At 43.7% G+C, this 72,089-nt stretch overlaps 2 long non-coding RNA genes across 2 annotated transcripts; one reads left to right on the top strand and one right to left on the bottom strand.

The window, feature by feature from the left end:
• Window positions 1-30,865: 30,865 nt before the first annotated feature.
• Window positions 30,866-48,212, top strand: LOC309332636. The gene is made up of 3 exons (XR_014152270.1): window positions 30,866-31,102; window positions 32,057-32,124; window positions 46,799-48,212. It is a non-coding gene; the product is annotated as an uncharacterized lncRNA (long non-coding RNA).
• LOC309332579 lies at window positions 44,898-62,929 on the bottom strand. Its single transcript, XR_014152197.1, has 2 exons — window positions 62,829-62,929; window positions 44,898-45,351 (listed from the first exon to the last, which is right to left on the bottom strand). It is a non-coding gene; the product is annotated as an uncharacterized lncRNA (long non-coding RNA).
• Between the last annotated feature and the right edge of the window lie 9,160 nt (window positions 62,930-72,089).

Genomic DNA, 72,089 nt, shown 5'->3' with positions numbered 1-72,089 from the left:
TTCACCATAAGGTCTTGGGGTAGATTACAACAAGGGAATATTGCTACCTAGCTTCCAATGACAGTGTTATACCAGGAGCACCATAGAATCATGGAATCATAGAATTGTAGAGTTGGAAGAGATCCCATCCAGATGAGGTTGTCTCCCCATCTCGCAGATTAAAGAACACATAACACTTCTGTCTTTTTACAACTCAGTTGCAGTTCATTGGCCAACAACCAGCACAGTGCCAGTTTCGAGCACTAGTCTGGCACCTCAGCCTTCTCATCTGAGTCAGATGATACAGAAAGCTAGAGCTGATTGTCATCCGTGTATTGGTCGCACCTCACTCCATATCTCTGTAGAACTCCCAGCAGTTTCAGATGGATGTTAAATACCATGGGGGATAAGATGGAACACTATGGGATTGTTGTTGTTGTTTAGTCGTTTCGTCGTGTCCGACTCTTCGTGACCCCATGGACCAGAGCACGCCAGGCACTCCTGTTTTCCACTGCCTCCCGCAGTTTGGTCAAACTCATGCTGGTAGCTTCGAGAACACTATCCAACCATCTCGTCCTCTGTCATCCCCTTCTCCTTGTGCCCTCCATCTTTCCCAACATTAGGGTCTTTTCCAGGGAGTCTTCTCTTCTCATGAGGTGGCCAAAGTATTGGAGCCTCAGCTTCATGACCTGTCCTTCCAGTGAGCACTCAGGGCTGATTTCCTTAAGAAAGGAGAGGTTTGATCTTCTTGCAGTCCATGGGACTCTCAAGAGTCTCCTCCAGCACCATAATTCAAAAGCATCAATTCTTCGGTGAACAGCCTTCGTTATGGTCCAGCTCTCACTTCCATACATCACTATGGGATACCACAAGACAATTCCCATGAATTCTTTTGCCTTCCCTCAAAATTACTCATTTTTTTCCCCCTCCATAAGACAAAAATTCAATTTTGCTTTCACTTTAGGTTAATTTATTTTGGTGGAATCGCCCGCCATCACTCTCCTCACAAATGCCATCAGTCAAGGCAACCAGGGAGGTTTCAGTGTCACGACAGGGCCTATATGAAATTAGGCCAAGAGGCAACATCCCCTGCTAAGAATTGTTGTTGTTGTTGTTGTTGTTGTTGTTACCTGAGGCTTTCCAGCAAGCTTCAGAAATGTTGCTGCCAAAAGCCTGAGCCAACTGCATGTGCAAATTCTTTATTGCACAGTTGGATGAAGACACTTTGCTGCCTGGGGTGGGTCACAAATGACACCCCCCCACACACACTCCTTCAAGTCAAGGTGCATGGCACCCAAGCCTTTTCCCGCTCTTTTGACACCTGTGGCATATAACCTTATAGGTCCTCTTCTCCTCCCTCACAATAAAACTACAGCAATGATAAATTAGATAAGCATGCAACTTCTAAAACCAGCTGCCCGAGGTGGCTGCCTCACCCTGCCGAATGGTAGGGCCATTGTTCATGAACCCGTTCCCTGTGGAGCTACCACACGGTGATCATAAACAGTTAACATGCGGTGAAAAAAGTAAGAAAGAAAAGACGACCCATAGTTTTCCTGTTTGGAAGCTTAGAAACACATCTGTTTTCTCTCCTCTCTCTCTCTCTCTCTCTCTCTCTCTCTCTCTCTCTCTCTCGTCTTTCTGTGCTTTGCACACTCTTGATACAGCAAACGAGTTTTTGCTGGAGGAAAAAAATAATCCCCATTTTGGTGCCTCTCTGCCTGTGTGGATTCATTTAGCTTGCAAGTCAAACAGTGGTAGCAATGGTGTGGGAATTCTTTCTGCCTGTAGCCATAAAACTTTATTTGCACTGAGGAGGAAAGGGGGGGGGGGGAATTGGAAGCAGCGGTTATGCCAGAATCGCTGTTGAATGTTAAATCTGCAGCAGATGCCTCCCTCCACGTCAAATGTGGGATATCTGAATGGAGATGAGGTCAGTACAGGTCTGTCCGTTCCCCCTGCCCCCCTCAATAGAATATGTTTTGTTCAGAAATCCCTCGGTTTTGGAGAAGCTGGACTAACGGCAACCCAGGCATATAATTTCTGTAAGATTGTTGTCACAGTAATGAAGGAGGCTCCAGCAAGAAGCGCAGAAACATTATGATGCCCTGGGGGCAGCAGGGAATAAGTTAGAGCTGCAAGATAGTTAGGTAACTCACAATTATCACTGCTAGGTGATTAAGATTGTCCTGGAAAAGCTGGAGAATGGCATAGCGTTGCAGAGAAAAATGGTTGTCCTGTGTGCTTAATTCATGCAATATTAAAAATCACTGGAAACATTTTTGCTTTTCAGATAGAAGTGGGTCGTGGCAGGCTAGAGACCATTTAGGCTCAGAAGGGCAGGATCATGTGCTTGCCCTCCAGGGACCATTGCCCTCCAAAGGTGGGCGAGAGAATACACAGTGAGCTTTCTGTTGTGCTCAGAGGTCTGTTGCTTTTTGGAATAAGAATCTGAATCCAGACTATGGTTAGCAGACCATTCCTTGCACACAGTTGTATGCAGAGTTGCGTTTTTTCCTTCCAACATTCTCTTTGTCCTGTCAGTCTGCTGTAAGTTCTGGGCCGGAATGGTCTGTGTTATAGCTCAGGTCATTCCGAAATCCTGGTCTAGATCAAGGAATGGATCAGTCACAAATGTTGCACACCTTCCGGTGTTGATTTTGCTTCATTGCAGAGTGGGACAATTGATAGCACTTCCTCAGTGAAGCTTTCTAAGGCTGCATTCACTCTATTAGTGTTCTTATTTATTAAATTTGTATACTACCCTTCATTTGAACATCGCAGGGAAGTCCACAGCATAAAAATACAAAATGAAAATACAAAATACATAATAAAACCAATTATCTCCCTCCCACAAGCACATTTAAAAGGCCACTGAACGGGAATCAGCCCAAAGGCCTGGTTATAGAGGAACAGTTTTGCCTGGTGCCTAAAGATGAGTTACGAAGGCTCCAGGTAATCTTCCCTCAGGTGAGCAGTTCACAGATGGGAAGCCACAGCAGAAAAGGCCCATTCTCATGTTGCCACCCTCAGGACCTCTCATAAAGGGGGGTGGGCACATGAAAAAGGGCCTCAGTTGATAATCTCAAGGTCTGGGGCGGTTGCCCTGCCACTGCCATCTGTGCTGCCCATCCTGCCGCCTCCGCCACTGGCAGAGAATCAGCGCCAGCATTGGTGCTGATTTTACCCTACCCTGTGCTGGAGTTTTAGGCACCTTAGTTCATCCCTCACACAGTTGCAGTTCCTAGTTTACAATTCTTTGAAGTGAAAAATGTGCTTTGAAAATGCTTCAAAGAGGTATACTGTGTACGCGGCCCAACTTTGGATGTTGTTGGAGCAGTCATAGAAGGAAAACCAGCCCCGTGCCCCATTTGGCATGTTACAGAGCAGGCTATGGTGAACTGGGTGCCAATTGTAGTCTTCCATGTGCCAAATGTAGTCTCTGCCAGGACACACCTTTTCAGGGCTGTCTTACCCATAGGTGCTAGGGGTGCAGGGCACCCGGGCGCCGGGCTCTCAGGGGCAACCGGCCAAGAGTCCAGGGCCCAAGAGTTGAGTCTGGGGAAGAGCCCGCCTTCCCATCAGTTGGTCAGAGTGCCATAGTGGGCTCTTCTGCTGCGGGCAGCTCTGCGCTGTGAGTTTGGGGGCAACCAAGCCAGCGAGACGCTGAGGTGGTTGGCTGGCTCTGCCCTCTTGTGCACCTGGACTGGGCAACCGGGAGGGGAGGCGCCAGGCGAATCTTTGCACCCCGGTGCCACATATGCTTAAGACAGCTCTGCACCTTTTGCCAGACCTGCTTTGCACCTTAGGTACTACTGCATGAGTAGATTGTGCCCTTGAACTCTATGTGTGTTGTTTGTGTGGATTGAGCTGGGAGTAGAGTGAGTATAGAAGGCAAAATTTGCGAAGAAGGTAAAATCCTGTACAAAGGTAAAATTTGCATTCATTGTTTCACCCTACTTTTGTCTCTGGCTTTCATTAAGTTGTCATTCCCCCCCCCCCCGACATTATTAATCTTCACACCTATTTTAGATTTGCCACTTTGAAGTTCTTTTTTTTCCGCCTTATCACTAGCCAATGGGATTTTTTATATCAGCACACATTTAAATGAATTCATGTGTGCAGGGAAGCTACAGTCTATCTCTCTTCATCTAGATGAGCTGGTAGCTCTAGAAACTGCCTGTGTGGCTCCTATCAATTAGGTTCTACTTTGTGTATTTCTCATCTCAAGATGTCCATTCTTCAGCCAAGGTGACAGGTTTCTCTCTCTCTCTCTTTGGCCACTGAACAAGAAGTAGGAGTTTCTTCAGAGCTGAACATGGCTCCCCCCAGTGTTCAAAAGCAAAGCTGAAGACTTTTCGGCCTCTCCTACATCAGGCTTAAGAAAAATGAGAAAGCTCTTCTAAACTATACTACCTACAGCCATTGTTCTCAAGGAGCGATACTTAGTGCCCTGGGATGACTGTTGGCAAATATACTGTGCATCACTTTTCTAATCTGAGATTCTCAATAAGATTCTCACTAGTTAAGGCTGCCAATCAGGGAGCCAAGCCTCTCTAAAACAAATAATCAGTTGTTGTTGTTTGGCACTTGAACCCCTTTGTACAATCACGTATTCAAACTTTCTAATGTAGCCAATGCATGATACTAGTGATATACAAGTCCCACCCAGCCAGTCTTATGAATGTTTAAGAGGATTTCAAGAAAGTAACTAGAAATGAATAGTGCCATCACCAACAAAAGCAATGCTATGAATTATCCAGATCTAAGGTCCAGAAAAGAGAGTTGATCCGGCCTTATCATGTCATCAGGGTTGTGTATCATTTGTTACTGTGCACAAATGCTTGGTACAACCACAGAGCTGGTTTCTCCACCAAAGGTGCTCATAACATCTATTTTTAACTACATTTTCTAACTAAACCTTTTCAAACATGTCAAGCAAAAAGGAAACAAGGAACTAGGATATACACTGTAATATGTTAGATTCTTACTGTATCTCGAGGTAGCATTGATTACTAAGCTGCCATTTCCTAGTTTGGGGCAGGCGGTGAACTGTTGACCTTTATTTTGTCATCTGACCCTGCTGTTGCAAGCTATCTCTGGAGGGTCCTGCCTCATAAAGTCTGAGAATGTCCGCATCATGGCTTTGATCCAACTTAAGTTCGGGAGCAATCCAAACCCAAGATTCCCCGGGATGAGCGGAGACTGGAATTGGAGAATCTCCAGCTCTGCCACCTCAACAAGGGTTAGACCAGCTGAAGTCCCTCATCCCAGCTCAGTCAGAGGTATGTCCTCCATCCCAAAGGGGGTGTTTTGGAGGGTGAGGAGAATTGCCACTATTTCAGAATTTGTTCAATTGAATCATGTGACCTGGTGGGGTGGTGAATTCCATTTCGCTGCTTGCCCTGCCACTGCCGCCTTGATGCCCATCCTGCCACCTCTGTGACTGGCAGAGAAGCAATGCCAGCATTGGTGCTGATTTCAGGTGAGATCTCACTGATTTGGGGTGAGAGCTCTCATGCTGCACAAGAGACCTTGCCCGAAATTGGCAAGAGCTTGCCCAAAACCAGAGCTGCTGCTGCTTCTGTTCCAGCAGTGGAAGTTACAGGACAGGGGGGCTCTGCCTTAGGGGCTTCTACTGCCTGAGGTGGGAGCCTCATTCTGCTTAATGGCTGCATTGGTTCTGGGTGGAGATTGTGTTTTTGTGGAACACCGAACATGCCCCATTTCTGATCCCAGTGTGACAGAACTGTCAGAGGAATAGTGATGATGGCTTTCTCCTGCTGCCCTGGAGAGCCCCCCAGTGCTGGATCTCTGCCCCTGGTTAGGGAGGTCCACAGCACCTTCAGTTGCCATTCTAGGGAACATAGGATTGTTTCCAACCCACACAAAAAAAGTGAAGGCATCTCCCGGTTCTTGTGCACACCTATTTGTCCAAAAATGTAATGCAGTCCTGATTCTTATCTGCCTTATACTGTACAATAACGTGTTGTGGTTTTTTTTGTTTTTTGTTTTAGAAAAATAAAAATAAAATAAAAATCTCAACATTTTCTTTTGAGAAAAACAGATCAGGGCTATTTTTCACAGCTGACAGCACCTTATGCATATATTATTTCCGTTTATACTTGGACACCTTCAGTTCTGCAGTTCCAAGCATGAAGAATTAAGTGGTGTGTCATTAGATGATATGTCTAGTAATTCATATCCCTTCTGGCTCTTGGTTTGCAGCAATGCAGCACACATCTCCTTAGTGTCCTCTTCAAAGGTTATTCCATGCCTCTTCACGAAGAAGTGAATGGAATTGTATTCACCGTCACTAAATAACGTCTCATTCACATAACCCTTAAGATGGAAAGGTATTCTGTCCCCGTGACTTTTCTTTTGATTTGGGACAGGTGGAGTCATGTTTGATTTGGCTCTCCCTGAGGAATGGCATGCAAGCGCTTTCTGATAGAATTCTAGAGAGGGTGGGAAATCTAGATTCATGTCAAAATGGACTGATTGAATGAGAAAGGCCAATTGCATACCAATTGCTCCATAGCCCAAAGGGCTGCAACCATAATGCATCTCTTTTCCAGTTGCATTGTGGGTTTTCAGTGCTGGATCAGGCATTGCCAGGGAATGGTCTGAAGATGAGAACTGGAGGAATGCATTCTATAACAGAGCAGCTTCTCTCCGATGGAGAGCTAGAGGGGGAAGAGTCATCCCCCCCCCTTGTCCACAGCATGTTCAGTAGCAGAGAGAGAGAGAAAAGCTGAACAGCTTAGGGAGGAGTTACCCAATTATAATATAATGACAACAGAACCAGAATGGAGGGGGCAGCTAGTTGAGATGTCTCTGGAGAGTGTGGGGAGACCCCCCTCACCACGGACTCGGAGGTCCAAACGTATCAGAGAGCAAAGGAGTCAGAGGGAGGGAGGAACTTTCCGTTGGTGCCCAAAATGCAGCAGAAGTTGGAAGGAGGATTAACTAGCCAACTGCACCCCTTGCAGAGAGCTGTGTATTTGTGCTCACAACATGATGCTGTAATAAAAGGACTATAAATATATCAACTGCTTGTTCATTCTTATCTGTGAAGTTACTGAAGGGAGGGGAGGACTCTCCATGCCTGACAGGCATGTTAATGGATCCTTCCTGGCAGCAGTGGCGCTGAGCTCATAGGGACAGAAATGGGGCAGGGCCAGACTGGAGATCTGTAGGGTGGCTTCAACCCAGAGTTTCCTTGATCTCATTGCCACCACATTGTACTGCCTCCATTCTCATCCTGATGATCAAAGCACTGCAGCTTGCCCCTTGATTTTTTTTTGGGGGGGGGAGGGGGGTTAGGAGTACACATTATCTAGTGTTGTAATTTTGAAATATATTTATCTGCAAGCTCTTTAGATGTTATGTAAAATATAGAGAGTAACAGGGAGCAATCCCACTGCTCTGCCCATTCCTGAGTTTCACTTGTTTGTTGTGTGTGTGAATGGGCTTGGTATAGCATGTGATGATAAAGGAGCTAAAAACATTTCTTGGCTCCTGTGACTATGATTGCTCTTAATATGACACTGTAGGAACTACTTTTGTGTGGTTCTCTGTTGTTAGAGATATTTCAGCTTTTGTTACAACCTGAGTTACTTTGGGTTAGCTGATATGGGTGTGGGATCCCAATTTAGCCAGATGGCACAGCATTGGATTTCAACCAAAAGGTTGTATTATTTTAGAGGAATGTTCATTTTAGTTACTTTTAAAGCAAATGCACGTGTGAAATCAAATGATACCAGGCTATTTATCAAAAGTTCGAATTACACCTTTGTGATGAAGGTATGAGTAATAGCTCAACTTGCACTAACATCACTCATGGGCTACTCAGCAGCATATTCAAAGATGTTTGTTTGCAATCATTCAAAGCTAATTTGCTTCAAGACCCTCAAAAAGAGCTGTCATGACTCTGGTTCATAATATCCCCACCTGCAGGATTTTAATTACACCCCTAAGCCACTCATTGGCCTGATTCTCATGTTACATTTTGATGTGCTTACTTTTTCCTGGGACAATTTTAGTGTGCATCAGTTTTGTATGGTGAGTATTTCAGTACAGCTGTGCTCTCACTTGCTGGCATTTGGTGTTTGTCATGTTCAGATGAGTTGTGGATTTCAGTGGAATTTTTTCTCTTATAGGAAAGAGCAGGTTTTCCAATCCTAAAATGAGATGTTCACCATGTGAAAACCGATGCCGAAAAAGTGGAAAAGGAACTATTTCAATAAGTAACATGAGATCTGGGCAAAAGCCTGGCTGCTTGAAAATCAGGTTGAACTTCAAAGCTCCTTACAATACAAAGGAGTAATGAATGAGCAGGCAGCATGATATACTTGTAGCGAGTTGGCTATAGTTAGCATACCAAAGAGAAGGCAATGCCACTAGGTTTTTCCTGGCCTGCACAAAGAGGAAATTTGAGACAAGGGGGAATCATTTAATCACATGACCACCCACCCCCAGTCTGTATACCAAAGAAATACAGCCCTAGTCAGTGTAGTAAGTTTTTAATATTTTTGCACTCACATTGATTTCTGCCAGGAGTTTTGTGAAGGCATATTGTAAATTGGACTGGATGAAACAAAAACCAGAAGAGGCCGATATTATCAATTATGGTTGTGTGTGTGCAAGCAAGGGAGGTGTAATGTCAGTTCATGAAAACGTACTGTATGGTGCTTAAGTGTATATTTCCAGAGGGAGGGAGAAGGAATTAACAATGAAAGAATCTAAACTTTCAACATCATCAAATGACTGAGACCAGTGTCACTTAGGGACGTCACAGCAGAGCCCTTCATCTCAAACAATAGCAGCAAAGACTGCAACGGCTCCATTCAACCCAGTGTGCGCCAAATTAAAATGTGGAAATATTTAAGAATATTGCAATATGTTGGCCAACATGACGACAACTTTTGAATTATGGTGGATTAAAATTTCGTTCTATGGACATAAACATTCATGCCTGCATAATAACACATATATTGAGCATGGGCAAGTACATGTGAATTTGTGGATGAACCTTAGTTAAGGAACAAGTAGGATCAATATGGATGACACAATCTAAATCCATACGAATGGTCTCTCCTCTCCACCCTTTCTGGTTTCGTGCTAGAGTCATTGGAAGGATGATTCTAGCTGGATGCAGCGCTGATGTCTGTAATACAGTGGTAGCTTGGGTTACAAACACCTTGGGTTACAAACACTTTGGGTTACAGACCCTGCTAACCTGAAAGTAATAACTCGGGTTAAGAACTTTATCTCAGGATGAGAACAGAAATCATGTGCTGGCAGTGCGACGGCAGTGGGAGGCCCCATTAGCTAAAGTGGTACCTCAGATTAAGAAGGGTTTCAGGTTAAGAACAGACTTCCAGAACAAATTAAGTTCTTAACCCGAGGTACCACTGAACAAGTAAGGTAAAAAGGTAAACGACCCCTGGATGGTTAAGTCAAGTCAAAGGCAGCTATGGGGTGTGGCACTCACCTTGCTTCAGGCCGAGGGAGCCGCTGTTTGTCCACAGACAGCTTTCCAGATCACATGGCCAGCATGACTACACCACTTCTGGCACAACAGGACATTGTGACAAGTGCCAGAGCACAAGGAAATGCTGTTTACCTTCCCGCCGCAGCGGTACCTATTTATCTACTTCCACTGGCATGCTTTCAAACTGCTAGGTTGGCAGGAGCTGGAACTGAGCAACGGGAGCTCACCCCGTTGCGGGTATTCTAACCTCTGACCTTCTGATCTGAAAGCCCAAGAGGCTCAGTGGTTAGAGCACAGTGCCACCCGCGTCCTTTGTCATACATGTAGACATTTACAGCACTTATTAAAACATTGTATGGTATTAGGGAGGTTCCATCATACATATAGGATAATTCAATATTCACATATTTCAAGGGGAAGGAGTAGGTCCTGGGGCCAGTGATTTCTCCTTAGAAGCCAGTGATTTTGCTATAGCCATAAGCTCTCATGGAATTTTCCTTTGGCAGAGTTGTTCAGCCAATTTTAATTTTGCCTAACTGCATTTTGGCACAACTGCACATCCTTACTGCTTCTTATAGGACAAGCATTAATTTTCTAGCTGGATTACAGGAATATGCCAATCGATCCATCTAAAAGTGAACATGCAGTCCTTCTAAAATTGCCTTTAGCACAAAAGGCAATGTACAGGCGCTTGTTCATTCATCCCATTATGAGGCAGAGTGAGGCATTTGCCTGAGGCAGCAGAATTTGCCTGTCTTGGAAGGACAACAATTTGTTATTTAATTCGCGTTTACTGTGGTTTTTTGCTTCCAGGGGGTGGGAGAGGTACTTGTGGGTTTTTCTGCCTCAGTTGCCCAAAGAATTTGGTTGGTATTGAGAATTTTGCACCTTGACTTCTCTAGGGGGAATAGGGTGTCATTTGATCACCAGACTCAGGCAGCAAACTGTCTTGGTCCAGCCAGGCTCATTCATAAAACAGATATCTCTTTAGAATGCTAGCAATGCGGTTCTAAAAGGGAAGTGAGATGCTCCTAATGCACGGTTCTCATACTGGCCAGGACTCCATGGCAGATCTGGCTTGCAATCCTTCAGGGTCTTTTATATCAGATAGGTAAAGGTAAAGGGACTCCTGACCATTAGGTCCAGTCATGGCCGACTCTGGGGTTTTTGCGCTCATCTCACTTTATTGGCCGAGGGAGCCAGCTTACAGCTTCCGGGTCATGTGGCCAGCATGACGAAGCTGCTTCTGGCAAACCACCTGCGTCCCTTTTATATCAGATACGTAAACTTAAAATGGGATTGGAAAGAAACTGCAATCTTGCTAGGTTATGGGTTTTAAAAAATCAGCCCCAGCTCTTTGCCATTCTACAAGGTAGCTATTTGGGTTATAAAAGCCTTATATATAGGGATTGTGCTTTAGCCATAGGGAACTGATTTTAGGCAAAGGCAAATTTTTTATATATATATATACACACACACACACACACATATACATATACACCTCTCTTTTAAGCATTTTTATTATAAAAACTGCATTTGTCAAATACTATATTTAGACTTGCGTGCAAGGATTAGCATTTCCAAGAACAAGTGTGGTCTGGGGTTCTTGGATGCAATCCTAGGCACCCTTAATTGGGAGCAAGTCCCATTGAATCACGAGAGCCTTTCTTCTAGTGCTTACACATAAGATCTGGTTGCATGCTTGTAATCCTTAGCACAATCCTTTGGAACCATACTCTGTTGAAATGAGTGCATCTTTCAGAACATGCCTGAGAATTGGCTGGATTTGGGCACGTCATTCAGTCCCAGTTTTGAAAGCCATTGCCATGGGATAAACACTTCAACAGAAACAAAATTACATAAAGCACCAGCTAGAATGCCATAGTCCAGGGTAACCAACATGGTGCTTTCCAATTGCTGTGGACTACAGTTCCCATTCGCCTTGGCCAACATGGCCAATGGCCAGGGATGAGGGGAGTTACAATCCACAGGAAGCTGGAGGAACCTATGTTGGCTACCCCTGCCATAGTTTCTATGTTAGACCTACCAATGTTTTTAATAAAACAAGAAGGTAGCTTCCTAGATTCCACAGCAAGTGGGTCTACCGTACAAGCAGTGTAAATTTTTTTATCGGCCAGTAGTTCCACCACTACATCCTGAAGTGTTTGGTCTATATGTTATTTGGGAATATATAGACCTTTCGGCACCTATCATTTCTTGAGGTATAGGTGCTGTTTGATAGGATGGTTTTGGTCACAAGTTGCTGTTAGTAGAGAGTGTGTGCAGGGTTCTCCTTTCCACAATAATGGCAGGTTGAGCCCAAATGGAGAAAAGTTCAGTGACTCTATTCACACCGCCTACCTGCCCTCATGCTCTTCTGGACAGTAAGTATCCACGTTTTGAGCACAGTCTGCCATCACGAAGACCAAAAGTACCTTGGATACAAGTCACGAAAAGATACAGGAAGTAATTTTATATACCCCCCCCCCATTATGATGTGAAGTCCCTACACACCTAGGACTGTCACGTTTGTAGTGTTCATGGTGTTTTGATTTGCTGGAAGCTGTCCAGAGTGACTGGGGCAATCGAGTCACTGTGGTGGCATATAAAGAATAGCTGCTGCTGCTGCTTCTTCTTCTTCTTCTTCTTCTTCTTCTTCTTCTTCTTCTTCTTCTTCTTCTTCTTCTTCATCTCCCACTGCTTGCGCGCAGCTCCATTCACACATTGGCACTCCACAGAGCTATGGAGCTCAGCACTAGACGAAGGGCCATGGCTCAGTTGTAGGTCATTTGCTGGCATCTCCAAGGATGGCTGGGGGTGGGCAGGAATCCCCGTCTGAAACCCCCAAAAGCTGGTTCCAGTCTAGGGTTGCTATATTTCTAGAAGTAAAATTCAGGACATTTTGCCGAAATTCTGGGCGTCTGGCAACCCTGCAGTAGACATTTCTGAGCTAGAGAAGCCATTGGTCTCACTTGCGTCTGGTTTCCCTAAGTAAGAAACAGGTTCCCAAGGATTGTGAAAGCTTTAGAACAAGACAGCTCACAATTATTTGGAGCAGCGGATATAAAATATTGTGGGATTTTCTTTTTTTCATTGCCCTTTACAATGGAATCCCTTTAAGGTGTAGAAATGTAAAGTCACACTTATTTACATTGCACCTAGAGAGGGCTTCAGAATGGTGTGCACTTAATACTCTGTGTGTGTGTGTGTGTGTGTGTGTGTGTGTGGTATGCATGCATGAAAGACATTATTAAGCCCCCCCCCCCCCCCCCCCCGCTTAAATAATGTGAAGGGTCTGGCTCAGCCAGACAAAAACCAGGAAATTTGCAGTTCTGGCTGGCACTTCATTCTCTGCTCACCCCTTTGTGCTTTCCTTTCCTCTCAACAATGGGCATGATATGGGGATGAAGCTTTAGCCTTACCTTTGAATTTCCTGGCTTTTGTCATGTTTAAGCCAGACTGTTGGCGTTATTTAAATGCCGGGCTTCTCCTCGCCCTCCACCCCCTTATTTAATGTTATTTTTAACTGACCTATCTTGTTAACCTTGGGAGGGACATTGCTCTGGAGCTGAACACCATTCAAGTAATAATAGCTCGACAACTCACTCCCTGTGGACAGCTCTGCAGAGGCTGTCTGGATTTTTTTTTCTTCCCCTATTTTATTTTATTTTATTTTTTTTAAAAAAACACCCATCCCTATTCAGAGCAGAGTCACTGGCTAGTCCTTTTCTTTGCATCTGTGCATGGAGTTTCTCTTCTAAGGAGCAGTTTTAGCAGAGGGAGTCCTAGACAATTGAAACACCCAGAGTCAAAAAGAAGGGGCTGCCTGCACACTAATTAAAACAAAGCTCGTTTGTATAAACCAGGCCCCCTCCCTCCCTCCCCACACCCCCAAATGAAAGTGGGCAAACAAACATTAGGCTTTTCTTTCAACACCGAGTCCTATAAGCTGCAGGGAGCTATATTTTTAAAAAATATAATTAGAGCAAATGCCCCTTTTGTTTATTATGCTGCGCTTGCCAAAGTTGACTCCGGCAGAACCTGCCAAATGTGAACTTTAAATCTAGTATGCCCAGCCCGTTTCCAAATGTTGTCATGCTCTCCTGGGTGGGTGGGGGGAAGCAAGCTCTGAACGCCCCACGTACAAAGCATTATCAACTTGCACAGCTATGATAACCTTTCCGCAGTTTCTATGTCAGCATTTCAATCAGGCTCGGACAATTTGGGACCAACTTTTGGAGGCTGACTTGTAGTCTGACTGCGAAATGCGTTTAAAATAGAGAAAGGCAAGGAAGCCTGAAAATGTTCATTTGAGTAACAATATACCACTTAGCAGATGTGCATGCCTGCTACTAATTCAAGATGTTCTATCAAAGGTATGAGAAATGCGCAAACATGCCTGTGATATATACGTTCTTTTGTTAATAGCATATTGCGTTACAAAGGACAGGTGAGGTTCATTCCATTTATCCAGGCCTCTCTCTCTCTCCAGTCTGATTTACTGGTGTCCATGCTGACTTCTAATTAATGAACACTGTGCTCTTGGTTCTTTTATTAGTCACTGTACCTCTTTTTTATTATTTTGTTTTTTCGTTTCTGTTTCATCTGATTCCTTAATGTAGATTTATTATTTCAGCCTTGTTTCTGGTGATCAAGAGGAAGCATAACTCAGTGCAAAAGGGAGCAGAGGCGAAGCCAGGGGCAAAGCATAAAATGAAATTAGAAACTTTAAGGCTGGAATGAAAGCCCCCCCCCCATCCCCATTAGGGTTGAAATCATGCTTGCAAAAACTTTGCTTAAACTTGAGTTGGACTCCCACCAGAACTTTGAATTTCATACTCCTTTGAACTTCTGAGGGGGGCTGAATTTGAATCCCAGGGTCCAAACTTGCCTGGAGTTTCTTTTCATATATGTAACTGGTTTTATTTTTCCTCTCCCAGCTGAATTTGATTGTCGAAGAGCTCAGGAGTTATCAATCTTTTACGGCATCGCCAGTCTAGGATCCTTCTCTTCCCACAGGGCATTATATATGTTCAGAGAACCCTTGCATTCTTCTCTCTCCCTTCCAGAGATGCTTCTGCAAATAACCTCCATCTGTGTCTGCACCTTTCCACTCTTCAAAATCATAATGCAAGATCACTTGTGTCAAACAGTCGTTTCCTCATGCACCTGAGGCTTCATGAGCAGTGGAGCCATTTCAGAAGTCACAGGATAGGGAAGCATATATAATAATTTTCTTTTACTTTTTTGTTTTCATCCTTTGGTTTTAATAGGTAGAGGTGGAGAAGAAATTCTTAATACAAACCTAGTCTAGACTTCCCCAAAAAATATGTGAACCAAAATGCAGCCGTTCTTTGAAATTTCCACCAGTCTGAATGCTGCTGTGGATTTCTGCAGCCCTCAGATTCATATATTGGGGGGAATTTGCATGAAAATACAAATATTAGTAAACAAAACAAAAACCCATGTGTTACATTAGGCATTAGGTAGCAGAAATGTCTTCTTCTTGGTATCCATGTGTTTCTAAAGACAATGAATGGAGTGTCCGTCTGGAGGTGAAGTCAAACTGCTGGAGAATCACAGCGCCTGCTGTGGCTGGAGAGAGCAGTAACTTGTAGCTGCTACCACACCTGTTGCTTTTGCTGAATTTGCAGTGACCTCTCTGGGGTGGAAGCCTGGACAGTATGTATGGAGGTCCTGGGTTCCCCCCACCCCCACCTTGGCCTCGCTGATGTGATCCAAAAGAAACCAGAACAATACATTTGGCACTAGCATGGCTGCAGGAGTTGTCAGAAGGAGGCGTGCAAGTCACTATCTAAGCTTATATTAAGAGAAATATGTCATAATATCTTACGAATTTTCATGAGGCCTTTTATTGTTGTTGAAAAACTCACTAACTGTTGGCGAAATGTGGTGAAAAAAATGAGAAACTGAGATATACTGAAACTGAAATATTTGTCATCTGTCTCTATTCATTGGGTTGTTTGAGATGTTATTGTGTGAACTTTTTTAGCATGGAAGGGGACTTTGGAAAGAAGTTGGAATAGATGGACTGTTCTCCAAATACTGAACGCAGAGGGAACTTAGTATAATCCTCCTATGAGCTGTATTGGGACATGTGCTTCTTAACTTGTTCATTTATTACCTGGAATTAGGGCAGAGCAGTGAGGTGGCCAAGTTTGCTTATGATAATCAATTGTTCTAGGTCAGGGGTCTGCAACCCACGGCTCCGGAGCCTCATGTGGCTCTTTTACACCTTTGCTGCAGCTCCGGGGTGGATACTAGCGAGGGGAGGAGGCGCATTGTGCGCCCCGACACTCCCCACTGTGGCGGGTGCTGTACTGGCTGTGACGTCACATGGGGGCGGTGCATGCGTTAGTCACGCACCGTCCCAACGTCACCTTCCCGCCCGCTGTCAGATCAGAGGGCAGTGGCACGCATGCTTTAAATGTCGCAATGGTTTTGCGGCTCCCAGTTTTTTTTCCCTTCGGAAACGGGTCCAAGTGGCTCTTTTTGTCTTAAAGGTTGCAGACCCCTGTTCTAGGTGGTGAAAACAAAAAGGGGAATTGCAAGGAGCTCTAAAAGAAGAGAAGAAGAAGAAGAGTTTGGAATTGATATCCCGCCTTTCATTCCCTTTAAGGAGTCTCAATGCGGCTAACATTCTCCTTTCCCTTCCTCCCCCACAACAAACACTCTGTGAGGTGAGTGGGGCTGAGAGACTTCAAAGAAGTGTGACTAGCCCAAGGTCACCCAGCAGCTGCATGTGGAGGAGCGGAGACGCGAACCCGGTTCCCCAGATTATGAGACTACTGCTCTTAACCACTACACCACACTGGCTCTCTCCACCTTGGGTGAATGGGCAATAAAATGGTAAATGCAATTCAGTGCATGCAAGTGTAAAGTGATGCACGTTGGGGCAAAAAAATCCTAATTTAGCACATGTACTCACATAGTCTGTTGGTGAATGCATGAGAGAAAGTCATAGCAGGTAATTCAATGAAGATGTCAACCCAGTGCTCAGCAGCTAAGAAAAAAAAAGTGAATTCCATGTTAGGGGATGTGGTGTTTGCCCATTCCTTGTGCTTATGTTTGTACAGGGGGGTGGAAATGGTTAATGTAGATTGACCAATGAGAAAGCTCTGGTTTTGAGGCTCAGCCCAGGGGTTTACCAGGGGGAGATAGTGGAGTGAGGGTCAGACAGAGGCAGTAAAAGTCGAACGTAGTGGTTGTGACAGTAGAGTGAGAGACAGGGATAGAACTGAGAGAGAAGGGTGTGACAGTGTGAAATAGTGCCACATCTAGTTAAGGGTGTGCATTTGAGAAACCGTTCTGAATATATTTAAAACTTGTTTGTACTTCAATAAACTTTAATCTTCGTTATTAACTTTACAACCTGACTGAGACTCAGTATTTCACCAGAAGAAACCTGGTTGGTGGCAGTGGAAGAAGAAAGCAGTGGTGTATAGGTCAATAGTCCGTGAAATGACTGGGGGCTCTGTATGAACACCACAAGGATCATTAGTTAAAGGGAAAAGGATAGAGCCCCACAAACATTTCCGGAAATAACTTAAAGAAAAATCATTTCAAGAAGCTATCGGTTATCCCCCCCCCCCCGCCAGGCCATGTCTGATTGGATCATAAGCATGTTAGGCTATCGGCCAAAATATAGGTAAAGTGTTTTGTTTATTTATGAGTTAATCTAACTTCAGAAATAAGGTACCCAGCAGCTGTGAACACGCAATCCCAATTTCTCTCTGGTCAGAAAAGCAGCCCCATTCTTTCTCACTATTCTCACTTCAACATGACCTAGCAACAGCAATGGCAGAACACTGGCAGAAGTAAGACATAGCAGAGAGAGAGAGAGAGAGAGAGAGAGAGAGAGAGAGAGAGAATGCAGCCTGGGGAAATGTAGTTTTTGCAAATCCCCTGGGCACACTACATTTCCCATGTAGCAGATAGGAAGCCGGAGAATGGTAGTAATGAGGGACTCTGGGGCCTGGTTCTAGGAGGGATGGATGAATTTGTCAATTTGTGTTTCTTTCAGTTACTCATTTTCCCACACTTGAGGATAGTTTGCCACATTTTCACATCACTTCATAAATTCACAAAAGAAGTCCTCATGTAAGTTCACCCGCATTTTCATGCAGATTTTTTCCCGTACAGACGTTTGCATGTAATTTTGCCCCAAACATCTATTTTTGCAAAGCAATAACCCCTAATACATTTAGTATGGTATACAGTGGTGCCCCGCAAGATGAACGCCTCGCAAGACGGAAAACCCGCTAGACGAAAGGGTTTTCCGTTTTGGAGGCGCTTCGCAAAACGAATTTCCCTATGGGCTTGCTTCGCAAGACGAAAATGTCTTGCGAGTTCCTGCGGGGTTTTCCCCCCTTTTCCACCCCTTTTCCTAAGCCCTAAGCCGCTTATCAGCTGATCCGCTGATAAGCCGCTTATCAGCTGATCCGCTAAAAGCCGCTAAACCGCTAATAGTGCTAATCCGCTAAGCTGTCAATGGGCCTGCTTCGCAAGACGAAAAAACCGCTATACGAAGAGCCTCACAGAACGGATTAATTTCGTCTTGCGAGGCACCACTGTATTTATTTTTAAAAATATTTATAGACCACCCCTCATGTAAAATATCAATACCATGGTCACTAAGACATGAGTTTTTATGCACACTTTCACAGCAGTATATGCATTTTCGTGCACAGTACTTGATGACAGAACTGCATTGCAAAATTCGGAAAGCTGTAAATTTTGTGGGGTGACTGTGTTTCAGTTCTTGTATTGTTTTGGAAAGGGTGAAAGTTCACCTTCAAATGTGAATTGAATAAAATTTCTTCTACATCCTTTCATTCAGGTGTGTGGGGTTGTGTGTGTTAGAGGGGAATTCTCCAAATTAAAATCCAAGCTGGAGAAGAATTTGGGACCTGTAATGCTCATCTTACAGTTATATTGACTATTACCAGCACCTTGGCACCCAAGCTTGGAATTATAAGATCAGAAATATCTCTACTTTGAAGGCTCGCACTCTCCACTTCCCTTTTCATGGTCCATGAGCCCAAAGTCACTTCCAAGATTGATGACCTGGTTCTGCCTTAATTATTCCAGCAAGATACCAGTATATTTGCTGAGGAGCTCTGGAGTTGTTTCTTACCCATGAGTATCTCTACTGTCACAACAATTTTTGGCCATTTCTGCCGGTACAACTTTGATTTCTTTGCCTCTTCTAAAAATAGGGGGACTGGTGTAGGGGAGAATTGCTCTTGCTGCTTTAGCGATTGATTTTATTTAAAATTGATGCCATGCTCAAGTCCATTTAGGAAATTTGTTTCCTTTCCGTGAATTCTCTGAATTATTCCTTTTATGCTAAGCTCACGGTGTACTCTCATTCATGCTGAATAAGCAAGTCTGGATAGACGGCAGCAGTTTTTCTGTCACTCGGTGATTGATAGCAAGCACGACTTCCAGGCGATGCGGACTTTTCATTGACCTCTGCTAACTTTAGGTACTGGATTTGAATTCTAAGTCACGTCTTGCACCAGCAAGCATTTCAGAGCCTTGAATTATGTAACTGCGGTTGCTGCCGCCTGCATTTAAGGTACCCTCATGTAGATGAGCTGGGATGTACAAATGCATGCACAGTACACGCACACAGAGTGAAGATTGGTGTTCTACCTATAAGCCAGGGACATTTAATTTACTTGCTGTTCTTTGGCAGTGACAGGATGTTGTCATGTGTGCACTGCAGAAACCGGGTGTGCCCTGAGTGCTTGTCTGCCTCCTTTAAGGCCATTGTGTGGACTCAGGAAAGAGATATTCCTACACCAACATTTCTGCCATGCAGGATGGCATTGGGGAACCCTTTTCATCCCTAGGATGACATTCCCTCATGGGCAGCTTTCCAGGGGCTGCATGCCACTGATGGCTGGAGTAGGGCTGGGCAATATCTGGTTTTCACAACATCATGATATACCACTAGCTAAACATTGTGATATATCGATACATCACAATGTCTGAAATAAGGATGGTGCTATGTAGAAGCATTGGCTGGCTTCCCAGTTTTTCCCACACTGTGATTTTTTGCTGGCAACTGCTCTTGTGATCTGCTGCCCCCACCCCCCGCAGGAGGCAGGGGAGAGCTGAGCCAGCAGAGTTAAGAGAGGTCGCAGGAATCAAGAGAAACATTGGCTGGCTTCATGGTTTTTCCACTTGGTGATTTTTGCATAGGCCCGCCCCCATCATGATTCACGATGCATTGCTGTGAGCAGCTGTGAGGCGTGGAGGCCATTCCCCACAAGGCCCTTTTCATCTAGCCTAGGGGGCAGGGCCCACACTCACCAGGCCTACAAAAGAGGCTCCTCATGTGGCCAGAGGAACATCGCCCAGCTGTGAGGCGTGGAGGCCACTCTCTGCAAGGCCTTTTCCACCTAGCCAGACTCACCAGCCCTACTGAAGAGGTTCCTCATGAGGCCTGAGGAACATTGCCCGGCTTTTGTTTTATTGATTTAATATACTGTACACCGTTTTGAGGGTGTGTTTTTTTTATTAAAAATGTAAAGCGGTATAGAAATTGAATAAATAAATAAATAAATTGCCAGGTCAAAGTTATGAAACCTATATCACAATATGGACTTTAAACCAGTTTGGGATTATATATTGATATATCATCCAGCCGTAGGGTGGAGCCAGAGGCACAAGTGGGCAATGCAATGGGTGGGACTCTTACTTTTGTAAAGTGTCAGGGATTGGACTCAAGAGGATGAGACGGATGAGGAGTAGTGGAGATCACCCACCCCCCTTCTCTTGACACCACAGGAGAAGAAGAAGGCAGCATTGATTTACGGCAGGGGGCTTAGGAAGGACACATCTCAGAGAGAGACAAAGAAAATAGTTGGGAAGTGTTAGAAGAAAGGGAGGGGAATTGCGACAGAGTAGTCAGCTGACGCAGGTGGCGCTGTGGGTTAAACCACAGAGCCTAGGACTTGCCAATCAGAAGGTCGGCGGTTCGAATCCCCGCGACGGGGTGAGCTCCCGTTGCTCGATCCCTGCTCCTGCCAACCTAGCAGTTTGAAAGCATGTCAAAGTGCAAGTAGATAAATAGGTACTGCTCCGGCGGGCAGGTAAACAGCGTTTTCATGCGCTGCTCTGGTTCACCAGAAGCGGCTTAGTCATGCTGGCCACATGACCTGGAAGCTGTACACCGGCTCCCTCGGCCAATAAAGCGAGATGAGCACCGCAACCCCAGAGTTGGTCACGACTGGACCTAATGGTCAGGGGTCCCTTTATTTTTACCTAGTCAGCTGACACATCATCACTGGAGAGTATTTCTGATCCCCCTTCTCCCAGAACTCGGTGCTCATTAAGGGCGCAGGAACAACAGAATCAGAGATGTTTGGCCACAAGCAGCCACCGTAAAGGGAGATGCTGTTGCTAGGAAAGAGCGGGGAGGAACCCAGTTTGGAGCAACACCATGTTAAGGCTTGTTGCGTTCTTTTGTCTCTCGCTATTAGGATTGAATAAAACTCATTAAAAAGGACTCTCCTTGTTTTCTCTGCTCTTGCTGCAACCGGGGAAAGGAACAGCATTCCCAAAGCCTTGGCAGAGCCTTGGCATAAAGCAGGCTAACTTTCAGCCACTCAGAACTGGTAAGTTTCTGCATATGCACCTCTCCATCTTTCATCCAGGCAAGCACGATGCATTGCCATAGTTCATGGACACATTCCAGTTAGCAAACTCACTCAAGGAGGGTGCAGAGCAGGACTGGTGAGGGTGGGGTCTGGTCCAAGGAGACCCCTGAGCTCCTGACAGAGAGGCCTGGAAGGCAACATTTAACTCCTAGGCCTCAGGTTCCCCATCCCTGTTGTAGGCTGTGGCCTGCATACCATCTGTACATTTTGAAGTGTGATGAATGCATATGTGGCTGCCTTGCAATCTTCAGCCTGACACAGTGTTGTCACTTGTGAATGGTATATTCATGGTGAAATGACCTCTACAGGAAGCAGCAAAAGGGAATGGATATGGGTAGATAGGGACCTGCTTCCCTGTATTTTAAGAGAGAAATCCCATTATTTCAAAACATGTGTGTCAGTTATGGCAGGTGGGACCTAGATGCATTTTGTAGCTGCATTCAGACTGTAAACTTTGTATGACAGGGGTAGGCAGAACTCAGAATTGGATGTACTTGTATATCCCTGTGTGATGTGCAGTACATCTGCAAATATATCTCACACGTGTGTGTGTGTGTTTTAAACAAGAGAAGCAACAAAATGGCTACCCATCACCACCATTATCCTACAAAATTCTTCTGAAATGAAGGAAGCTTGTGGTGACCACCAGTGTATTTTTGTTTGAACAGAGCTAGGAGCCTCAGAAAACATCCCTTGGCTTGTAATGAAGAATTGGTAGCTGTACCATTAGTATAAAATATAACACAGGGTGTGTGCATGCAAATGTGTGTATAAGTCACCAGTGGACCAACTAGCTGAATAAGAATAAGCAAGTTTGTTTTCTCCTGCTCTGGAAGGTAGGACTCAAACCAAGGACTTCAAGCTGCAGGAAAGGAAATTCTGACTAGATATATGGAAAAACTTTCTGACAGTAAGAGCTGTTAGACAGTGGAACAGTCTCCCTTGGGAGGTTGTGGACTTTCCTTCCTTGGAGGTTTTCAAGCAGAGGTTGGATGGCCATCTGTCATGGGTGCTTTAGCAGAGATTGCTGTATTGCACGGGGTTGGACTGGATGACCCTTGGAACCCCCCTTCTATCTCTTAAGATTCTATGATTCTAAGACTTCACAGAACAGCTCTGCATTAATTTACTGTGAAGAAAACCACACCGGAATTTTACAGAATGCAGAACCAAATAAGCTAAAAGAAAAACAACAACCCCCTAACTTTAATGAAATTATTGTTATTCTGTTCTGTAAACATATTACGTGACCAGCAGGAAGTGATGCAACACTAAACCGAGTTATCAGCGTACCAGGGAATTCTCCCAGGGTGAGAAGTGGCCGGTGACAATATCCAGCACTGTGTCCTATGCAGCTTACAGTACAGTTAGGCAAACTTACTTGGTGTGATATCCTCTATAAAACAGTGTCTGCTAGCGGAGTGAAACAAGCTGTGATTTCAGTGCCTCTTGCCCCTCTCCTGAATATGCCTGTCAGCTGCGTGTGCACACACGCACACACACACACACACACACACAATCCACATGCCAACATTTAATGAAAACAAGAAAGGAGTTTTGGGGTACCCTCCTATCCCAACAGAGGTGTGAGTGTCAAAGCATCTTGCAACACATTGCAGGTTTAAAGTAGAAAGCACGGTTTTAATGGACCCGAAGATACGGTGATCACAAACGGTATCTCTTCTGCTCCAGCCAGAATTACTGAGATCCCAGTTCCCATTACAGCTCTTTAGATTGCAGCCTCTACATTTTGATGTAACCCTACCAGGGTAGCTGAAGATATCTAAAGCTTGAGGATTTATTAGATGTGAATATACATTTGTGTGTGTGTGTGTGTGTGTGTGTGTGTGTGTGTTTTGTTTTTACTGGTCTGGTGCCAGTAAATAAGCCACCAACCCCCTGGCTGAGTGTCATTTGATAGGAAAAGGCTGGGATCACAAGGAAGCCTTCTGTCTTTTCACAAAAAAAGAAAAAAAGAACAGGAGGGGGGAAAGTGCTGAGGTAAGCAGTGTCAACCCCAGCTGCATCAACATGATGGTGGGAAGACAAATGAGAGCTTTCACTGCTGGATATGGGGGACAGAGAGCCCACAGCTCTGAAAACCTTCTTCATATTCCTGAAACAGCTGTCATAACTGAAACTGCCAGGGACTGCTTTTTAAATGACTCCCTTTGATAAGAATTCTCTCACCAGCCCTTTCTTTCAGCTTATAAACACACTTGCAGCAACACGTAGCTCATCGGAGAGGTAGCTGGAGACTTGAATTGCACTTGGCTCCTCTCTTTCTCCTCTCATCCTGAGCCACAATTATCACTGCCTACTACAACGGCGGCTCCCGCCTTCATTTCCCAGGGCAGTCATCTTTGGGGCTTAAGGTCTAAAATCAGACGTCCTAGAAACCAAGCTTTCTTGGAAATCCATCACCCTTATCCTTAAGGCCTGTCTGTTGCATCTCAGAGATGTAGGAGCTGGTTAGCCTTTCTTACTACTTCACATGGGCCAGGGCTGAGCTGTGACCTTGAAACTTTTAAGGCTTAGCTCTGGTGACACTCCCCTGCTTGCAGGAAAACTGTGCTCTCCTGCGATACATTTAAAAGCCCCCCCCCCAATTCTGGAAACTGTAAAAGGTAAAGGTAAAGGACCTCTGGATGGTTAAGGCCAGTCAAAGGCGACTATGGGGTTGCGGCGCTCATCTCGCTTTCAGACTGAAGGTGCTGGTGTTTGTCCACAGACAGCTTTCCAGGTCATGTGACCAGCAGGGCTAAACCGCTTCTGGTGCAACCAGAAATGCTGTTTACCTTCCCGCTGCAGCTGTACCTATTTATCTACTTGCGCTGGCGTGCTTTCGAACTGCTATGTTTGGTAGGAAATGGGACAGAGAAACGGGAGCTCACTCCATCGTGCGGATTTGAACCACCAACCATCTGATTGGCAAGCCCAAGAGGCTCAGTGTCTTAGACCACAACGCCACCCATATCCCCCCTCTGGGAACTGTAGTTTACCCATCACATGTAGTCTGCCATTTCTAGCACCTTTAACTAACTACCATTCCCAGGGTTCTTTGTGGGAAGATATGTCCTTTAAATGTATGGTGTGTATACCTCCTAAGATCCCGATAGCGTCAATTTCTCTCTGGCATCAACGCTACCCTGTGCAGCCCACCCTTAAATGTGTTAAATGACCTACCATGGCTTTTGTTATTAAAGGCAGTGACTCACTGAACAGACGACAATGGAATCGGCAAAACAAATGAATGAAAGAAAAAGCAATGGAAGTTTTTGCAAAGTTAGGTTGGCCCATCCTAGTGTTCCTTCCCAAGAAGGCGTGTGGTGGTTTGCTCAGAGACGAAATGCGATGGCGTTCGTTTTGCTCGGTGCCTCTGATCATGATCCGCTAAGTGGCAAGGAGCGGCGGAGGCAAAGGAAGGTGATGTGCGTCTGGGCAAGCACAGTGAGGTGTTTTGCCAGCGAGACAAACTTGAGACGGGGGCAGCTTTCGTGCCACGGGGCCCGCCAGTTCCTTGTGCCTGTTGCCTGGGCAATGACTGGGGGATTATGAGGAATGCTTGGAGACGATGGCCTTCTTTGGGGCTCATGGATAGGAGCAGAAGGGGGTGGATGGCTTTTGTCTATCTGTTTCTTCTTCTTTATATTCAACAGATTAGACAGGCGGGTTGCTGTGGCGACGACACGGAGGAGGTCTCCGGCACACCTGCACCACAAACAAGGAGTCCCGCCAACATGGGACTTACAGAGTCCTGGAGGCAATTTTTTAGCTGTGGGAAACACAGACAGGAAAGAAGTGGGAGGAGGAAGGAGAAGAAGGAGAGGTACACAGACAAGAAAAGGGAAACCAGGGCACTGTCTGCTGAGGTCCACAACGTACTCCTTGTTTACAGCACTGCCTTTTGCACACAGACTTTGCACATGACCATCCTAAAGCTACTGCCCCAAACAAGTCATAGGTCAGAGCAGCAAATGAGCATCTGCTTGGGCCAATGCTTTCCACAATGTGGTGTTTTCATTTTATTATTTTAAAGAAGGAAGGAAGGAAGAAGTACAATGAGCGTGCAGACAGCAAACTGGACACCAGAAAAGTGCAGGAGGATTAAAAATGAAAGTGGAGGGGGCTGCATGTGCACACACAGACACAAATGCTGTTTCTGAACTTAACTCGCATGCTTAAGAAAGTTAATTACATTGTGGTGGGAAAAGGTGAGGTGGGGGTTTATAAGTCTTTTGAGCTAAAAGCAAAGAAAGCTTGGAGAGAGAGAGAGAACAGGAAAAACGTTAAAACCAGTGAGCACCTAAAGGCAAACATGCCACTCTGGAATGCTCTGGCTCCCCTCCAAATGTTGCTAATGAACCAGCCAGCCCTGTACAGTGTCCTTGCCTCACCTCTCCTGGACAGCCCCCCCCCCACCTTCCAGGGCTCCCCCTCACCCATCACCTTCCTTCCCCCCCTCCCCTGATGGCATTCATTGTGATCATGTTTCACTGCGAGCTGAAATTACTTTAAAGGAAGCCCAGGTTCAGGGACAACAACTTGGAGGCATTCATAGACCATTCTATTGCTGCCGGGAGCTTATACAACAATGTCCTTTGCATAAGACAAGGGTTTGTTGCCTCTTCCCATTCAATCGTTTATGTGGCTCTCTAAGTTCCCCACCCTTAGGAGTATTAGATGGGAGCACAAGGTCTGCATAGTCCAACACGATGTTTCTGCTAAGATAGCTGTTGTCGCTCACATGGGTGCAAGGCAGCCAGTGGGTTGTCGCCACTTAGCAGCAACTCAAGGGCACAATGTAAAACATGGATTCTGCAGAAGCATCCACTATTTCTGCAATGACCATACCTAGCAAACTGCATCAGTGAAACTGATGTCCCCAGACAAGAACCAGGACTTTTTTCTTTTTCTTTTTCCAGGCAGAGCTCACCAGAGCTCAGGTCCGGCACCTCTCAGGTGGGTGCCATTGCCATTCTAAGAAAACAAGGGAGAAGTCCATGGTGGGCTCCGGCACCTCTGTTTTTCTAGAAAAATAGCACTGAAAGAGCCTGTGGTGTTTCCTATTAATCACTATGAATTAAGAGTGAGGAAGAAATTTGGTTCACTTTGCCTGTGAATGCAAGCCTACCTCATTTGCCCTTCTCAACACAGCACACAGACTGAAACACAACTATCCTTCAAAACCTGCACTTCTCAGAATTTTGAGATGCAGTTCTCCAACCAAATGTGATCACAAAAATGCATTTAAAGTGTGCTTGTGTACAGGAAAACAACACGTGTGGTGCTTGCAGAAATATGTCTATAAGGTAAAATTTCATATAAAAATACGTATATTTGAAGCAATGGATACCAAATGCTCAAACTGATGTGGAAATGCGGCAAACTGAGCTCAAAGGTTAGAAAATAGAGTGAGAGAAAAACAGACATTGGCAAATGCCTTCCTCTTGTACAGGTGTGTTTAGGTAGCCTGGCTACCAAACCACCATTGTCTAGATTCAAACTAATTTTGTCACCCACAAACCAAACCACTATGTCACTCTGTTAAAGGTGATGGAGCAGTAAGGCTAGAGCAGAGGTTGACAATCTAAGGCCCATGGGCCGGAAGCAGCTCATGAGGGTTGCTTAACTGGCTCATAAGCCGCTCGTTTGGCGAGTCCCCGTGTGCTGCGCTAAACCGGCACAGCGCAACACGGGGACTATCTTCCTCGGCTCCGGAAATTACTTCTGCGCTGGCCCAGATGTTGGAAATCACGTCTGCACAGGAATGATTTTTGGTGTCTGGGCATGCGCAGAAGCAATTTCTGGCAATGCGGACATGTGCAGACGCGATTTCTGGCGTCGCGCTGCACCAGCCCGGCCCACAGAGGATCTCCACGGGAGTGATCCAGCCCATGCCCGGTAAGCCTTGCCGACCCCTGGGCTAGAGATGACTGTCAGCAACCGAAATTTTAGCTATATCATGTCACCGTTTGATAACCTAACTTTTTGTGCTCCTTCAGGAAAAAAAGAAAGGATAATTTTGCCACAAATCATCATTTACTGATCCTGGTCTGTCCAAGGTGCTTATACAAAATCAATATGCATTTGCAGCTCCTGCTAGCAATGCCCATTTAACATTTCCAGGAGGATGACAAGGCTAAGTGACTGCATATGTTTCATCCTACTTTATAGCAATTCCTAATGTTTCCCTTTCTCGGTGAATCTGGAACAATACGGGCCATTTACATAGGCTATATTTCCACAGCAGGGGGGCACTAGTTCAATGAATGTCTTCTATTGTGCTGACGTTTAAATAATATTCCGTACCAAATTCTATCATGAAGAGCCAAACTATATGCAAGGTGAGATCAGATGTCCCATCTTTTTGATTATTATTTTTTGCTTAAAACAGCTGTTTGTTTTTCCAAATTTGACTGAAGCAAAATCACTGGGGGAGGCGGGCTAAACACTCATGCCCAAGTGGAGATAGGTTTATCATAACCAAAACCCCAACTCCACAAGACATCCGGAGTTATTAATGACTAATACTCACCAAAACCCATGGAACAAGTTAGTCACAATTAACCTGAAGTTCCGTTTTGCTTGCACAGAACTTAGTCACAACAAAATTTAGCTGGATTTTGGTCAATGGGCTTTCTAAGGCTTCCAAAGTTTAGCTTAATGGATGCTTAGTCAGACTCTGAACTTGCACCATGACATTCCCAAAGGTTAGTCTGACAATGAGGCTCCGCATTTTGGCAGGTCTTACTTCTTTTCTGGGATGAAAATTTGGAAATGTGATCTAGGTGGGGAAATTAGGCACACATCCCTGTATTGCTGACAAAAAAATGAAGAGCGGCAAAGAGTTATGAATGTTTTGCACAGGAGGTTCAACTCTGTAAAGAGGGATTGTGGCATTAGATATGTGTAGAACCTTATTCTAAATGTGCAGCATATTCAATAAAGAATGCTGGGTCATGTTCTGCAGCATGAGGCTAGAGTTATTACAAAGTGTTTTTTTCTTTTTAAATGACTGACATTGAAATATTTGAAATGTGGCTTTTAAAAAGAGAGAGAGAGAGAGAGAAGATGACTGTTGCCAAAGAATTAGAGGTAGAAATCCAACACTTCACTATACTTCATGAAGTATAGTTATTGGGGTCTTAGTAAAGGTAAAGGGACCCCTGACCATTAGGTCCAGTCATGGCCAACTCTGGGGTTGCGGTGCTCATCTCGCTTTATTGGCCAAGGGAGCCGGCATACAGCTTCCGGGTCATGTGGCCAGCATGACTAAGCCACTTCTGGCGAACCAGAGCAGCGCACGGAAACGCTGTTTACCTTCCCACCGGAGCAGTACCTTTTTATCTATTTGCACTTTGACGTGCTTTCAAACTGCTAGGTTGGCAGGAGCAGGGACCGAGCAATGGGAGCTCACCCCGTCGCGGGGATTCGAACCGCCGACCTTCTGATCAGCAAGTCCTAGGCTCTGTGGTTTAACCCACAGCGCCACCCGCGTCCATATTGGAGTCTTAAAGACCAGTACGTGAGATAATTCTTTTAAAAAGGTTTAACTTTTCCCCATCCCACGTGCCCTTGAAGGAACTGAAGTTGGGAATTGCAGCAGGAAGGAGGAGGCAGTAAAGGACGATTGGTGCCTTGAGATTCTAACCATGTGCTAAAGTGAGGTTTCATGGAGGCCACTGCAGAATATTGCAATCTACCATCAGATCGTTTTAAAAACTCCAGGCATGGTATCTGTAAGACTTGGGTCTCTCCCACACACACGAGACACCGCCAGCAGTTAATTATCTGAGATTTATTGGTTCAACAAAAAGCCCCGGTTGGAACTCCGCTAATTTCAGTCTTCCTCTGATGACACAGTTGCCGCAACTAAGCTCCGCCCCCTTTCCCCCCAACAGGAAAAACGCCACCTTCTCTTCCTGTCCGTTTCGTGCTTCTTGGCTCATCTTGTGAGTCTACAAGATCAGGGGGATTGAACCCCCCCCCCCCCGTATTTCTGTGTCTCTGTCACTATCTGAGCTTTGCAACTGAATTCCTACTCTCTGTGTTTCTCCGTTTTTCTGTGTACAAAGGTTGAATTCCTGTGGCTAACTGCTTCTCCCCCCTCCCTTAGGAATTCTCTCTCTCCTTCTGCTGTACCTGTCTCTTCTCTGCCTGTCAGGAAGTCCAGTTCTCTGACACTTTCTGCATTTGGTCTTCAGAAGCAATAACATAACCCATGAGAAAGTGGTAAATGGCCTCTGCCCTGTTTACCTGAATGAGCATCTCCACCCCCATCGTTCTGCCCGGACACTGAGATCCAGCGCTGAGAGCCTTCTGGCGGTTCCCTCACTGTGAGAAGCTAAGTTACAGGGAACCAGGCAGGGGGCCTTCTCGGTGGTGGTGCCCACCCTGTGGAATGCCCTCCCTTCTGATGTCAAGGAAATTATTATTATTTATTGAATTTCTATACCGCTCTGTACCTGGGGGTCTCAGGGTGGTTCACTGAATAAAATCAAGATATAAAACAACTACCATATTGGCCTGAATATAAGCTGCACCCGAATATAAGCCGCACCTTTAAAATTGGAGGGGGGGGAGAAAAAAAGAAGAAATACATGAATATAAGGCGTTCCCTTTCTCGCAGGGACTCACCGAGCAGGCGGCTTAGTTCAGGGGCGGCTTGTGCACTGGTTAAACGACCCCATTGGGCCGCTAGTGGTCCATGGGCCTTAGATTGCCGATCCCTGTTCTATATGTTAGGTCCGCAAGCTGCGCATATTCCATCAGTTTAAGTTGCAATTCTTCTTTGGTTGCGACTTTGCTTGTTTTCCATTTTTGGGCTAATGAAACATGAGCCACAGTAGTGGCATACGTAAATAACCTTTTCTGACAACTGGGAATTTCTATCTGATTATCCCCAACAAAACGGATTCTGGTTGTTGTTTTTTTGAAAAGTACTTTTTTTCAATTCATTATGAATTATTTCCCAATACTCTTTTACCCTTTTACAGGTCAGCCACATACGATAGAACATACCCTCAGTCTCATTGCATCTCCAACACTTATCTGATTCAGTCTTATACATCTTAACGAGTCTACTCGGTGTTAGATACCATTGGCCCCAAAGACTTTAAAGGCGATCACCAACACTTTGAATTGTGCCTGGAAGCAAACGGGCAGCCAATGCAGATGTTGCAGTCCAATCAAGGATGTGTTTATGAGTGCACATTTCCTCCAAGAAATACCCAAGGCTCCACTGCAGGGAGAAATGTGGATCGTTTGGGATAGGTGTTGAAGACAGTGTGCACAGCACAAGCCATATGTTTTTCTCTGGGCTGACTAGGAGCACAGGAACATTCTGCCTTTCTTCTCCCTTCTAAGAAAGAGCTGCTCTCCCAAGGAGGTGTGAGAATGAGAGTCTACAGAAATACCCTGCTTTGCAGGGGGAGTTCAGAGATAGTTCACTGAGTCAGGGGAAACTCTGCCTTTACTCTTGTACCAGGTTTTATGGAAGGAAATTAAAATATATATACTGTCTGACACCATGGTGGAATGCTTGGAATCTGAAATATATAAAGTCTAATAGGATTTTGGCCAAAGCCTAGTGCATGGTCCTACATCACGGTTTTACAGATTCTTTTTCTTTCTTTTGCTATGCTTTACTACAGGTTAAAGAGGTTTACTGCTGTTTGGTTTCCAGAACAATGGCTGTATAACTTCTGATTTGTGTGGATATTGTGAACTGCACTTGTTTCCTGCATGTTTGAAAACCCCGACATTCATTACCGTCCTTCCTCAATAACCTCCCGACTTCTCTACGCAAGGCTATATAGCAATGCAAGCTCGCTTTAAGCACACATTTATATACTGAGAGCAGCTCTGCTCATTTTTATATCTTTAAATGCCATCTATTTGTGCCGTGCCTTGGAGATGTAAAATGCTGTGTGCGGTAAGTGCTAAGTTATTATGGATTCCCTCTTTCTCCAAAGCACTTTGGGAAATCAATATGGTACTCAGAAAGACTGCATTGTCTCGGGCTGATCTGCTCTCTCTTACAGCTGAATGATATAGGACTAAGGGCTTGCCATACCATCCTGACTTTCCAGATAATACAAATGGCAAATGGGTCTAATTTATATATTTTTTTCTGGGTTAGCTCAAGAGCATAATTAAGGGCTGCCTATCCGTTCATTTACTTTTTTCAAAAAAAGAGAGCATAGCATCATCTGAAATTATGCAAAAAATAAAACAGAAAAACATCACCCAGGATTTATCTCTAGGGGAGAACCAACAACATGGGAAATGGGTTCTGCAATCTGGTTATATATGAGCTGTCTCTTGGTGATAGATGGCGCATAGTTTTCACCATGACTATTTCCACCTATATATTACTCAAATAGCATGTAGCAGACCCTCCAAGCACCCCTGGATTTACAGATGGCGTCCTAGTTTCTGATTTGATCCCAGAATGTTTCCATTCCCTGCTCATCTGTATCATACCCTCCAACATTTCTTCAATGAAAATAGGGATGTGGTGTCGCTCACTAAAAGGAAAGCTCTCTCTAAAATAAATGAATAAATGCAGGTATAATTAACACACACTGAAAAGAATGATGGGCTTTTTGTCTGACAGGAGTTCAGTGACTCAAAAAACAAAACCCAACAAAGTGCCTGCCAGCAAGCAACTGACAAGCTGAGCTAGCCTTGTAAATTTCAAAATGTTGTGGTTGTCAGATTTCTGCTTCTTACACATTTTAATACCACACAAACTTTTAAAGAAGGTGGGCTACAAAAGAAAGGCACGGCTTCCTGAGTTGTTTTTGGTCTCTGTGCGTGCAGATTTTTCTGAGATGAGGGTGGGAATCTTCTTCTGCCAGATTTTAATATATTTCCCCCCTTACAGATAACAAAACAATTAACACTAAGATATTCCACCGAAAGAGCTGCAGGAGAGATGCATAAGCAAAATAGGTAAGGATCTGTGTTTGTTTGATGAGAGTGGGGATTGGCTGCAAAGCCTGATGATGTCATCCTTGCACTGGTTTTATTCAACTAGCATGACGAGAGAGGCTGCAGAACAAGAGATGAAATGTGGTTGTATAGGAATGATGGCATGAATTGGCTGCTCAGTGCATTGAGATAGCTGGAATTGTGCTCAGCAAGCCGCCTGCTATTCTGAAATGTAGGCAGATTTCAGGCCCGTGTTCATTTTGTTTTTACGAACTTTCTGAATTCCTAAAATGTCTGAATGCTCTCAAGCATGCTCAGAGTCCTGAGTCTTTTACTCTGAGCCAGTATCTGTAGGCTGGGTCAAAGTCTTGAGATTTACGGAGCTGCTCTCCTCGCGGAGCTTGTGAAAATTGCAATCTAAATCAGCTCCCCAGATGGTAGATCATTAACAATGCAGGAGGACAGGATGCATGCCCACTGGTGTGTAACACCATGGATATAAACTCCAGCGCCTGAGAGGGAGATGCAAATAGCTTTTCCTCTGTCTTGTGAACCTACAGCCTGCTGCCACCCATTGATTCGTTTGTGGCACCATTTGCACTTCATCATGTGTCCATTGAAAGATCCCCGAAGAATTACCTTAATGTATGAGAGGCGAGAACCAAAGTTGCCAACAGCAGTATGGAAGGCTCACACTTGCAGTACATACTGGCGATGAATGCCACAGACTCGATTCCTTGGATGGGCTCCATTTTAAAGCTCTACCTGGCAGCCCAAATTCATGAAGCACTGTGTGGCAAGGCATTCCCCCCTGGTCTTTACTGACAGTATGACTTTATTGACAACAGATGTTAGTGGTTTGGCATAGGCATTGGGTAGACCCCACCCCTTCCGGCCCACTTGCCAGAAGAACTTGCATTTTGGGGTTAACCGGAAATGAAAGATTCCCTGAGCTACATCAAGGGGTAACTGCCCCTGTGGATTGCACCTGGGGAGTGCTGTGGCCCTTGTCCAGACAGAAGCATCTCCCATGGTTCTTTTTAATGGGATACCCCATTTCAGAGGGGCCAGGCAGAGGCTACAAACTCCCCTCCCATCAGGACTACACCTATCCAATGCCCAAACCACCAAAGTTGTGACAATTGCTACGAGGATGGCGAAAACCAGACAGAGACAGACGGAGCCAATTTGGCAACTGGGAAAATTCCAACCTGGTGTCAGGAACTGGGCAGAGGAGGAGGAGTGGTGGAGGGCGGAGGTAATGCCAGGGGTTGGACTTCCGGGTTGGCGCCTCCGGCAATGGTGGAGTTCCTCCGATCGGGAGGAATTTGCTCCGTGGAAATCAGGGTCTGACCACCACGGCGAAGGTGGAGACCCACTAAAATCACAGGCGGGAGAAGCTTGTGAATGTGGGATTTGGCTGGCACCCTTTGTGCCTCCCCTGCTCACGGGGAAACCCAGTTTTGGGGATCCGGAGCAACGTGGGGTGAGTTGTGCGGTGCTTCGAATTGATTGCTTTTTTCACTGAGTGAAGCCGCATTGCTGTTGCCGGAGAGCACTGACTTTTTCCTGTGGACAATTTGACTTCAAACAACTACCCGTGAGTAGAACGGAAAATTGGATTTACAAACGTCTTAATTTGGTACCGAAACGGGAAGGTCTCAAACAGGAAGTCCGCCTTCCCCTTTTGTAAATAGATTGAAGCAAAGAAGCTGCAAGCTAAGGTCTTGGAAAGCCTTATGTAAAGGATTAAACTTCCATCGATTGAAATCATTAAACCCCCCCTTGGAAGCAGGAGAAGAGGGGGGAAATTTTGGATTGTGTAGCCTGCAGGAGAGAGTGATAAAAATTAAATTACCACTGCTCTGAACCTGGAAACGGGCTGCCAGTAGATTGACGTTTTGGGAGAGTTCATTGACAGTGAAGAGAACATATGTTGACAGTTAGTTAAATAAGAGAAATATATTGTTTCCATTGTCGTCTTCTGCGTTTAAAAAGGAGGAAAAGGAACTGAAAATTGAAACTAACTTTACTTTTTGAACTGTGCTTGAAAGGATTGATACAAGTGGAGACTGTTTCCCTCTAGAGGGAGCTTTTGAAACTGTTACAGGAGTGGAGCTGGGGAATCTCCAGCTGCATGATAAGAACTGTGAGAATCAGGGATAGACCTTGGACCATTTAAGAATGTCGACAGGAGAAGCTTTAGTGACTGCATTATGTAAGATAAGCTACTCGTTGGAACAACTTCACAAGAAGACGGATGTTTTGACTACTAAAACTGATAACTTGGGACAAAAAGTGAATAATTTGGGACAAAAAGTGAGCACCAATACAGAAATTATTCAGGATTTGGTACAGGAATTTACTTTAGCAGGACAAATTGTGGAAAAGGAGAAGGAGAAAGTTGTTGTTGTCGAACCTAAAGTAATACAAGTGGGAGCCTCAGCCTTACAGAGGCAAACTGAGGACTATAAGTTGAGGCCTTTTATGACTGAAACTAGAAAAAGTCAGATTTTGAGGATCGGAGCCCGGCCTGGACTGGAAAACGAAAGTTGGAAAGATCCCTCCATGCAGGGATTAACTGACTTTTGGGACATGGACTTGGGTCAGGAGGAGACTGGAGTTCTGGGGGCCTTTGGATTTGGAGGAATCTTGGAACATGCCCTGAAATACTTTATGGATCTTAGCTTTAACTATGGAAATTTGGCTGACCTGTCGAGAAGGAATAAAAGCATCATTAGGTCGGAGTTTCCCCGAGATCTGCTCTTTAGCATCAAAGAATATGAAGAAGACCTGCAGAAGGGACGTGGAAAAGAGTTAAGAGCCTCAGACATAAGATCTCCAGGTTGATGGACTGTATGGAGTTGACGGAAGTGACTGGCAGAGTCCGAGACCGGGGAGAGGAGATGGTGGAAGAAGATTGGAAAATTTAAAGTTTATATATAGAAATATTGTAAAATTAATGAGTGATAGAAAAATGTTGGAATGAAATTTTATGGCCTTAGTGGAAATGTTTTAAGGAGTTAAGCTTAAATAAGTATACTAGTTTTAATGGAAAATAAGATTAAAAATATGTTAAGACATTTATATGACAGAAAATAGAGAAAGAGGGAAAGGAATTGCTGAGACAACTAATAGAAGTAGAATACAAAAAAGGAGGTGAGAGGAGGTCGTTGAAACAAGGGAATGAAAGATATAATATGGAAAAGGTATGATGTATGCTTTTAAATTGTTTTTTGTATTGTTTTGTTTAGTTTATTGTGTTTAGTTTAATGTGTTAAGGTTGTGTTTTGTATAGTTTATATATTGTATTGTATTGTTTTTTCTCTTTTTTGTTCTTTTTTCTCTTTTGTCTTCTTTCTTCTTTTTCTTTTTTGTAAGTTTTAAAAGTAATAAATATTATTATTATTATTATTATTTTAAAAAGAGGTAATGCCAGGGGTTGGGCAGAAGATGAATGGTGGAGATGGCCTCACCATCCTGACACTACCAGGGTGGAGGAAAAGAAAGAGAGTATAGATTTACAACAGGGGTTTGTCGGAGGGCACAGCTGAGAGGCAGATGAGGGGGAAAACTGGGAAACAATGGAAGAGGAGGAGCAGGCAGAGGCGGAACAGCAGCTGGCTGACACATTGTCACTAGAAAGCATTCCAGACCCTCCATCTCCTAGAACCTGGCGAGCCTTAAAAGTAGGATTTGGAGCTGCTATTTCCAAGTGGCTGGCCAAGTGGAGAAGGAGGAGCCAAAGGAGAAGGGAGAGTGTGGACGTTGGAGATTCAAGCCTCTCCAACACCTCCCACTTTTCCTTCCAGGTAAACTGGCCCCTTTTAGCCTCCCATCACTTGTTTTCAAACGGTTTCTGGAAAACAGAGCAGCAGACACACCATGCAGCTGCTGTCTTCTGAGTCCGTGATGTGCAGATTCCTGCTGCCTGGACCTCGCCTCCCCACTCTCCATCTTAATCTGAGCTGCGCCTGAGCTCCCCTGGGGGATATGGGGCAAGCAGAGAGTATGCTTCCTCTGAGAATTCCTCTGAGAATGTGCAAAGTGTAGAGTTTGCCAGAGTGGTGAATGCTCTGGTTATCACAGTATGTTTCCGGGCACAATTCAAAGTGTTGGTGCTGACCTTTAAAGCCCTAAATGGCCTTGACCCAGTATACCTGAAGGAGCGTCTCCACCCCCATCATTCTGCTCAGACACTGAGATCCAGCTCTGAGGGCCTTCTGGCGGTTCCCTCATTGCGAGAAGTGAAGTTACAGGGAACCAGGCAGAGGGCCTTCTTGGTAGTGGTGCCTGCCCTGTGGAACACCCTCCTGTCAGATCAAAGAAATAAACAACTATCTGACTTTTAGAAGACATTTGAAGGCAGCCCTGTTTAGGGCAGCTTTTAATATTTGATGAATTATTGTATTTTAATATTTTGCTGGAAGCCGCCCAGAGTGGCTGGGGAAACATTATTCCATTATTATTATTAGCCTAGGGTGCACAGTACACCAGCCCTGTGACCTCACACCTGATGTTTGAAAGAGCTCCCAATGTGAAAATTCCATTTTAAGAACGACTACATAGCATGTCTGAAAACCCCGCTTGAATGCTTCCGAGCACAACAACAAATCTGTTCCCTAAGTATTTCCCTTTAGCATTGTGAGTGCTGCCCAGCTCCCAAAGAGCCGAGATAGAAAAGAAGTGCCTTGAATGCAGAAAGCGTCACTTATCCCACCATCTGCTGAGCGAAAGAGCGAACCCCTTTGCCATCCAATAGCAATCAAGAAGAAACGGCATTCTGGTTTTATGTACCCTGTAATGTCATCAGGATGAGACAACAGCAGCGGCAGTTGCCACCGCCACCAGTGAACAGATATGGCCAGGTCTTAAGATAAGCCACCGCTTGAATCATTTGCTGCCGTTTCGGAAGGCGAACCTGAGCGATGCTAAGAGATAGGGAAAAAGTCCTTGGGTTAAGCTGGCATGTGCCAGTGAATTAAAGGCTGGCGTTTGTGACGCTGCATTGCAGGGGAGCTTTTAGCTGTTCGAAGCTGCCAGCTGATGTCTCTCTAAGCATCATTGCCAAGAAGCCAAAACTGGAAGCAGGTGCGGGGGTAGAGGAACTGAATGTGGTGGTTGGGAGAGCACGGGGGGGGGGGGGGAGGTGGCGGCTGGGAGGGGTGTGTGGAACGGATGAACAGAACTTCTGTTGTTAAAATTCTGTTGCCTTCATTAAGGCCTAAACAATGCTTTGCTTTAAACTTGGAGGATATTTTTAGCCTGATAGACTACTGCAAACCCAGTCTGACAATCCTCTTACATTTATGCACTGAACTAAAAGGCTCCCCTCCGCCCCCCACTCCTCCAGCAGAGCTGCGGATTGTCTAGCAGAATGTTGTATGCTGATTATAGCAGCTTTGCTCAGGAGACGGAGAGCATCTGCTTCTTAATGTGCCCCCATCGTCCCCCCCAGCACCCCCAACCAAACTGCTCTTTGGGAACTTCCACCTCCCTTAGCCCAGGGCCTGGGAAAAGAGCCTCTTCCCAACTCAAGTCTCCGTCTTCACCGTGCCATGTCACCAGTTCAGCCATCGTAGCATACCACCTCCTGATAAGAAAGAAGGCAGGCACCAGCAATGCCAAGAATTTGCATTCCTTTCAGAGGCAGAAACAAGATGTGCCACTCATGTTTGCAGCCAAAGAGATTCTCCATTCTCCCTTACGCTCGGCTCAATGGCACTCACATGGCGGGTGGAGTGGGGGGGGCGGAAAGGCGAGGGGAAAGGGCAGGTATATATGTGTAATTATAGCAATTGTACTAGACAAGTAGTACCTGCAGCAGAATGTTGCAGTACAGAGGGCTTGTGTTCAGCATTGCAGCCAGCCTCCTAGGACATTCCATTCTACCCTTTGCCCCCTTTTCACACCCACTTCTGAACAATCAGCATCCTATGACCACTCGGGGTGCCCAGTCCTCACTGAGATATTTCCCCACCTGAATTTTGATTTTAATGATTTTGTGTGTTTGTGAGTGTGTGTGTGTGCTTCTGCAAACCTCCAGTTTCTCCCGAAGCTGCTAATGCTTCTCCTGTGTGCATGGGTGCTGCCATTTTGGTTAGATAAGGATCCATACTGACAGGAATGCATGGTGAATATTAGTAGGGAATCTATCACTGCAAGTGGCCAGTGTATTTCCTAAGCTTCATGCCCATCACTTCTTGGGGACTTCCAGTTTTCATTTTGTTGGCCAAATAAAACAAGGCCCTTCTTTAAGTTGCCTGTTCAGCATTCTGTTAGTTTGCAACATGATGCCTTCCATGAAAATCAAGGTATTAAAATGGCATTTGCTATGCCTGGTGGAACGCATTATCGCAGGAGACCAGGGCCCTGCAGGACTTGACATTCTTCCGCAGGGCCTGCAAGAAGAAGAAGAAGAATTTGGATTTGATATCCCGCTTTATTACTACCCTAAGGAGTTCTCAAAGCGTCTAACAATCTCCTTTCTCTTCCTCCCCCACAACAAACACTCTGTGAGGTGAGTGAGGCTGAGAGACTTCAGAGAAGTGTGACTAGCCCAAGGTCACCCAGCAGCTGCATGTGGAGGAGCGGGGAAGCGAACCCGGTTCACCAAATTATGAGACTACCACTCTTAACCACTACACCACACTGGCTGTTCTGCCTGGCCTTCAGTCTGGGTCCTGTTTGACCCCCCCACCATGGGACCCTGTAAGTTACCTCTTTGGCCCTTTTATTGGCTCATGTGGGACCAACATTGATAGCTGGCCCTGATGAATACTTGAGGTTCCCGGCCCCTATGGTTTTAATTTGTGGGCAGTCATTTAATTTTATCCTGATTCTAATTTTTAAGCTGTATTTTAGTCAATTATTTGATTGTGTTTTAATGTATTTGATATTTGATGTTAGCTGCCCTGAGCCCAGTCTTGGCCGGGGAGGGTGGGATATAAATAGAAAAATCGTACAAAACAATCCTTAAAATGATGGACCACTCATAGAAGTATCAAACAACCGCAGAGGCCTGTTGGCATAAAAAATGTCTTCAAGAGTTGACACAAGTCACATGCGATCATGCCTGCCAAATCTCTGTGGGAAGAGTGCTCCGCAAGATGGCACTGGCAACTCTAAAGGTCTGGCTTCTGGTTGAGGCTAGTTATAGAATCATCAAGTCATGGAATTGTAGAACTGAAGGGACCCTGAGGATCATCTAGTCCAATCCCCTGCAATGCTGCTGCTGCTTCTTTGGCGATCACTCGTAGCCGAGTCAGATCGTCTTCCATAAACACAGTTTTAACAGTGAATTTGTAAGTGACTGTGGAGGCCAATTCTGGATCCACACATCCTTCCACAGTGGGGACATAGGTTTCCAGATGGGAGTTGAAGATGGTGAGGGTTTGCCACGTGTGCCTTCCTCTTTGCACTATTCTTCCTTTCATCCTGAGTTCGAGCGTCTTCATAGCCCATGACACATTTGGTAAAGGTTGTTCTCCAACTGGAGCGCTCGCAATGCATGTGGGGATTGAACCTGCAACCTTGGCATCATCAACACCATTCTCTTATCAACTGAGCTATTCAGTGGTTGGGCTTCTCTAATATGGGGGGACAAGTAACAGACCTTCTCTGGCTGCTCTTAGTGATTGAGCTGGGATATAAGGCTTCAGGTTGTCCTTAACGCTATCCTGAACCCAAGCTGCTCTTAGCTAATTACAAACAGGAGTAGCTCTTGAATCACTTGTGATAACAGGAGCCGGATTCCATATTCTAATATCGTTCTTTTAATATTCTTTCATGGGCAAGGGCAGTGGCGTAGCGTGGGTTGTCAGCACCCGGGGCAAGGCAAGTAATTTGCGCCCCCTAACCCTAACCCCCAGATGTTGTGCCCTGTGCGGCCGGCCCCCCCTGTACGCCACGCCACTGGGCAAGGGTTTTTGGCTGAGTGATGGAGTCTACGAACCACCGTGCAAAAGGGTTAACCTGTACAATGTCTGCAAATGCGACCATGTGCCTTTAAATGCTAGTCTTTTATTTCACGGCACTCAAGGAAGCATTCGGAACACTGAGCACTTTGCAAGGGTGTCGTCCCCCCCGTGCACATGAATGAGGTTGATTAAAAGCTTCAAACAATGAGTGTTCCAATATATTTTTTCATATATAAAATTTAAAACCTCAGCAAAGTACAATAGCTTGGTAATAAAGTCATGAAATTGCTAATGGGATAGGTTTTCTACAGATGAACTGACTACCAAACACAGTAATAAGAAGGCTAATAATATAGTTATAAAAGAGAGAGGTAATGCAGCCAGGGCCTGTTAAGTGAAACTGTAGATGAAGAGGACTTATGTCATCAGTCTTTGAATTTTGTACATTTTGAACATCATCCAAAAATTATAATCCACCGTTTGAAATATTATAGCAGTGACGAGGGAGAAGTGGTCTCCCCCGCTTGGCCCTATTACAACCTTATGGCCTCAAACATTCACATCCTACTGTAAATATATCATGTTCCTTATGAAGAACCTTTTAATTCCCCTCCCCCTAGTTCTTTTTGGTTTTAATGGGTCTCTTGCTAAAAGGTTAGTGTCTGGGCAAAGGAAGTCTCCGTTTGATCTTTCCTTCAATGTGCGTTATTCCACACTAACGTCCTGATTGTGTTCAACAGGACTTTCTCCCTTGTATGTGTGTATGAGTTTCTACCCTGAGCTGTTTGGTATACAACCAATATCTTCCAAACACACTGCAGCAGAAGTATTTCATCATTTGAACAACCCACACCTTTTGAAGATTTCTAAGGAGTCATGCTTCTTTTTGTCATCATGCTATGTCAGCGTCATGCAATGGGCTCTGGAAATAGCATCTGAAAGCAACGCTCCATGACTTGAGACTCTGTAGTTGGAGGGGGATTTCACTACATGGAGTCTTGCATCCTTGTCATTCATGTGCAGTGCAGTATCTGCCCTGACTCTGATCAGTGGTGCATGTTGCAGGAGATAATACTGCTTTGCCTTGGGTGGGTTGAAGGGATAATATATGTCAGGGGGTGGTCTGGATCGGAAGATTGGGGAATGTAATCACAGGAAGATCAGTTCCTAACAGAATATTCATGCCCCCCTGCTTCCAGCATTTCCAGAAGCAGATAAACAGGCAGACACAGAAGCTGCACAGTTGAGAGAGGAGCTACCCAGCTATGAGATAGTAGCTAAGCAATCCGAAGGGAGGGAGCAGCTGAGCGATACATCAATCGAGAGTGGGGGGGATCCCCTCCCTTCCCCCGAACTTGGAGGTCTAAGCATGTCAGAGAACAAAGGATAGGCAGGGAGGGGGAAAGAACTTCCCATTGGCATGCTTCTTGCTGTGGAAGTGGGGAGGAGTCAGAGTAGGCAACTGATATCCTTGCAGAGGGTTGCCTTTTTGTGCTTGTAACAGAATGCTGTAATAAAAGGACTATAACTCTACCCAGTGCTCGTTAATTCTTATTGGTGAGCCACCGGAAGGGAGAGGGGAACTCCCATACTTGACAATATATGACTTTTAGTTGTAACATGCTATGATTGCTTACTTTCAGGGTCTGCAAGAACAGGGCAGGCCACTGAAAGAAGTGTCAACAATGTCTAGGCAACACGATGACCATATACATATGTAATAGACAATCTTTATAGAATTCCTTCAAACCATAACAAGTTCAAAATGAAATCTTTAGTCTCAAAGTCTCTGAAAATCTTTAAATGAAGTGAGGTACCAAACTTTATACGATGAAAGACAAGCTGTGAAGCTTTGTGTATTCAGCAAATATAATATCCAACACTGAACAGTGATTCTGGATATTGACTACTGTTTCGTAGAATTCTTCGTCAGTGTGGTGGGAGGATATAGAATTGCTTCATAAACCAATCTTATAATAATGACTACATTATTACATGAGCACTGTTCCACAGCATTTAATATTTTCATTTACATACTTTCATTCAAAATAAAATGGGTTTCCTACTCTTTTCTGGGGGAAAAAATGTGAAAGTAGATATCAGTATATATAAATCTTCTGAACTCTTTTCTTCCTTTTTATAGTCCGGATAAGCCTCCAACTATGAGTTATTCAGAAATATTATACGAAAGAGAGAAACTCTCCTTCTCTAACAGGGTCTGACTTCATATTTATTGAGACAATGGAAGGCAATATTAAAGTTTTTACAGTACTGAACATTTCTTCTTGGCTCCTAACCAAAGGAAAATGTGGCTTTAATTCTGTACATTTTGTACAATGGGCCTTGCTAGCATTGCACGTCATGTTTCCTGCAAAAATGCTTTGTGTTACTTTTACATCATTAAGACTTTACTTTTGTCCTTCCACAGTCCATGGAATTCCATCAACACCTGGTGTTTGTTCATCACATTTTATAGAATGATTGGAGGGGGGGAGGCAGCGGCGAGAAACAAGGTATATTCTATAAGCAAACAGAAGAGATATGGACAAAGTAAAGGAATGCAAACAGGATGTATAAATTCTAAAGCCAGAATTTCCTGTTAGCGAAGATATATAGAACTAGAGTCATAGTTTCAACTGGGAAGAAGCCAAAAGGAAATAAATAATGGCATTTCAGATTAGTGCATTAATGAAAGTGGCAGCCGAAATCAGTAAGGTTACATAACTCTTTGCTGGAACATAAATAAGAGCTTCAAGGTAATGTGGATTCACAAAGAGTCCTCTCGTATAGATGTTCTCAAAGGACTCTGGCATTTAAAATTTAAGACTGTACATTTAAAAGAAGTACGTGACAATAAGTGGCAGGCCCTTGTTCAGTTTCCACATTGTACTGTGCCAACTGCTCCCAAAATGCAGAAAGGGGTCAGGGGTTTTTTTACTGTTAAAAATTGGTCAATGTTATGTTTCTCTGTTTCCAAGCATAAGTTCCATTCTCCACATTTCGGCATCTTTTTTTTTTTTTTAAGCCCCCATGAAATTTTTAATGTGAATATCCCCTAATATTGCAGTTACCCCCAAATATAATACATTTTTGCAATCGTTTCCCCATATCCTAATGCATTTCTGTATGCTATTTTCACTACTGTAATGCATTTTGGACCATCAAGAAGGCTGATCGCCGAAGAATTGATGCTTTTGAATTATGGTGCTGGAGGAGACTCTTGAGAGTCCCATGGACTGCAAGAAGATCAAACCTATGTATTCTTAAGGAAATCAGCCCTGAGTGCTCACTGGAAGGACACATCCTGAAGCTGAGACTCCAGTACTTTGGCCACCTCATGAGAAGAGAAGACTCCCTGCAAAAGACCCCGATGTTGGGAAAGATGGAGGGCACAAGGAGAAGGGGACAACAGAGGACGAGATGGTTGGACAGTGTTCTCGAACATGAGTTTGACCAAACTGCGGGAGGCAGTGGAAGACAGGAGTGCCTGGTGTGCTCTGATCCATGGGGTCACAAAGAGTCGGACACGACTATATGACTAAACAACAACAATGTATTTTGTATGTTGTTTTCATGAATATATGCATTTTTGTGCACCCATTCCCCAATACACATATTTCTGTAAACATTATTTGGCTGGAAAATTGTACTGCAAAATTTCGAAAAGTGTGCATTTTGAAGCATGGTTCACATATCTGAGAAGGGTTTTGATATGTGTGAATTGCAGACTCTCCAGTTTTCCCTATTTTCCAGGAACAGTCCCGGATTTTCAGAGTCTTTCCCAGTTTTCTATATGATCCCAGAATGTCCTGCTTTTCCTTAAAGGTAAAGGTAAAGGTACCCCTGCCCGTACGGGCCAGTCATGTCCGACTCTAGGGTTGTGCGCTCATCTCACTTAAGAGGCCGGGAGTCAGCGCTGTCCGGAGACACTTCCGGGTCACGTGGCCAGCATGACGAAGCTGCTCTGGCGAGCCAGCACCAGCGCAGCACACAGAAATGCCGTTTACCTTCCCGCTATAAAGCGGTACCTATTTATCTACTTGCACTTAGGGGTGCTTTCGAACTGCTAGGTGGGCAGGAGCTGGGACCGAAAGACGGGAGCTCACCCCGCTGCGGGGATTCGAACCGCCGATCATACGATCGGCAAGTCCTAGGTACTGAGGTTTTACCCACAGCGCCACCTGCGTCCCACTTTCCCTTAGGCTGTCCCTATTTTCATCAGAGAAATATTGGAGGGTTTGGAATTGTGGAGAGTAGGGAGTGCATTAAAAGGTGAACTGATCTGAATTTCTCTCCCATGACTTATTGTCCTCAGTTTGGCAGTTTGAGTCTAAGGCTATAAGGCTATAGCTTCAACCACATTATGTTAGCTCTTACACCATATACACAGTAATGCTTATTTCTGAGGCATGCCTAAATCACTGGCCTGAACCAGGCTGCTTCCTGAGATCCAAACATCCTGCCCCCAAAGTCAAATTGATTAAGAGCAAAGGCAGACATGCAGGCACAGTCTCAGATTGCTTGGGGGGGGGGAACCTGGGAGAGGAGGAGACTTGGGACTCAGCTACAATTGTAAAGATTTGAATGTGCTATAAATATGCAACACTAGATGGTGCCAGAGAGCAGGAAATTTTAAAACGCGGTTTTTCATAGATATTTTTTTCCTTTTGTTATAACAATCTAATTTCTGACTTATTTATAGCGGGGGTTTTCCTGTGTCTAGATCCACTCTTAGGCAGTTGTGGGAAGGCAAGGACCCTGAGTCTTGCAACTACCTCATAGAGGCAAGACCTACCAAAGAAGAGTTGCTGTGCTCATACCCTGTACAGATCCTGGTCCCCCCCCAAAAAATAATAATAATAATAAAGAGTTAACTTCACCTGCTCTGTGTGATTTACTGCTGGGTTCCTCCTGATAGCGATGAAAATCCACCTGAACACAATGCAAATCCCTCCCCAGCTTCTTCACACTGATTCTTGAAACTGATTCAGCACCCCTATCCATATGGTTGACTTTCCAAACTGATTAAAGCAGAACAGAAATTAGTAAATAATCAATAGTTGTAGCAGATCCTTCACAATATCACACACAGATCACACATTCTACATTTGCTTAGGCCCTCTGAGAGCTTCTGGCCTGTAGTACTGAGAATATATATGATTATATTCTTCTTCTTCTTAGTCTTTTCTTTGTTAGACGCCCCACTGCTGATATCAACCATTTCAGATATTCAGTCTTGTCTACGTCTTCCATAAACTGTTTCTTCTCTGCTTCAAACTTCTTTCACTCCAATGATTAATAGTCTTGAAATGCTTTGCTTCCTCACTTCCTAGTAAATGAGAAAATAGGGGAAGGAATTGGTGAGATACGGTATTCACTGTATCCGACCCAGACTAATTAGCAAGGCAACCACAGATTCAATACAGATGAAAATATGTCAGAAATTTTGAACCAATACCAAGACCTTTACCACATCTGCAGAGGGTTCCAACAAATAGATTATTATTTTTAACACAGTTTGATCCAATTCTGAGGGATAGTGAAAAAAATATGCTAGTTTGTTTCAGGGGAATTTGGTTCATATACAGTCTAGAGATCAGATTTCCATATGGATGTCTATACCTAACATGGTGTCCTTCAGTTGTTGTTCGACTTTGTCTGGCTGCACCCCCTTCACTCCATGTTTCTTCTAGCCCAGGTCATAAAGGAGATTTACTCTTACACATTCCAGTTCCCACCAGCACCAGTCATCTTGGCAATGGTCAGATATGCTGAGAAAAGCTGCTGTTGTTGTTACATAAAATTTGAACACTCCCAAAGGAGCTCAGGGTGGCTAACAACATGTAATTCCAGTCACAGATACCGACTGGGAAAGATTTCAGCTTAAGAGGCTTGCTGGAAGAGAAAGGTCTTCAGTAGGAGCCCAGGAGGTGGCAGAATAGTGCCCGCCAAATATCAAAGGAATTACCGTATTTTTTGCTCTATAAGAATCACTTTTTCCCTCCTAAGAAGTAAGGGGAAATGTTTGTACGTCTTATGGAGTGAATGCAGACGGTGCAGCTATCCCAGAAGCCAGATCCCTCCCCAGCTTCTTCACTGCGCAGCTATCCCTCTTGCTGTTCTGGCTTCTGAGATTCAGAATATATTTTTTCTTGTTTTCCTCCTCCAAAAACTAGGTGCGTCTTGTGGTCTGGTGCGTCTTATAGAGCGAAAAATATGGTAAATTCCAAAGGCGCCACAACACTGAACATCCAGTTGCTACATTGTGCAGAATGGACCTTCTGAAAGAAGGTATCTGCAGGAGGACTTCACCAACAGAGCACAGTGAAGAGACAATCTTTCAGGTATCCTGGTCCCAAGGTGTATAGAGCTTTGTTCCCCCCAACCAGCACCTTGAACTTAGCCTCCCATTCACTATTCAAGGGGTTCTCTCAACCTGCCAGCTAATTTGGGGGGAGGGCATGGAGCAACGAAAGGAGAAGTGGGGGGGGAGACTCATTGCACTAAGGGGACATCCTTGTGTGGACTTTCACTAGCAGGACTAGCTAGCTGAATTTCACCCAATGGGATAAATTGAAGTAGGACTAATGCTTGATACAACCAAAACGTGTGTGTGTGTGTGTGTTTAATGAACTCTTAAATACATTTTATCTTTCTTGACTGTGCAATATGCAGAACTTAACTCCACCTTTTTGAGTGCCTCAAACTTCAAAATGCAATTGCATCCCAAAGATTGAACACAAGCCATTGCAAACTGCTTTTTGTTTCATTTGCAGGGAACACAAGTCTGCCGAGACATTTTCCCTTCCACTTTGACTTTCTTGCAGAGGAAGATGCTGCAGTTGCACACTCTGAACAATATCAAAGCACTTTCCTTCCTGGCTGAAAAGCTGATGGGCAGGAAGGGCTGAAATCCAGCCGGGCTTAAGTTTTATTTTGGAGTTGTTGTATTTACATGTGGTGATAAGATTAAAAAAAAAAAAATATTGTTAAAAACAAGCAAGGGATTTCAACACTGGTGACTTAATTCAATTTTCTTGGACACTGTCAATATTTCTCATAGCAAGAGAGAAATGGATCTCCACACTGTCTTTGCACTGAAAGGGAGTTTTAAAAAAAAGGATTCCAAGAGCTGTCCAGTACAAAATTGTTTTTGGCTCTTCTCTAGCCACAAAAAGGCTGGCCAAACCAATTTCATTCACATTTTATTTTAATAGGACCCAAACAACAACAAGAAAGTCCCTCTGAGGCTCACAACTTGTGGGCAAATATCTAACCTGAAGATGATTGAAAATGCCTGGTTTATTGCTATCCCCAACTGGGAGTTTCAGAATGGGAAATACTGCTTTGAAAGCAACAGAATAAGAGTTGGCTTTGTTATGTATTCCTTTTGGAGCTTATTCCCATTCACTATGTTTCTACTTCCTTGCAGCTGACTGTGGGCAAAGGCCTAAATTTTATTTAAACTCAGTAGGCCTGAGCTTATATCTAATGAGGCAGCATACCCTAATACAGTGGAACCTCGGTTTCCGGGCATCTTGGAAGCCAAACGTTCCGGTTTTCGAACGCCGAAAACCTGGAAGTAATTGCTTCCGTTTTTGAACGCGCCTCAGAAATCGAACAGCTTCTGAGGCACATTTTTCACTTTTCTCCATTGAACTTGCTGACAGCCCTTTGTGCCTTGGTTTTCGAATGTTTCGAAAGTTGAATGATCATCTGGAGCGGATTGGGTTCAAGAACCGAGGTTCCACTGTAATGGCCTGCTTTTTGGTGTTGCTGAGAAGGAACCAAATCCCTCGGGTTTTCTTCTGCTTGTGGTTCACATATCCCCTGCTCAGAAAAGGAATAAAGGAAGAACTGAGTGTGCTATTTTTTTTCTGTCCTTCAGTGTGGCCCCATAGGTTACAAATTGACTGGGGTGAGAGGCAAATCTGTTTATGCCCATTTGTTTTAAATAGAAAAGACCCTGCTCCGCTTTATATTTAAGGGTACAAATACTCTCTCCCTGATGATTCTTAGAATTTGCCACTCTTCAAATGTCACTGAAAGCCCCCACATTCACAGGGGATGAATTGGCCCAGTTTAAGCATAGACACCAAAGTTCTATTATGAGGATGAAATGGAAGCATGGGGTGGGAACAGGAAGCACAAAGCCCTTGCAACTGTTTCCCCGCATTTTGTAATGTTGAGAGTGACTCAAGGATACAGGTTCTTTTCCTGTAGCCTCCAAATCTTCAGTCTTCCTGAGAATTATCCTCAGGAACAAGAGGCATTGGGAATATTGAACGGGGCTGGGGGTTAAATCTCTGGTTAGTGCACAAATACATATACATAATAAAAATATATTACAGTGGTACCTCAGGTTAAGTACTTAATTCGTTCCAGAGGTCCATTCTTAACCTGAAGCACCACTTTAGCTAATGGGGCCTCCTGCTTCCGCCGCGCCGCCAGAGCACGATTTCTGTTCTCATCCTGAAGCAAAGTTCTTAACCTGAAGCACTATTTCTGGGTTAGCAGAGTCTGCAACCTGAAGCGTATGTAACCTGAAGTGTATGTAACCCGAGGTACCACTGTAATTTCAACCAATGATAAGATAAATTTATGTCGGCGAATTATTTTTGCAGATACAAGAAAAGTTTGTACATCGTAGCAGATTTGTGTTTCCATTTTAATACCAGTGATTAGAATTAAGCTTTTAGGCATTTCTTCAAGGTCGCTACCCTGCCGTATATTTCCCAGTTCTGCATGACACCAGTGAGTTGCACTGATGAATTTAACCTTCCTTGGAAAACTGCCTCTATGAGACAATCAATAATACTAATTATACATAGACCACACACAATAAGAATCCTACTGGGATAAATGTATATATTAATAGAGGTCATGTAATTAAATCTCCCTAACATAGGCTAGAAATGTACCCAATTAAAATGGGGAAACTTAATCAGGAGTGGTATTAGTAATTGGAAGAGAAGATAAAGGCTAATTCTGGATTATGGGTGAAAACTATTGTGTATTTGTTGCCATAAAGAGCACTTTAAGATGACATTTCACAGTGATCTTTCCCCGCCCCTTATTAGTGCGATTCATTGTTGAATGAAATGAGGAGTATTGTTGCTAATACTACATCTGTAAATTGGTCTTGAACTTATATTGCTTTTTTCAAATGAAACTTGCTTCAACCCCAAAAGCAATCTACTTCCAGCCAACAAGGCAATCCAATATTTTGTGAAGTGGCACATGCACAAAATAGATTGAATTAAATTCTGCTGCCCATTTCTTAATCATGGTTAATTGATTTGGAGTGGGCTACAGGTTTGTGCACTCACTTTCCACTGCCCTTCCTCCTCTCTTTTCCATGGGAATTCTGCCACCCATTGGCTTCTCTGCATTAGGTTCAACACTTCTGATATGAGTTGCCATATGGACATCTTCGTGATTTTTGGAAATTCTGCCTGGACGTTATTTCTGATGGACAAATCTCAGATATGTCATGGAAAACCTGGACTTATGGCAGCCTTGGAAAGAAACCACAGGCATATCCATAGGTATAACTTGTACTTGCCATCCATTTCTATGTGCATATCCATGTGAATGTGAAAAGGAAAACAGAAGAGGAACAAATAATTTGAAAGGTGGGAAGTACTATGCTCTGGTTATGTTAACTTGACAGGTACATTTGTATTTCCCCCCGTTACACATTTGACTTGAAAATGCTGTATTTAAATATATATATATATATATATATATGCTTTCGTAGATTTTCACGGGTACAGGAATGCAGGTTTTGGTGTCCTCGGGTGTCTTCCCGTGTAAAAGTTGGGGTGTCTAGGCGACGTTTCGACGAGGTCTCACTCGTCATCTTCAGGCTGGTGCTTTCGGCTTCTTGTTACTGGAACAGAGCAGGATCTCAGTGTTTGAGTTCCTATAAATACTGTAGAGGGGGTGTGGTGTATAGCCTCCAATGTTCTGGGCAGAGAGGAAGTTCCCAGGCTAGTGTGCCTTTTCTTCTTTTGTTCCTTAATTACTTGAGAGATATCTTGAGTGATTTCTTGAGTGATATCCTGAGTACCACTTAGGTGGGTCATTAGGTGTGGATTAGTTGTTAAAGTCTTTGTGTCTTGACCTCTTGAACTTTGTGAAGAGTTTTCCTGAGAAGATGGCTGTACTGTACTTAGTTGTGCTCTGGCTTGGCTTCGTGTATAGGGGCGAGCTGTGGTTTTGTGGCTTGTGTCAGCCAGATCTGTGTAGGGATTGCAGGGGGGTGCAGCATCCGGAGGTGCCACCATGGATTGGCTACTGGATGGTGTCTGTAATTCATCTGTGGAGAGGGTCTTGGTTTGGGTCTGGTGTGGTTGATTGGTGTTGGCGTTCTGTGTGCCTCTGGATCTGGTGTCAGTTTTTGTGGGGAGGGCTAATTTCCAGATGTCTGGCAAGCGGGATGTGTCGTCACGCTTGTTCATGTTGTGAGGGTGTTTCTCATGTTGTGAGGGTGTTTCGCCCCTATACACGAAGCCAAGCCAGAGCACAACTAAGTACAGTACAGCCATCTTCTCAGGAAAACTCTTCACAAAGTTCAAGAGGTCAAGACACAAAGACTTTAACAACTAATCCACACCTAATGACCCACCTAAGTGGTACTCAGGATATCACTCAAGAAATCACTCAAGATATCTCTCAAGTAATTAAGGAACAAAAGAAGAAAAGGCACACTAGCCTGGGAACTTCCTCTCTGCCCAGAACATTGGAGGCTATACACCACACCCCCTCTACAGTATTTATAGGAACTCAAACACTGAGATCCTGCTCTGTTCCAGTAACAAGAAGCCGAAAGCACCAGCCTGAAGATGACGAGTGAGACCTCGTCGAAACGTCGCCTAGACACCCCAACTTTTACACGGGAAGACACCCGAGGACACCAAACCCTGCATATATATATATATATATATATATATATATATATATATATATATATATATATATTTGCTTTCGTAGATTTTCACGGGTACAGGAATGCAGGTTTTGGTGTCCTCGGGTGTCTTCCCGTGTAAAAGTTGGGGTGTCTAGGCGACGTTTCGACGAGGTCTCACACGAGTGAGACCTCGTCGAAACGTCGCCTAGACACCCCAACTTTTACACGGGAAGACACCCGAGGACACCAAAACCTGCATATATATATATATATATATATATATATATATATATATATATATATTTACAAGGCAGGCATTTTGCACACTAAAGTAATTCTGGCTAGTGCAATCCTGACAAATTCATTGTAAACATAACAGGTTTCTGACAGGTCTTGTTTAAGACTAACAATTCAGAAAATTACTGCATTCACTGTTTCGATAAAAATACAGATTATATCATGGTTAAAACATACAACTTTAAGGAGGAGAATATGCTGAGGATCTTCAAAAATAGATATTAATTCACTGAATATTCATGTGATGTACAAAAGAGACCACTTAATGACTTGATACCCAGGTGACGAGCACCTGAACGGTGCAAAGATTATCTTCCTTGTCAACTATATTTAGGCTTTTATTATATTACTCCTCCAAGTGCTGACTCATCAGAGCAAGTTAAAGATTCCTCTTTTTTTGCAGTGTAACTGTGGAATGCTAAGAATTGGGTGTAAATGTTTTACTGCCCACTAAGTAAAACCGTGCTTCTTGAAAGCAGAGCTGGCTCCAGGTATGTAAGATAGACTGGCATGCTATTTACCTATCACGGCTAGGACCCACCTGCCATTTAAATTTACCACAATTCCCTGGAGTAGTGCAAAGCCAAGGACATTCTGTGTAATTTAAATGGGGGGCAGCTTACAGACCCAGGCACACTTTCAGGGACCCCAGGAATGGGGCCAGTGGCAGACCCTTCTAGAATTCAGAAGACCCTGAAAATATTCACCTTTTTGTACCCTGTCGATTCCTTGCTTCTATGGTGGCAATTTACGTCAATGCCTTACACCTTTAACACTATATATTTAGGAGTAATGCTGTGCTGATGTTACTCTGACAATACTGTGACACTAGACAATATCATATCCATGAGAATGATTAAGAAGGTTACATGAAAGAGAACCGGGTGTACAGTGGTACCTCGGGTTAAGAACTTAATTCATTCTGGAGGTCCGTTCTTAACCTGAAACTGTTCTTAACCTGAGGTACCACTTTAGCTAATGGGGCCTCCCGCTGCCGCCACGCCGGCAGAATACAATTTCTGTTTTCATCCTGAAGCAAAGTTCTTAACCCAAGGTACTATTTCTGGGTTAGCAGAGTCTGTAACCTGAAGCGTCTGTAACCTGAAACGTCTGTAACCTGAGGTACCACTGTATTATAATGGAATGTGTAGACAGATACTCATTGAAGGAAAATTGGTACCTCTCTCACATTATGATCTGCATATAATTTTTCTACATAGATATACTGTCTGAAGGGACACTGAGAAACACCTGTGGAAACTGGATTGTTGGTCTGTGTTGTTCTGCTCAGAAGAAACGCCTCATAGTGCAAATACTTTAGGTACAATTATCCATTCTATGTCATACTTCATTTTGTGTGCCTAATGTTCTAACCGGAAGAAATGGAGGCAGTGAGACATTTTACTTACTTGGGCTCCATGATCACTGCAGATGGTGACAGCAGTCACGAAATTAAAAGACGCCTGCTCCTTGGGAGAAAGGCGATGGCAAACCTTGACGGCATCTTAAAAAGCAGAGACATCACCTTGCCAACAAAGGTCCGTATAGTTAAAGCCATGGTTTTTCCAGTAGTGATGTATGGAAGTGAGAGCTGGACCACCAAGAAGGCTGATCGCCGAAGAATTGATGCTTTTGAATTATGGTGCTGGAGGAGACTCTTGAGAGTCCCATGGACTGCAAGAAGATCAAATGCATCCATTCTTAAGGAAATTAGCCCTGAGTGCTCACTGGAAGGACAGATTGTGAAGCTAAGGCTCCAATACTTTGGCCACCTCATGAGAAGAGAAGACTCCCTGGAAAAGACCCTGATGTTGGGAAAGATTGAGGGCACAAGGAGAAGGGGATGACAGAGGATGAGATGGTTGGACAGTGTTCTCGAAGTTACAAACATGAGTCTGACCAAACTGCGGGAGGCAGTGGAAGGCAGAAGTGCCTGGCGTGCTCTGGTCCATGGGGTCACAGAGAGTCGGACACAACTAAACGACTAAACAACAACAACAACAAATGTTCTAACCACGTGCAGATCTGACAGCCAAGTAAGATACTGTAGGGTGGGTCTTGACAAACTGCATTCATATGAACTTGTATGCTTCCCATTATATACCCTCTCATTTAATCCTTTCTTCTCAATTTGCAATGCCTTGCATACTACGCTCAATATTTAGCATCAATAATGAATTGATGTTAAACACAGGGTTTCCTTTATTATTCACTTACCAACTGGTAGCTGTACGTAAACACTGCCATTTCAGATGAATGGCAATTCCAGCAGTTAATACACCTATGCCCAATCACCTCTGAACTACCTAATCGCTGCTTGGTATTTGGTCATTATTTGTGGAGCTAGATAGACACAGTCAAGCTTTCCTGTTTAAGATGCATTGTCGAGGGAGAACTGAGAGTGCATACATTTTGTTTAAATGAAAAGGTAAAATAGATGGGGTGAAATAAGGGAGAAGGCCAGTGTAAGAAGGGCTCTTCCCTGTCTTCTGTGTGCAGGGAGGATATTTATGATAAATACATGATCTCCTCCTGCCTGAATTCTAAAGTGGTACAGCCCAACAACAGCTGCACGACATTTATTCTACTGACTGTGTATAGACTTTGTAAACAGCTTAGAGACTTCTGTAGTGAAGTGGTACATGCATTGTTTAAATAAAAGTAAAACAGATAAGCTCTAAAAGGAGACAGGAGGTGTGGAATGCATTGAAAACTGCCATTTGCTGCAAAAGATAGGAATATAATATGTGAGAAAAGTACACAACATAAAAGAAATTAAGAAAAATTTACTACCACAAAGCTAGGACTTTGGCAGGAATTATCTTTGCGGCCAAAGAATGAACCAAACACTTTTTGCATTTTTGGTAAAAGGAGACAAAACATGATGAACGAGATCAGCTGTAAATATGACAGCACGATGAGAAGAGGAAAGGTCTATTTGATATTTTGTGGAAAACAGAATTGTGGAAGTTAGCACCTGACTTCTTTTTTGAAAAGTGGCTGTAAATTCTTGCGTACAACAGAAACTCAGGGCTATGTAGGGTGACTACTTATACATAACCAAAAAAGAGTAAGCAAAGGAACAAAAAGAGAAAAATGTATACTGAAAAGAGGGGGTACTGGCTTGCCCAAAAATTGTATATGTTAATTTTGAAATAACTACTATAATTGAGATTTAACTACATTTAGGGAAGACTGTGGGAAAAGTGACCTGTGTTTCTTCAGTCTGTTGTTGGTGGGCCACTTCAAGGACCCTGATGTTCCCTCTTCTTATGACTTTAACCTGAACATGGACTGGACAGCTTTCAAATAGAGGGCTACCTCAAACAGGGAACTGTCCTCTGCAAAATAGGGCACATGTCTACCACAGAAGCAGAAAATGGAGGATGGAAAATGCAGGCCGTCCAAGTGTCCCTATTTTTATTTTCTAGGGACAGTCCCAGATTTACAGAAGCCCTCCCAGTTTCTGATTTGATCCTGGAATGCCCACTTTTCCTTAGGACGTCCGTATTTTCATCAGAGAAAAGCAGGAGTGTATGGAGTTATGTGACCCCCCCCCCAAGTCAAGGAGATAAGTAACTATGCAACCTTTAGAAGATATCTGAAGGATACCATGTATGGGGAAGTTTTTTAATGTTTCATGTTTTATTATGTTTTTATATATGTTGGAAGCCGCCAAGAGTGGCTGAGGAAACCCGGTCAGATGGGTGGGGTAATAATAATAATAATGGTATTTGATGCCCCTATTTTCATCAAATAAATGTTGGAGCGTAAATGCACCATGCAGCTCATCATCCCAACCCTAAATATCTTTGCTCAAAATCTCTCATTCTTTAATAATAATAATAATAATAATAATAATAATAATAATAATAATAATTTTATTATTTATACTCTACACATTTGGCTGTGCTGTCTCAGCCACTCTAATAGGATTTTACTTCCTAGTAGATATGGAGGATGGATGGCGGCTAACGGATTGAGGTTGAATCCTGACAAGACAGAAGTACTGTTCTTGGGAGACATGGGGCAGGCAGGTATGGAGGACTCCCTGGTCCGAATGGGGTAACTGTGCCTCTGAAGGACCAAGTGCACAGCCTGGAAGTCATTTTGGACTCACAGCTGTCCATCGAGGCGCAGGTCAAGTCTGTGTCCAGGGCAACTGTCTACCAGCTCCATCTGGTACGCAGGCTGAGACCCTACCTGCCCGCAGACTGTCTTGCCGGAGTGGTGCATGCTCTAGTTATCTCCTGCTTAGACTACTGCAATGTGCTCTATGTGGGGCTGCCTTTGAAGGTGACTCAGAAACTGCAATTAATCCAGAATGCTGCAGCTAGACTGGTAACTGGGAGCGGCTGCCGAGACCATATAACATCGGTCCTGAGATATCTGCATTGGCTTCCAGTACATTTCCAAGCACAATTCAAAGTGTTGCTGCTGACCTTTAAAGCCCTAAACGGCCTCGGCCCAATATACCTGAAGGAGTGTCTCCACCCCCATCGTTCAGCCTGGACACTGAGGTCCAGCCCCTGCGAGAAGTGAGGTTACAGGGAAATAGGCAGAGGGCCTTCTCGGTAGTGGCCCCCACCCTGTGGAACATTCTCCCATCAGATGTCAAGGAAATAAACAACTATCTGACTTTTAGAAGACATCTGAAGGCAGCCCTGTTTAGGGAAGTTTTTAATGTTTAATGCTGTATCGTGTTTTTAACATTTGGCTGGGAGCTGCCCAGAGTGGCTGGGGAAACCCAGCCAGATGGGTGGGGTATAAATAATAAATTATTATTATATTATATTAAGACTGCACCCTTGATTTGTGACCCTGGCCTGCAGCAGTTTTATAGGCCCTACTATTCATCTCAAACGTTCACATTCTTGCAGCCCACTGTCATTTACAACTGACCTATTCTTGGAAGATGACAAAGAGCTCTTTATTTAGCCATCCCGACAGGTGAAATACTTCTGCATTCCTTTCCCATTATGTCTTAAGCCACTGCTGGGAACAGGAAAGGTGCTGAGTTGCTTACATACCTGGCCAACGCCATGCAATTTTGAACCTTGACAAGCTAGTTTAGGGCTTCAGCTAAGCAGCCAAGAATAATGTCTCCCTTGTAAAGCCACAGAGAAGAAGCCCGCAGCTGCTTGGTAAACGCAAGGGAGATTGTATGCGCCGCGGGAAAAAAGTGCTCGTTCATGTGCCCCTGCCATTCCTAGTGCAGTCACGTCAAACTGCACATGACATTGTGGAAAGAGGAGCGCAGATTTCAATTGTGGTAATGTATATGCAGCAGGAAAGAGCAGGGGAGCATGACCCTGACAATCTATCTCCTGTAGATTAATGTCGGGAGCAGGCAGGTATGTCATAAAGCATAGCTTGATAATGCAAAGAAACCCTCTCAGTGTTTTCCTCATTTTTCATTAATGCTTTGTGCCTGCCTGAAAGAGATTCTCAGGAGACGTAAGGGCCTATTGCTTTCAAATGTTCCCTCTGACCCAGAGAGTGTCAAAAACGTCTGAACGCATGCAATGCTCTTGTTAAAAGGGGGGGGGGCACCCCTAATGCAATGCAAATGCAGATTGCAGGGAAATTCCAGCTGAGAAAATGAGGCCTCGTATTTCTAAAACCATATACATGTCAATGGGCCATTATTCTCCAGTTTTAAATGTAATTGCAGCACAGCTTGGAATGGGTTCCCGAAATCATAAAATATACCGAGGAGCAATGACTGAATCTTCCAGAATATTTTATATTTCCCTCCCTGTTCCACATCCTCCTCCCCCAGCAGAAGAATAGAAAATGGAAGAAGCAGGGAGGGAGGGGGGAAGGAAGGGGGGCAAAGATAAAAAGGAAAATCATATCCTTTAGTTCAACTTTCAAGGGAAATACATATCGGTGTGTTTCTTAACAGCCATTTCATCATCAGGGGTTCTGAAGTCTTTCTTCAAAAAATAAATCTGTCTTGGTGCAGTTCTGTATGACAAATTATTTCCAGGCAATTAGGAATATTTATAATTGTTTTCTTTGCTAGATGCTTTCTTCCATTTCCAAATTTTCTTTTCAAGCTGATGTTTCCTATAAAGCCTGTGCAACATTCATTTTGAAAGGATTTTCTTTTTTAAAAAAGTTATGTGAACCACGGCTGCAACCACCTTTTTTTGATAAATTTAACATGTCTGTAGTGCAGCCTTTATCACCAGAACTGGTACATTTTAAGGTATCATTATTTCATTGTGGCTGCCTCCCTCCCTGCTCAGTCTTTCTTGGGAGAACTCCAAGAAACAGCTCCTATGATTAAAAACAATGTAGATTAATACTGCAGTAGTGTTGAGCGATGGTATCCTTTCTGTTTTGCCCCCTTCCTCCCTCTCCCTCCCATCTCTCCCAAATCCATTCCTTTCTGCAAATAAATATGCTTGGTTTGGTTTTGTACTTGAGCCTCTAAGATGGAGAAAGCAAAAAACAGAAGGTTCCTTGAAGGAGAATATTTAGCAATGACCAGTTTGGAGCCAGGATCATTAGATGGCTTATATTCTTCACTTAAACCTAAGCTATAATTTGCTTTTTTATTATTTTATTTATTAGACTTATTTACCACCCTTCTTCACAAGATCTCAGGGCGGTTCACAGGATAAAAAAATACAAGGCAAGACCACAAGTAAATAGTTAAAAACAGAAACAACAAAACAACTAGCCCTCTTGCTCCTACCAGCTCATTTAAAAGGCTGTAGAATATTAATCAGCCTTATAAAACCAAAAATGCTAATACAAAATACAAATTAACGTATAACACTTAAGAACAATGTGAAACAACCCCCCCCCCAAAAAAAAACCCAACACCCACCCAAGTTAAAAACCTTATTAAAACCATAATTTTAGCACAAGGGGGCTGTGGTCCATGCCTTCATTCCACCCCTATTGTTGCCTTCAAAGGAACGAACCCCTTTGGTTTCTCCCCTTTCCGAATAGTCATTTCACTGTTTAAAAACATGACAGTGTGTGAACAATGCACACTTTGTGGAGAGTTGGGTTCAAAAATGCTTGTTTACAAAGCTATTGTACTATCAACTTTACTGGATGCTTGTGAAACATGGAACACTTATATAAACGCCATCTCCAACTCCTTGAAAGATGCCATCAATGGTGTCTCCTGAAATTTTTACACATCACTTGGGAAGACAGGCAAACTGATACCAGTGTACTGGAAGAAGCAAAGATCACCAGTGTTGAAGCAATGATTCTTCAACATCAACTTCGTTGGACTGGTCATGTTGTGCGGATGCCTGGTTATCATCTTCCAAAGCAACTACTCTAGTCCCAACTTAAAAATGGAAAGTGTAGCACTGGTGGGTCAACAAAAGAGGTTTAAAGACTGTCACAAGGCAAATCTAAAAAAATGTAGTATAAGCACCAATAATTGGGAAACACTGGCCTGCGAGCACTCCAATTGGAGAACAGGCTTTAACAAAGGTGTCATGGACTTTAAAGACACTCAAACTCAGGACACAAGGGCGAAACGTGCTAAGAGGAAGGCATGCTTGGCAAACCCTTATTGTGATCAACTCCCGCCTGGAAATCTATGTCCCCACTGTGGAAGGACGTGTGGATCCAGAAATGGCCTCCACAGTCACTTACGGACTCATTGTTAAAACCATGTTTATGGAAGGCAATGTTACTGGGCTACGAGTGATCACCTAAGAAGAAGAAGGGTTCAGTAACCCAGAGCGTAGTACTGTAGCTAAATTTGGCTTTTATCAGAGAGGGTGGTTCTATAGAAATGTACTATTGTTTGGAGAAAACCTTGCCCAGTTTTATAGATAGTAGCAGCAGCCTAGGTGAGCCGGGTAATTGCATTAGGCATACCTCACCTTTTGTTGCTTGACTGAGGAGAATATGGGGTCAACCCCACGCTGCTTTCAGAAGGGCTGTTAACTACCTGGAACCTTCATCTTCCTTTAATTTATATCATAGCATAAGCATAAATTCCAACCTTATCTGTTTTTCATCGAATTAAATTTCTGTCACTGTAACCCTGAGGATAGACAAAACTATGAAATGAACTTCACTCTAGTCTTTGAACATGTTTTTTTCCTTATTCTTTTTAAGCACACAGATAAAAACAGTCTCCTCAGGACTTAGAGCCCTGTGGTAGTTGATTAGTCCCTGCAGTAGGGAAAATTAAATTCTGTGGTTGAGACCCAGCATGCTTGGCTGGTTTAATAATGCGATGGCCACCATCCAATGGCTGACAACCAAGAACGAAGGTACTTTCTGTTCTTTACTCCCTCGTGCAACACCTGAAAATCCCGGGGCGAATCAAACAGCAAATTAAATCTTTCTTTAAAAAAACACATATACACACATACACACACACAAAAACCACCCTCACCTGCAGAGCATGTATAAGGAACTAATTTTAATTCTTTCAAGCTGAAGTCATTGGGATGGAAGCCCAAAAAACAATGACAAAGGTAAGTTCTTTCCAAGTTTTTTTTTTAAAGTCAAAAACAAAAAAAACCGCCACACCTCCCAATGGCTCTTTACAGTTTAGCTTGTTTATTTCTGCTTCCTGCTCTGCAGAAGCCAAGAAACTCACTAAAAGCAATCAAATCCCACTTTTTTTTTAAAAAAAGAAAGAAAGTCAGTCTTCATTTATGAATGGAAGTCTGTTGCTGCTCAAATAGTATCTGTAATGTTTTTATTAGCTGAAACTTCCCTTATCCCCTTTAAATATCTTGTGCTCCTTCTGCATCAAGTGTTGACAATGAAAGGTCCATGGGCCAAATTCATCTCGCCAAGATGCTCCCCCCGGAAAAAAAACCTTTCCCCATTATCTCGTTGTACAGCTATGTGACTTGGTTGCTGTAAAAGCCTTTGGCCTGGGAAGACAGACTTGGTGGCCTGGATACATCTTACCAGCCTTAAACTGTTGATCTGCCTCACTACATCCCATTGCAATGATGTATATTAATAAACTCAGTACAAATACAGTGCATAACTGAATTACTTTATGCTAATGTTCAGTCACGGGAACAATCACTTCCATTTGTTGCTATCTAAAACATGCCTTGTGCAAACTAGGGGAATGATGGGGAAATAAAATTTCCAGCTACTCGCTGCATGAAAACATGCAGACGTGTGGGTTATATAAATGGGGGTTGGTAGGGCAACGTTAAAGTGAAAAGGGGAATTCGGTCTACATGCTGGTTGGAGATGCGTGGAAAACATTTGCTCAGCATTTTTGTGGCTTCCATAAGATTTTTTTTAATATTTTTTTTTTTACAAAATGCTTCATTTCAAATCCAAGGCACATTTCACAGGAGGAAAACTCCCACTCTGACTCAGGAATTATTTTATGTTCCTGAGAAAATAGTGTATTACTTCCTAAGAAAAACACGCTTGTTGTTTGGTCTACGGCATAATAATTTGCCTCCTTTTCCAAGGAAAGTCATGTTCTTGAATGGAAATGGGAACATTTTGTTCTGGGTATCATATGCTTCCTGTGAAAACTGGAAATTTGTGGCGGCGTGATTAAGTGCACTGTTAATTGTTGCGAAGGTTGTGCTGTTGTGTTATGATGTTGTACTATGATATGGTTTGCAAAATTGTTCTATGACTGAGAATGTGCTGAGCATCTTCCAACCTCTGAACTCGGAAATCAGGAGCAAAAACTTCCCAAATGCCGAATGCTAGTCATTGTAAAAGATCACAGACATTTTCCATTTAACCCTCCAAGCTGGTCCCATAATAGGATATACCTTTTACGAATATTCACAAAGGTCTCAGAGTCTTCTATACATCTCTCAAATGTTTTGTTTTCTCTGCAGTCAACTTGTCTATCCAGCACCTTGATAAACTATTTATTTCTTATTTATTTGTATAAGCATTCCCCAATGGGAGCTTGGGAGAGTTAAGAACTGACCATGTTGTAAACAACAACACAAAGCAAACCAAAACTATTTTTACCACACCTTCTTTCTTGATGTAATGTGAAGTTTCTACTGCAGGACTAGCCAATGTGGTGACCTCCAGATGTGGAGCCAGCATTGCTAGTAGTCAGGAATGATGGGAGTTGTGGTCCACAACATCTGGAAAAGACGGCATTAACTGCCACTGCAGCACACCAGCAAACACACAATAGCTCCAGTCACAGTGGTTCTCAACCTGTGGGTCCCCAGATGTTGTTGGACTACAACTCCCATCATCCCTGAGCTCTGGCCTTCCTAGCTAGGGGTGATGGGAGTTGTAGTTCAACAACATCTGGGGACCCACAGGTTGAGAAAGGCTGCTCCAGGGGCTAGTTTTCTGAAAATTCAGGATATGAGAAGAGACTAACTCATAAGAGGAAGTGTTGCAGCGTATTTTGTAATGACTTTCCAAGCAGAAATGACTGCTTTGGAAGGGAAAGGGAGCACTTCATCAAAGGTATAGCAGTCGAGGGCTATGATTCTGATTGATAGAAATGTTTTAGTGCCTTCTCTATGGAAGTTGGTACTTAATAATGTGATCGCAATTACTTGAAGGATCATCTGAAAGGTTTCTCGTTATACTGGTCCCTATATAACACACATCCCAAGTTTTCCTTTTGATGTGGTCCAAAATATTTGGATTTGAACTATGGGTTTATTTGTCAACCTGCTTTATAGCCCAAGAATTAATGCAACTCTGCTAACACCATCACTGTGGAAAAGCGAAATATCATCTTTTGCAAAGGGGATATGAGACACACAGAGAAAACAGTGACACTAGTTTGACTCACTCAAGTTTTTGGCAAAGCCAAGGGTTTGAAAGCCGATCTTTTGATTCTTCATCCAGCACTCTTGTAAAAAAAACAAAAAAACAACCAACCACCAGCACGTCTTTCCGTTTTAATCCTCTAATTGGTTTCAGTATCTGTGCCTTGCTTTATAACTAAAGCAAGTGAGACTTTTTTCAATATTCTATTCAGGCATGTTTTGCCCTGCTTAGGTGGTGTCCTTTAAGTTTGTCCTGTCAGCGTTTCCTTCCCTCCATTTAGACTTAATGGCAACATCAGCTTTCCTGCCAGCTTGAATAGCTGGAGTTAGACATACTCTCAAAGGTGTTTGTTAGTGCAGTCATTCCTTGAACTCTCAGACCTACCGGCAATGTTGTTTTCACAAGGGTGATTTGCATTCATTCTGGAATGGTGTCCAGTACGTGCCTGCGACTTAAAATGTGCCTCCTGAATGAAATAGACGCCGAGCCTCTTAAGAATTCACCCAACATAATTAGATACACCCAGGCTCCTCTAAATGTTATCCAAAGGCTAACTATCTGATGCTTAAATTGAAAAAGCTCATTAACTTTAAATACTGCTAAAACAAGTGGGGGGGTGAGTAGAGGGAGACTCAGTGGAGATAATAGATTGGCTATGAAGTGTTTGTTGAGGCTAAGGCTAATAATCTAAAGTTGACTTGCCCATTTGCACAGCTTTGGTATTCTCCCTACCCCGGAAGCGGAAGGTTGCATGTTAGGAGTGATCCTGCTGATTTGTTGCATGCCGCATACTCATTCAATGTTTAGCAATAAAACAGACACAATTGATCCAGCTGGTGGCATGATAATGGAGCTAAACCGACCTTGCATCTACCTTGCTGAAGCTCAGCGGGTCTGGGTGTGGCCACTGCCCAGCTGGGTGATCATCTGGGAAACACAAATACACTCCCCTGCATTTTATGATGGAAAATAAAGGTAAGAAAATAAAAATTTTAAAAAATATTATGTAGTATAAAACAAGTTATGCGTGTCATAATAGTGTCTAAGTTTCTCTTTTTCTTTTTTAAAATTTATCTATTTGGTTTTTCAGATTAAATTTTTACAGAGATATATCAAGCATAAATCGTAAAAAACAAGATTCCAAGGAATCTCCTGGATTTCCATGCTCTCCTTTGTGGGTCCTATTATTAATCATTTCCTCCTGCATCTTTTATGATGATCCAAATATTTTACATCTCCATTGTGTCCAAAAATCACTCTTAATCTACAAGTGATATTCCAACCCTACAATGATTTTAACTGTTTACAATAGTCTTTTAAGGTAAGTTATAAAATTTCCCCATTCCTTGTTAAAATTTGGGTCTTCCTGATTTCTGACTCTTCCGGTCATTTTAGCCATTTCAGCATAGTTCTTAACTTCATCTGCCATTCATCTCTGGTAGGAACGTTATCTCCTTTGTCTAAGTTTTTCTATACCTGTAAGCTACAAGCAATGATGTGAAGTGGAAGCCTGGGAAATTCAGGATATAATGGCTGTCCATTGCTTTGTGGTGTGTTCCTAGAGAGAAACGAGGAGTGCGGGCTGTTTTCTAGGGCAGCAACACAGCCAAAAATGCCTAGTTCCTCCTGACCGCATCAGCCTTTTGACTGTGCCATGAAATTGTGTGCCATGATTTCTACAAATGGAGCCACAGAATTGGGTGTGCAACCACTTTTTGAAGACATCCTGAGACTACAGGTAAAGGAAGCAGGATGAATGAATGGGGTTGATGTGGCGATGCACTCTTCAAATAATTGCCGTGGGTGTCTGGGGTCGCAGCACTTGTTATCGCTTCACAAGCCATATGCGCTAGATGTTTTGAATACGTTACATATTGTGGGTGTTTGCAGCTCATCTTTCTCATGTGTTTGAACTGAAGTGCTTACCTTTAAGGAGTGGAAAGTTACACATAAAACTTCCCAGAGGAATTATTTATAGATAGATCTCTCACCTTGCCCCCCTCCCCTTGGAACGTAGGTTATTATTATTACCTTTCAAATTAAGGCCCAAATTGAGAAGGAACAGGGTGTGATATCAGCATCACTTAAGTGAAACATGCAGCGAACAGTTTCGCCTGGAGGAGAAAGGCTTCACTAACTGGGCCAAACACGTGCTGAAGGCGTAGAAGAAGCAGAGGCTATGTCCTTAAAAATGCTGACTTTAGAGAACTCTTCTGACAGCCAGAGAAGCAATTTTTCCTCTCTGACTAGTTACTAATTAGCATTCAAATACACAAGACCTTTTTCAGACAAATCTTTCAATCTAAATTGCTCAAAGCATCGCGTGAGATGGATTTACTTGTATAAATAGTCAAGCTACTTTTTAAATGTACATATATTAATGTGTGTGCACTTGAAATGGAAGGTGCTTTTCTGCTGTCTAAAACAGCCCAAGGAAATTATCTTTGACAGGACAGAGGAGATTTATACTCACAAAGAATTATTGCTTTTCCTAAATTGGTGACCTTTTTTGAAGACGTTGACATATGGATGCCACAACAGACCTTCATTCAGATTCATCTGAATGCATATACAGGGAAGTGAAATTATTCCTGCTGCATTGTATGTTCTCAGCATAATGTCTGAATGAGTCTCTATGTGTGCAAGCTGTATGCATGTAGATCATGGTGAGGGTTTGCCAAGTGTGTTTTCCTCTTAGCACGTTTCTCCCTTTTCTCCCTAGTTTGAGTGTCTTCAAAGCCCATGACACCTTTGGTAAAGGCTGTTCTCCAATCATAGCTCTTGCAGGCCAGTGTTTCCCAATTCTTAGTGTTTATACTACATTTTTTTAGATTTGCCTTGAGAGAGTCTTTGAACCTCTTTTGTTGACCACCAGCATTACACTTTCCATTTTTAAGTTCAGAATAGAGTCGTTGCTTTGGAAGACGACAATCAGGCATCCGCACAAGATGACCATTCCAACGAAGCTGACGTTGAAGAACCATTGCTGCTTTATATGATTTTTGCTTCAGTTAGCTAAAATGTATGACTGAATCAAACAAATCTTCACATTGTGCTTTAGAATCAGAGAACTGGGGAGTTTGAAGGAACCATGAGGGTCATCTAATCCAATGCCCTGCAATGCAGGAATCTTTTGCCCAATGCGGGGCCCTATCTCATGACCCTGAGATTAAGTCTCATCTTCTGCCAACTGAGTATCCCAGAGAGTCTTTAATATGTTGTCCAAACACAGCCATTATAGAAAGCTGGTGTAGGCAATGTGGTTCCATCCAGATGTTGTTGGACTCCCACCCTTCCATGACCAACTCCCACCTGGAAACCTATGTCCCCACTGTGGAAGGATGTGTGGATCCAGAATTGGCCTCCACAGTCACTTATGGGCTTACTGTTAAGACTGTGTTCATGGAAGACAATCTTACTCAGCTACGAGTGATCACCAAAGAAGAACTGCACGTAGACTCTGTTGGGGAGTTGGCCCATTCAAGGGTTCTCTGAATGCCCTGGGAGAGGATATATTCATTCAGTTTGTAACTGTGTAGCCTCATTTCAGCCTCTTATTTGACAATACTTTCAAAGCCTGAACCTGAAGTTAAAGCCAGAGCTGTGTTAAGCAATGAAGTTTGAATAGGTATAAGCACTGACCAGGGGTGCAAATTTAAATAAAATATTGGGCGGCTCAGGTAAGCCCTGTCTTGCATAAACAATCAGAAGACCATTTGAATGGCAACATCCATCAACTTGTGGGGGTGGCCCCCTCAAACATTTTATCGCGGGGTCCAAGGGGACCTCAGCCCCTAGGACCTGGCTCCCATGGCACAGACACAGGTCAGTGTTAATAGTTTACAGCAAAGTTGCCAGCCTTTTTGGACATGTGGGCATATTTGCAAATCATGGGCACTGCATGCAAGCTGCAGCCTATATTATTCTGCCTATATTATTGGCTGCAGTACAGTGCTTTCATCAGGCTGAATTTCAGCATGGCGAGGGGACCCTGGGATGCCAAAGAAGGTCTCTGTGGGCACATATGTACCTGCAGGTACCAAACTGATGAACCCTCATTTACAGGGTTCTACAGGCCTTGTAATCAGGAACAGTAATCCAGACCGAAAAAAGGGGAAAGCTACAACTCAGTTTTATTGAGTACAAAGCCATGCACATGTCCACAGTCCTAGCATGCATCAACAGGGGTATAATTACTGATGAAAGGTGGCTTACTGAAACCAAAATTACTCTTTCAGCAAAGATTCAGGCAAAAGTGAGTCTTGAATCTTTTATGGTCAGTCCAGGACAAAGCTTCGCCATAGAGCAGGTCGATCATCCTGAAGTCTGTCATCGAGGGAGAAGTTCTTGAAAAACTCCTCTTCAGTTGACGGAACTGGAGTCGATTTTATTCTGTGTCTTGTCACTTCCCACCCCCCCTCTGTAACTCTCCAATGTCTCCTCATGCTAGAATCCTCCATTCCCTACACTTGTCTGATGACCTCGTGAAACTCTTTGCTATTTTTTGAATCATTCTTTTTAGCTACATGGTGTGATACCTGCACCAAATGTCTTTGTAACCATGTGGGTGAAAGATGAAGTTACCCTCACAGAAGAGATGATGCCATTATTTTTAACCTCCTTTCTTAAAATACCCCTTTGTTCTCTTGGTCTATCCCTCACTGTACACTTATCTTTGCTCTTCCCAAACTCTGCCAACTCTGTGTGGCTTTTCTTAATTTAGTTCAAATTCCAATTTGCCAGCTACCTGACTGAGAAATAATGTTCCACCCACCCCTATGTTTTTGTTACCTGCAAGCATAATCATAAAGCTTCATACTGACTCAGAGCAAAAGTTTTGCTTATGTCATTCTGGTTTTGCTCAGGTCAGGCCTTCACTAGAAATAATTTACAATTTGGAAAGGCAGGACAAATGCAGAATGACAATGAGAAGAATGTGAGCCCGGGAAGTCTATGCAGTGTTTTCCTTTTTATCCCCATCAAAATAATTCATTCCAGTATTTCTGTGAATCTGATTGCCCATCAGGTGTGAGTCCTCCAAATTACAGGATCTGGACCAAGTCTGTGCAGAGCTTGTCTGAGGCCTGGGCGGGAGTTAGAATAAAGTTATACAGTGGTACCTTGGTTTTTGAACAGCTTAGTTCTTGAACAACTTGGAACCCGAACACTACAAACCCAGAAGTGAGTGTTCTGGTTTGTGAACTTTTTTTTGGAAGCCAAACATGTTCTGTTTTTAGCCCCCCCCGCTTCTGATTAGAGAGTGTTCCTCTTCCTGTTTGAGTGCCACGCTTCGGAAGCAAGGGAAGGAATGGCAGGAAAGGAGTCACTGATTGTGATTCTGGACAGTGGCGTAGCGTGGGTTGTCAGCACCCGGGGCAAGGCAAATAATTTGCGCCCCCTAACCCGTGGATTTGCGCCCCCTAACCCGTGGATTTGCCCTAACCCCAGATGTTGCGCCCGGTGCGGCCGGCCCCCCCCTGCACCCCCCACGCTACGCCACTGATTCTGGAAGAGGACCCCGACCCCCCATCCAAACAACGACTATCATCAGTGCTGGTAAATGGGGGGGGGGTCACATTTTCAATTTTTTAAATCAACAATACTGTTTTATTGATTTTATAGTACAGTACTTAGTTTATTGCTTTCATTTTATGGATCAATGGTCTTGCTGGAAAGTAAAAATCATGTTACATTTCTGTTTTAGGGGCTGTTCTTGAAAGTCTGGAACAGATTAATCCATTTTGCATTACTTTCTATGGGAAAGCCTTGGTTTTGGAACGCTTTGGTTTTGGAACGGACTTCCAGAATGGATTAAGTTTGAGAACCAAGGTACCACTGTAAACTAAAAACAAACAAAAACAAAACAAACAAACAAACAAAAACAAAACAGCTAGTTCCTGCCCCCCACTTGACCCGTTTTGCCCTCTGAGGTCTGGGGCAAGTGTACCTGGCTGCCCCATTCCCACTGCACAGGCCTGATCTGGACTCTGGCAAGAACATAAATAGAGCCTTGTAGAGTCAGACCAAAGGCTCGGCACTAGTCCCATGGGAAGACCATGAACATTTTGAAGGCGTGCATACCATGGAACGCCCATTTGCTGCACATTTCAGCTCACCTTCCATTAAAATGAACCAGAAGTTGTAAGGGGAAAGTGTAGAATTAAGCTGGAGGAAGAAGGTCTGCCTATTCTTGATGATCTTAGATCAGTCACGCCAATAGATTCTGAAGGAAGGAAGGAAATCATGAGAGAAGAATGTGCTGTGTTTCTTCCATGTTGCTTTGCCGGGGGAAGGAGCTCCCCAGGTCTGTGGTGTCGAAGTACTGCTTTGATCAAAAGCAGCTGTTGGCTCCACATATTTGAAAGGGGAGGGGGAGAAGGTATCTTAAAAAGAAAAGCATGCAAAAGGCAGATGTAAATGTTTTGAATGCTGTGGTGTTTTGTGGTTCACAGTTCTCCTGTTATTCCTGAACACTTATCATGGGGCATGACCTCAGAGGCAGGGGGTGGGCAAGTCTGTCAATTTCAGTTTCTCTCTGGTTTTCATTTTCCAAATCTTGAGTTCACTTCTCCACATTTCCACATCAGTTTTGGGATTTTTCTTTTCTTTTTACATTCTCGTGAAAACTCATCAGCATTTTAGTGCAAATTTCTCCTGATATATATTTTTAAATGCAATTCCACCTAATACTGAAAATTTTTGCAAAGAAATATTCCCCAATGCAATGAATTTTAAAGTTATTTTCGCCAGTGTGTGCATTTTTGTGCACATTACTTGGCATTGCAAAATTCAACGAAGTGCAGATTTCAAAGGATGGCTGCGTTTCATAGATTCATTGAGTTGTAGAGTTGGAAGGGACCCCAAGGGTCATCTAGTCCACCCCATGCAATGCAGGAATATCATGTAAAGCATCCATGACAGATGGCCATCCAATCTCTGCTTTAAAACTGCCAAGGAAGAAGAGTCCACAACTTTTCATCGGAGTCTGTTTCACTGTTGAATAGCTCTTGCTGTCAGAATGTTCTTCCTGATGTTTAGTCAGAATTTCCTCTCTTGCAATTTGAAGCCATCAGTTTGGGTCTTACCCAGAGCAAGGAAAAACAAGCTTTTTGCATCTTCCCTGTTGTGGTGATTGCCCGTTCCTTTGAAAATGTCTGTACAGGGGGGAGAGAAAGAGTTAAAATGTAGACCAGTAGGAAAGCCGGAGGCAGGACCTACCTGTTTGTAAAAGGGCTTAGCCCAAGGTTTGAGTGGGTAGTTGGTTGGTTTTAGAGGGTTAGTTGGTGGGGAAAGGCAGTTGGAAAAGCAGTTGGCAGGCAGTTGGAAATAGAGAGACAGTTAGTGCAGTTGGTTCTTGAGTGAGGGGAGGTAGAAGAGATAGAGACAGGATAAAATAAGACTAAGAAGGTAAAGAGTAACAACGTTTGGAACGCAGTTAAAATTTGTTTGTGTCCGCAATAAACTACACTCTTCTTTTTTAACTTGAGAACCTGACTAAGACTAAGTGATTTTCCAGGGAGGACCTGTTTGGTGGCAGCGGATTAGTGGTGTACGGGTCAATAGTCCGTGAGACGACCAGGGGCTCTGTACGAATGCTACACGTGACAGCCCTTGAGATATTTGAAGATGGCTATCATATCTCCTCTCAGTCTCAGTCAGTAAGACCCTTTCCTTCATCCCTACCAAGCATGCCTGTGAAGGTGGTGGGACTGAGAGATGGGCCTCCCACAACACTCGCTTTCAAATGTAAACAGAATTAAATCTCATCCCCTTCCCTACTCAAAGGCAATCCGGCCATTGAACTCTATCCGTCCACCCATCACCTGATGTTTGTCAATTTAGATTCTTGGAGAACACGCTAACATTGAAACACAGAAGAAGAAAATAGATGGAATTCAATTACAATATAAAAGCAGAGGATTTTCAATTAACACTTTCCCAATAATTTCACGGAGTGCAGTTCTATGCATGTTTACATTGCACTGTGTTCAATAGGATGTACTCCCAAGGAAAGTGTAAACAGGACTGCAGCCTCAAAAGTGTTCTTGTTCAAGTTGGTCTAAACTGTTATGCAAAAATATTCAGCTCTGTGTTGTTCTAAAACTACGTGAGGCTACGTAAATAATAATGCAGATTTACCCGCACATCTGATTAGATGAGGTCTTGTTTACACTTCCATGTTTTCTTTGGAACCGTGGTTGGCAGCCACCCCCAAAGTCCCAGCAGTGAAATAATCGTTGCTTATATCATTTTCTTCTCCGGTTGCTTTGATTATGCTCTGCTGCTTTTAAAGTCTCTGTGCTGCTTTCCTCCCACTTTCTCCACCAATGTCAGATTTCCCAGTCCTTCACACTTAAGATAATCTGCTTCTCTGTTTTGTGGCTAGGTCAATTGAGACATTTCCCAATTTTCCCCAAAGAATCACTCCTGTGATCAAGATATATTAGGATCGCCATATTTCAAGAAGTAAAAATCTGGACACAAAAGTTGTTGACCTTTTTTGGGAAACAACAACTTCCCAACTGGCCAGTTTGAATTTTGAGTGATATTACCCTCCTTCTATGTAGTACATAAAACATTTCTTGCAACTGGTGATGTATTTTTGCAATCTCTTCTGAAATATTAGTCAGTTAAGATGTGATGTGCTGATTTCATATGTCCTTGATGATGATGGTGATGATATCCAATTTTTCTCCAACATGGCATTCATCCTTCTCCCCCTCTTCATTTGATCCTCACAACAACGCTTTGAGGTAGGCTAGGCTGAGAGGCCCAAGGTCACCCAGTGGGCTTCAGGGCTGAGCGAGGATTTAAACCCTGCTCTCCCAGGTCTTAGTCCAGCTCTCTAACCAGTATGCCACACTGGCTCTTAATAGCAGCGTGTTGCTAATAAGTTGCCAGAATATCATTCTGGAGCGGCAGTCAGGTGCATTCTCACAAATCTTTCAAGATAAGGAGCGCAAGGACTATATCGTTAGCCATGTGGCTTTCCCCAAAATTATGCTGGTGTACACAGCTTTAAGTTTCTTACAGCAAATCCTGCACTACAAAAAGACACACAGACACACAAACTCACAGGTGCAATCCCACATGTGCACAGTTCCATGCCAGATTGCAGCATTCATAACACAGCAGTAAACAGCCTTGCTCGTATCTTTTAAATGTCATTGGCTGTGCTGTGTGGCAGCTCTTGCTTCACCGCTGATTGCTCCAGGATTAGAACCAGTCAGTCACTGTGAACTTGGCAGCTGCAGATTCCAGATGTACGGCCCCTGGAAGGAATGACTCTTTCCAGCAGTGTCAGCTGGCTATCACTTTCCCTTTTCCCGCCCCCCCCCCTTTCTTTCTTTCAACAGATCTGATGTGGTGGCTCAGTGCATCATGCCAGCATTATCCACTTTCCCTTCACTTCCCTTTGACTGTGGGGAGCTGACTCACTGTGACATGGTTTTGATGTGGGAAATGAACAAATTGCATACAACGGCTGTGTTTCTCCTATGGCAAACAGTGATTTAGCTCCTCAAACCGGATGACAGGCCTGCATTTCCCCATTGTGAAATCCATTGTGCACGGCAGAGCTTCAGGAATGAATGTGGAAGAGCCTGGAATGCTCTGCATGATTTGCAAACCATTTTTAAAGGTGGGCTGAGTTTTTTTTATAATGTGCAGCAATTCTTTTGATTTAAAGTTCGGCTTCCTAAAGTTATACAGATGCTTGAACACTTTGCAGACCTGGTCTGGAATATTCGCCTAGATGTAGAGCAATAGTATACAGTGGTACCTCAGGTTAAGAACTAAATTCGTTCCGGAGGTCCATTCTTAACCTGAAACTGTTCTTAACCTGAGATACCACTTTAGCTAATGGGGCCTCCCGCTGCCGCCACGCCACCGGAGCACGATTTCTGTTCTCATCCTGAAGCAAAGTTCTTAACCCAAGGTACTATTTCTGGGTTAGCAGAGTCTGTAACCTGAAACATCTGTAACCTGAAGCATCTGTAACCCGAGATACCACTGTATTGCATTCTTATAGCACATTTCAGGCATTTAAAACTCTTCACATATATTATCCCTGTGTTACAGATGGTGGTTTGAGGCTGACAGATCCTTCAAGTGTCCCTATTTTC

Source organism: Podarcis erhardii (assembly GCF_964252035.2).
Source record: "Podarcis erhardii genome assembly, chromosome: 17".
Lineage (NCBI taxonomy): Eukaryota > Metazoa > Chordata > Lepidosauria > Squamata > Lacertidae > Podarcis > Podarcis erhardii.
This window is presented reverse-complemented; position numbering and strand designations above follow the sequence as displayed.